General features: G+C 37.3%; 5 protein-coding genes across 6 annotated transcripts; 4 read left to right on the forward strand and 1 right to left on the reverse strand.

Moving 5' to 3' along the window:
• Positions 1 to 14,905: 14,905 nt before the first annotated feature.
• LOC149393101 (uncharacterized) lies at positions 14,906 to 18,665 on the forward strand. Its single transcript, XM_089617904.1, has 3 exons — positions 14,906 to 15,549; positions 18,393 to 18,549; positions 18,630 to 18,665. Exons 1-3 carry the CDS (start codon positions 14,906 to 14,908, stop codon positions 18,663 to 18,665), a joined length of 837 nt encoding a protein of 278 aa, XP_089474030.1.
• Positions 18,666 to 25,717: 7,052 nt separating this feature from the next.
• Positions 25,718 to 27,432, forward strand: LOC149393102 (uncharacterized). Of its 2 annotated transcripts, XM_089617779.1 has the most exons (6): positions 25,718 to 25,749; positions 25,910 to 25,963; positions 26,057 to 26,236; positions 26,410 to 26,529; positions 26,653 to 26,786; positions 27,299 to 27,432. In XM_089617779.1, the coding sequence occupies exons 3-6, from the start codon at positions 26,117 to 26,119 to the stop codon at positions 27,393 to 27,395; spliced, it is 471 nt and encodes a 156-aa protein (XP_089473905.1). In that variant the 5' UTR covers positions 25,718 to 25,749; positions 25,910 to 25,963; positions 26,057 to 26,116; the 3' UTR covers positions 27,396 to 27,432. The 2 variants fall into 2 exon arrangements, with proteins under 2 accessions (XP_089473905.1, XP_089473906.1); XM_089617780.1 differs by lacking the exon at positions 25,910 to 25,963.
• A 71-nt stretch (positions 27,433 to 27,503) lies between these two features.
• Positions 27,504 to 38,902, forward strand: LOC149393103 (uncharacterized). The gene is made up of 3 exons (XM_089617905.1): positions 27,504 to 27,554; positions 33,374 to 33,918; positions 38,872 to 38,902. The coding sequence occupies exons 1-3, from the start codon at positions 27,504 to 27,506 to the stop codon at positions 38,900 to 38,902; spliced, it is 627 nt and encodes a 208-aa protein (XP_089474031.1).
• Positions 38,903 to 52,073: 13,171 nt separating this feature from the next.
• Positions 52,074 to 53,099, reverse strand: LOC149393104 (protein FAR-RED IMPAIRED RESPONSE 1-like). Its single transcript, XM_089617907.1, has one exon. It carries the CDS (start codon positions 53,097 to 53,099, stop codon positions 52,074 to 52,076), a length of 1,026 nt encoding a protein of 341 aa, XP_089474033.1.
• A 15,631-nt stretch (positions 53,100 to 68,730) lies between these two features.
• LOC149393105 (uncharacterized) lies at positions 68,731 to 70,171 on the forward strand. Its single transcript, XM_089617680.1, has one exon. The coding sequence runs from the start codon at positions 68,740 to 68,742 to the stop codon at positions 70,048 to 70,050; it is 1,311 nt and encodes a 436-aa protein (XP_089473806.1). The 5' UTR covers positions 68,731 to 68,739; the 3' UTR covers positions 70,051 to 70,171.
• The last annotated feature ends 1,918 nt before the right edge of the window (positions 70,172 to 72,089 follow it).

Genomic DNA, 72,089 nt, shown 5'->3' on the forward strand with positions numbered 1-72,089 from the left:
TCTCTTTTTATCTGTGATAAACTCCATTTTTCTTTGTAAAATGTAATTTTTAACTAATGTATCCTTTTAATATTATTTTATATATGTATATCTATTTTTGTAATTTGATAAATATATATGAAAGATTTCATTATAGTTTTTATAATTATAGCAGTAAGTTGGCTAAATATAATTCTATTACAAATCATACCTTAAATACCCTTTTTAAATTTGGACATCAATAGGTCTTAATAGTTTTTCTTTTTTTAAAATTATTATTAATGAGAGGCTGAATCAATAGCCACAACTGATTGAATACAACAAGGAATCTCATCTAGCCAAGACAGTAGTGTCACCTTCCTCTTTCAGCAACCATGTCGTCAATGAAAGCCTCATTTCGAGACATTGTCTGACAATCACCGTCCACCACGTCGACCTCGAAGCCGTTAGTCCACTCCGAAGCGGAAGCTATTCTCGTATTTGAAATCCACCCACCGGATCTCACCAGCACAACCCAGCTTCACTTTGGACCCACGGCGGAGCGGTAATCTGACATCCACACGGAAACATACAAGCACTTCATGCTGTTCAGTTCTCTTTTAACATTATCCCATTCCCAAAGCATCTCATGCTGGCTAATTTCCCGCTTCCAGCTCAGAACATCTAAAAGACTTCTCTTTGTTCAGACGTGGTAGTACTTCATGAGCACCGATGTCTAATATTTCGGGATCCCTAGAAAAGAAAACAAAAATTAGATTTAAAAGAAAAATGCATTCAAGTATGAACGAATTAAGATAGTAAACTGCTATTTTCTTTATGAATAAAATTTAAACAGAATTAACTTAAATAGAGTCAAACAAAAGTAAGCAACTTATAAACATCAATAAAATAAAATTACAACTTCATAATTTTATTTTAGGGGTAAAACCATCAAACAGGCTACTCTTGTGGTAAAATACAAAAAAATGGCTACCATGAACAATTACTACATAATATTATGTTTGAGATAATACTTTTACCAATTAAAACTTTTAGACCAAAAATTCATCCTCAGATATAGAGGAATGACTTGGGCGTGAGTAGTGCTTCATGAAAGATCGGATATAAACCAAAAAAATCTTCCGTGGATTAACCGGCCCGGCCCTTTTTTAGAGGTTATACACCGGCCCGGCTTTTTTGGGAAAAGGATCGGGTTGAACCAGACTTCATGAAGGGCCTGAACTAGGTTTAGGGTATAGGTCCTCAAGTCCGGCCCAGCACGGACCTTCAGAAAAGCCCAACTCTGACCCGGCCCGAATCCTAATTAAGCCGGGTTCGGGCCCAACCTTTTTAAAATAAAATAATATTATAGTGTATTTGAAATTTATGTTTTTATGTATATAAAAGTACTTTTGACAAATAAATTTAATTTTATATTAATGATATTAATGTTTTTTTACTAACATATTTGTTGTTTTGATTAAAATTGTATTTATTTGAATTTTAAAAAATATTTTCATATTATTTTATTTTATATGATTATAATTTGGGTTTTTTTAGTCCCAACTTAAGCCCTTTTCAAGCTCGGGCTCGGGCTCAATCCTCGGCTCCGAGGGTCAAGGACTTGGTCCCACTACAACAAATCTCACCATTACCGACGATTTTTTTCGTCGCTAATAACCCCATAATCGTCGCTAAATCTCTTTAGCGACGATTTTTATCGTCGCTAAATGTCCGTGCCTAAATATATTTAGCGACGAATTAATCGTCGCTAAACATTTACCGACGATATTAGCGACGATTTTGTCGTCCCTAAATGTTTAAACGAGATTTTTTTTTTAATTCTTTAGCGACGACTTAATCGTCGCTAATTCCCGCGGGTGAATTTCGCGCGCGAATTAGCGACGATTAAGTCGTCGCTAATACGTTAATTTTTTAATAATTAGCGACGACAAAGTCGTCGCTAATTACAAACTTTTTTTTTCGATTTCTAAAATTATTAATTTTGATCGTCGTTAATTATTTATTTTTTATTTTGTTTTTCGTTTATGAAATTCTAACATTAAAAATCAAATAAAAATCAAATTATATTATCGAAATGAACTTATATATAAAATACGGTTACGATTTCGATTATCGACAAATATGCAAATAAAAATCTACTATATACAAAATATGTAATAAAACACTAGTCGCGACCTTTGCTTCGTCGTCCCGCCACTCGTTTTCCCCCGCCTCGACGTGAAACGCTCTTCTGCTGGCGCTGAAACTCCGCATGGTATGGCACAAAATCCTTGTCAAGACAAGTCACACAACCAAACACGAATCAAACTATAACTTGTCACAAAATCCTTAGACTTGTCATAAAAATTTCTAGACTTGTCATTAAAATTTTCTAACTCGTCATAAAATTTAAATTTCAACTTCAAGATTAACTAGCAAAAAGCCGAGCCCGAACAAAAAAAAATCACAAACAAGCGAATCCTCATCAAAATCACCAAAATAAATAACCCGAGGCTCAGAATCACAAAACGCAATCGGTCAAGACAAGTCCTCGGCCAAAAATAACAACACGGCTAACTCAAATCCTCGGCCAAGATAACACATGGCAAAAACGAGCACTCGGCCAAGACAACAAACAAGTCTCAATAATTCGAAATTCACAACAATCATCACAGCCTCATAATCAACAGAATTTTAAATAGCATTCCAAACAAAACCTCAAAATTCACACGTCCAACACAATTCCAAACCAAAATTCGTCAAAAAAAATTCAACAAAAATTAAAACATGCCCTACAATCATCACCCAACAATTAAACACTCTCATAAACGTCTCATGATCACAAACAAGCCTTAAGAAATCAAAAAGCCCCAAAAATTAACAAATATTTATAAAACTAATTTCAATATTTATAAAATTTATAACAAATATATAATTCATTTATAACTAATTACTTCATTTATAATTTATAAAATTTATAACAAATATATAATTCTAAAAATATAAATTATGTAAATATAACTAATCAAAATAAATTTATAACTAATATATAACTAAAGTTATATATATAAATAACTAATATATATAACTACTATATTAATTCTATAACTAACTAATATATATATATATATATATATATATATATAAAGTTTTTTAAAAAAAAACTTACCGATCCACGATCAGAGGGAGAGCGCGCGGCCAGAGAGAAGGGGAAGCGGCCAAGGACGGCGTCGGCGGGGAAGCGGCTACGGCGTCGGCGGCGGAGCGGCGGAGTAGTGGCGGAGCGCGGCGGAGGAGCTGCAATCGGAGAGAGAGAGGTAAGGAGAGAGCTGCGAGGAGAGAGAGAGAACTGAGGAGAGAGAGAGACATACCGAAGAGGATGACTTCGGCGTCGACGGCGTCGGCGGCACACGGCGGAGGAGGGCGCACGGCGGACGAACGGCGGGAGAGGCAAAACTGAGAGAAAACTCGATTTAGGTCAAGGAAAAACGAAATGGGGAAACTGATTCGCGATCTGGTATTTAAAGACATTTAGCGACGATTAACTCGTCGCTAAATGATTAAAATTCGTCGCTAAATCATTTCGTTGTAATTAAATGTGAGGGATTTTTCCCTCTTTAAAATTCGTCAAAATTCAAAAACATTTAGCAACGATTAAATCGTCGCTAAATGATTAAAATTCGTCGCTAAATCATTTCGTTGTAATTTAATGTGAGAGATTTTTCCCTCTTTAAAATTCGTCAAAATTCAAAAACATTTAGCAACGATTAAATCGTCGCTAAATGATTAAAATTCGTCGCTAAATCATTTCGTTGTAATTGAGAGATTTTTCCCTCTTTAAAATTCGTCAAAATTCAAAAACATTTAGCGACGATATTATCGTCGCTAATTGTATAGCGACGACAAAAAAACATTTAGCGACGATATTATCGTCGCTAATTATTTTCCCGGGAACTTAGCGACGACAAAAAAGAATTAGCGACGATAAATTCGTCGCTAATTATCTTTGCCGCCAAACTTTAACATTTTTCGCACCAAAAAATTAACGACGATAAAATCGTCGCTAAAAGGGTGATTAGCGACGATTTATTAGCGACGATTAAGTCGTCGCTAATAGTTTCGTCGCTAAATGTGGTATTTCTTGTAGTGTCCTGGTTTGGGCCTAAGATCATATTTTTAGGCCCAACCCGGTCCGGTCCTCTAATAAAAAGATTTGAATCGTGGCTGAACTCGGACCTCATTTGGACTTGAAGAAGAGGGGCCGGACCGGTCCGACCAAGCCCTTTTGTCACCTTTAGGTGTGAGTGACAATAAAGATAAATAGAGAGAGTGTCATGAGTGGTGGAGATCGTGGTGCCACATTTCGTGGATCATGGGATTGTAACTCATATTTGGCTATAAATAGTGACGTTTAACGCGGCCAAAACACGGATGTTCATTTATTATATTTTTTGCTGAAAAATACTTTATTTATTGGGCAAAGAGTGTATTTCAAAATGAATACATAACTTATTATAGAAGAAGATGTAATGTTTGATAAATAAATAAATAACATGGGAAAACTGGACATTTATTGAACGGCTTTCTACATTCAATAATTGACAATTTTTATAAACAATTTATCATTTTCATACAAATTTAATCAGAAGGATAAAAATATTTATTGAATTATATACGTTATAATTATTCCATTAATTTTAGACAAACTTTACTATTTTACTAATCCATTATTTTAAATACGTTATCTAGCTATAACCCATAAACGTAAGGTTATAAATGCCGGTGAAAATAGCCGCAGTTGCCGGTGGCCTAGCGTCCGACGAACGCTTTCGTTTCGTCGTTAGTTGTCATTCGGTTACCGTCGAAACGGCATGTCGTTTTTTCGAACGACAATCGTCATTTTTCGTTTAACTCAAAGCTTTAAAAACATTAAAAAAAAAATCGTCACATCTTCGGAAAATCCACAAGAAAATTAAATCCTTTGCCTTATAATCGCCGAAGAAGAAGAAGGTTGATTTTAAAAAGCTTAAAACTACTATCTAGATCGAGAATCGATAATAAGTTTAAAAAGTTTTAGACCTTCAATATTAATATTAATGGTGATTTTAAGAGTATATATATATATATATATATATATATATATATATATATATATATATATATATATATATATTAATATGAAGAAGACGAACAGAAAGAAGTGAGAGAGTAGGTTTGGACGGTTAGACTTTTTTTTGTTATATACTAATATGAAGAAGACGAAGAGAATGAAGTGAGAGAGTAAGTTTGGACAGTTGGACCCCACTTTTAATTGTACATTTTCTATCAGTAGTCACGAATCACGATGGTGTTCTTTTTTTTTTCTTTTTTTCTTTTTTTATCAAACGATGATCTAATGATGTACTTTTATATTTTATTATATATAAGAAACTTATATATATATTCTTTTAATTTTAGAATAGGTATTTTTAATATATATTACAAGCAATATGCCTCGTGCATTGATGCAGAATAATTAATATATTTTAGTATGGAGAAAGAAATATATAGAGACATGTCCATAAATATTTAAGTTTGAAAAAAATGTATTTAAAGTTTTTTTGAGTCAATTTTATCTTTTTGATAAATAAAAAATTGGTACGAGTGAACACTACTTGTGTACGAATGAACAATGTTTTGTGAGTGTCCCCATTTCTTCTACTTAATATATAATATATAATTTCCTATTACTAATAATAACTAATATAATATATTAATAAATATACCATTTCTAAATATATATATATATATATATATATATTAATAAATACTAATGTGAATCATATTTTGAGAGTATCACAACTATATTATATATATATATATATATATATATATTACAATAAATGAGTTGTCATTTTTCACATTTTTTTCATTCGATTTTTCTTCGACTTAACGATTTTCGTAAATCATGATACTCGAAACGGCATTGAAAACAACATTTCAAACCTTGATATACACCATTTTTTTATTGGGTCCATTAGGTGAATAGCCAGATTTATAGTTTGATATTGCTAAATAAACAACATTTCGTAAATTTTAAGTAAATAACTATTTCATATATTTACAAACGTAAATCTTAAGTAAATAGTCACTTTCATTTATTAGGCCATGTGATATTTATTATTATTTACATAATATTTACGAAACGTTTGTTATATAACAATTACAAACGTTTTAATTGACTATTTACCTCAATTTTTTTATTTATTTTATTATTTGACTAAGTGTACACAACTTTATAGATATTCGTTAAATATTTTTTTTTTAATGTGGAAAGGAAAAGAAGCAACTTCAATTATATAACCGCCGCCTTGACCATTCACTTTTGTGCGCAGATCCAGTGGGACACCACATTACCGACAGAAGTACAGACTGCAGATATGCTTACGTTTGAAAGCTAGCTTAGACGCACATGCGCCTATCATTCTCAGTCGCGTGTCATTCACGTACTTATCTAAAGACCAAAGCGCGCCTATTCTTCTTTCTCTCTTCCCAAGATCAATCCTATTCTTACTTCCACAATATTCTTTTTCTTAAGAATATGATAAACAAACTTATACCTATCTAAAAGTCAAATATAATAAATAAAAATTCTAAACTAAAATCAAATATAATAAATAAATAAATAAATTATTTATTGAACCCTATTATAGATTGTCTCCTCTTATATTTTTGAAGAATGTTACCCTTTTTAACTTATTATTTAGGGTTTTTTTTTTTATAATCAACTTATTATAAAGTTATATAATTCTTATAAATATACATTATAATATTTAAATGATATTCTCATGTTGATATTATGTTCATTTTAATTTATTTTATTCTGTTTTGCATGTGATTTTTCATGTTTTTGTGATACGAATCATACATAAGTAATTAGTACTCTTATCATTTTATGCGTACAAATTTAATTAGTTATTTTTTTTTACTATTACTTCAATGCTCAAATAAATAATTTACAAACAAACTATACATCTTCATTTATGGTTTTAGATGTATAAAAAAACTGTTAATTTTTTCATTCCATTTTTCTTCAAGAACTTTTCAATATTTTATTATAGTGATATTGGCATATAGACACAGCGCGGGATGGGAGTTAAAAAACTGGGATATATATATACATATATATATATATATATATATATATATATATATATATATATATGTGTGTGTGTGTGTGTGTGTGTGTGTGTGTATGATGTTGGATATGGTCCCATCCTAACACAAATTAAACATAGACACACACATGTGTCTACACCAAAATACGAAAATAATAAAGAATATGCTTTACAAGATAACAAAAACAATTCTGGAGAGAATAATTTTCTTTACGGTTACATTTTGCTAAACGAAACACACCTCCAAATTACACAATCTATTCTCACTACACACATGTAATATTATAACCAACGACTAACCCACTATCTTTAGATCCATTAATCTAAGATTAAAATCGACCATTAACACATTTTCTCCAACGGCTAACACTGTCTGCCCCATTACATACATGTAGTTAAACATTTACCTTAAATTTTCAAATAAAAGCTATACATACATATAGTTACACGTAATACATGCATATACTCACTATACTCACCGCATGCCCACAAAAGGAATTCCATGAACGCATGAAGATACTTTTTTTTATTATTATTATTCGTTAGAAATCTTATTGTGCCATAAAAGTAATTTATTAAAGCAAAACGTCAACTCTTAGACATATACCACTTTTTTTTACATGCCAATTATAAATCAGGAAAATTTTAATTTTCCTGTATGCATTACTGAAAATAAAAAGTATTTATTACTTTATTTTGTAAGGTAAGAAGGTATACTTTAATTAACCAATATATGTATATTTTATTATAGTGATATTGGCATATAACACAACGCGGGGTCGGCGTTAAAAAACTGGGATATGTGTGTGTGTGTGTGTGTGTGTGTGTGAGAGAGAGAGAGAATACATTTGAGAGCAAAAAGGAAAAATAACAGAGAAGGAGAAGAGATATTAAAAAAGAAGTAATAAATGTCTTCAACGAAAGCCGGTTCTTCTTCTTGTCAGCCTTCTGTTCAAGAATGTCTCGGAGTTTCATCTCCGGCGAGAACAACAAGCTATAACGCAACTCGTGATCACGATCAAGGCACTTCAAAGAATATTCAGCCCCCCGTTCAGGTTTGCCTTGCCACAGATGTTCAGAAACACAAATCCAAGAACAAGAGTGCCAAATAACACAAAAACGCCATACATATAATTATAGTATTTATATATGTATGTTTATGTTGTTATAGGAGTCTGTGTAGTCGGTTCTCTTAATTATACTTTAGTATTGTTGCAATGAACGTAAGTGAATCGAAGGTGAAGGATCGGAATTCATGTCCCTATTGGAGTTTTTTTTTTGTTTTTTTGTTCTTTTCTTTCTTTCTCGAGTTTCTGAGTCTAATATAGATGGTGTGTCTGTCTGTCTGTTGTGGTTGTTTTCGTACCTTTTCCATGGGTTCGATTAGGGATATGTTGCAATAGCGGAGTACTCGATGTAATAAATCTCAGGCTCTTCCCTGAAGTGCAATAAAAGTTCTTGCTTTTTGATCATGGTGTCCACAATTTGATGTCTCACTATATCTCATTTCTTGCGTTTACATACAATAATATATAAAAATTCCAGCCCTTGTATATATAGATTTTGTTATTATTGCTATATGTGTGTGTGTGTATATATATATATATATATATATATATATATATATTTATATATATTGTACACACTGAACTTCTCTTCTTCTTCGTCGTAGATTTTTGCTGGGTTTATTATTAATGGGAATAGGTAAAATAAAAGAAACGAAAGGAGAAGGTTAAATGGTAATCAGATAAAATGGGTTGGATTCTATGAAAATTGGTGAGTTTAATTAATGAAAAAGAAATCTCAAGCAGTCACACTTATGGAAGTGGAACTAATAATAATAATTCTGCTGTAGATTTGATAATAATAATAATAATAATAATAATAATAATAATAATAATAATATGTTAGTACTTAAATAAGTTTTCTTATTATTATTATCCTGCTGTGGACATAATTTTACACAATCTGCCAATCTGACTCGTAAAATTTTATGGGCCGGTTTTTCCGATCCCGCAATTTGCGGCCATTTACGGAATCTTGAAAGTAAAATCATGGCCATGCGTACGAAACATATATTTGACAAGATAAGATACCGTATCATCATTCACTAATATGTGCTTGCCATTAAAACAAACTACAAGCGTATATTTTATTTTATGCTATTTAAAAGCGACGGTGCATGACTATTTTATTTTATTTTATTATTTTGTTTTTTTTTGGGGATGCTTACAGATACGTTCATCGGTACATGCAAATCAGGCCATGTCGACGTGTATCATGTATATGGTATAGCCATGTCGACGTGTATCATGTATATAATATAGCGTATACGTACATAGGTACATGATAGACCTTAGTCTATATATACATAAGCTTAATGTGGGGATATGAAATTCTTAAAAAAAATAATATATTATTTATTGGGCCTTGGTTCGGCCAAAGCCCAATAAATGATTCAGCCCGGCTCTGGGCAGGAAGCCCAAGCCCAAGTTGTCGAAGAGAACAGATCGCCCGTGTCGAACTAGTCAAGTAACGAAGTCGTGGTCAAGTTGAAATCTCGCCGAGAAGACCGGATCTGAGAATTAATCAACTTGCGACGTGGTGAGGACGAGCTGATCAACACGTGTCAAAGAGATGGATCTCTTCTACGCCTATAAATAACAATTGTTGTATTCGTTTTTACGCACGTACAAGCTTCGATTTAGTCTTTAATATATGTATTCAAATTCTCCAATCTTTATTGAGCTCGCCTTTCCGACATCGGCACTTCGCCCAATTGTAATTATTTCATTATTAATAAAAGCTTATTCCTCATATATTTCGTATCAATTTTCCTTTCTATATAATATTGGGATCTCATTTATGTTTCTTATACGAAGTCTTCTGAGACTTACTATCAAATAAAACGAATATATTATAGAAATATTTGTGATTGTTGACGATCCCGAAATCAGCATCAATAATTTGGCGCCGTCTGTGGGAATCTTCAGAAAGACCAACGTCGAAAGAAACAACTTTCCCGAAAACAAAATATCATGTCTTCCACTCCGACTCATTACGAATCAGGAGAGGAAATCCCTCCGGGAATCAAGGCAATCCTGGATATGCTGAACAAAAAGTTGGAAAGTCAGGAGGAGACCAACCAAGCTCTCAACGCTAGATTAGACTCCCTCACGACCCCTCTAAACACTCCGGATCCGCGATCTGGATCTGGCGAGATGACCGCCTCTGAGTTGGCTCGGAACGCGATGTCAGCTGCACAAACGGGCCGAACTCTCCCTCCAGGCATCCAGCTGAATTTTACCGAGATTCAAGTCTCCCGAGGGACAGATCAAACCCCCTGCTCGAACTTCCAGCTCGGCAGGACTTCAAACGAGGACGCCTCGGAGACTCGGAACGATTTAATAGAGCTGCCCCCGCCTCCGCCGGCAGGAGCACCCTTCGAGTCCTTCCTAGCGAACTTCGGATCTCGTCCCTCGACGACCTCACAAACATTCACCGCTCAAATCCCGAGCGAGCTTAATCAGATCACCACTACTCCGGTCGAAGTCACGACTATCACACCTCTGCGCACGAGATTCTGTTTTTTTTCTCAGAATGACGAACCCAGCACGACAGAGTTTGAGAAATTCAAAGAATCCATGGCAGCCGAACTGAGAGCTGTCCATTCAAAATTTCACAACGCTACCAGCTCAATCCCTGAAATAGATCGATTCGTCGCCGAGATAAGAAGGACCCCGTTCGCTAAAAACATAACCGATATGTTCATTGGAGACGCCGGGAAAGTTCGTCTCCCGCGCTACAATGACACCTTGAACCCAAAGTCCTATATTTTGTCTTTCAGAATAGTTATGGGACGAGCTATGCTGGCAGAGAGAGAGAGAGAGAGAGAGAGAGAGAGAGAGAGAGAGAGAGAGAGAGAGCGAGATGCAGGACATTCCCAACTGTTCGCAGAAAGCCTATATGGATCCGCTCTAGAGTGATTTTCCAAATTAGAGCCTAACTCCATTGATAGCTTCGCGAAACTATCTGCAGCATTCCTGAAGCATTACTCGATGTTTGTCGAAGACAAACTAACAATGGCGGACCTATGGGGGGTCCGTCAAAAAGAAAACAAACCTCTGAAAAACTTTATGGTCCGCTACAAGGAGGTATTATCCAAACCATCGAACGTCGATCCCGAATCTACCATGACCGCTCTAAAAAATAGATTATGGCAAGAATCGAGATTCAGACTGGAGATGACCGTTAACCGACCCCCCCACTTTAGAGGATGCCATCCATAGGGCCGCAAATTATGCTAAATCCGAAGAGGAACTCGTCTCTTTGGCCAAATAGCATACGGTCGAAAAGAAACGACACTCGAACACTTGGGTATGACCTGGAAACTGTGGAAATAATCTTCGAAAGGTTAGTCCCCGAGACTCTGGACCACAGGCTAGGAAGCAACACGCTTTTTCCGGTTTCGCTTTCAACATCGGAGAAGAAAGCAAGGAAGGAGGATCCCAGACAAAAAAATGGACGAGGGATCCGAACGCGTATTGCGAATTCCATCAAAGCAATGGCCACGCAACGGTAAATTGCGAGACTATGCGAAAAGTCTTGGTCGAAAAATACGCTAAAGAGGAACTAAAAAGTGTCGACTTAGGACCCCCGCCTAAAAAGAAGGTCTTTAACAACCGATGGAGAGCCAATCCTTCACCTAAAAGGTCTAGACCAACATAAGAAGGGGAATCCGATTCCCCGCCTACCGTAACAAAACATCGAGTAGATTTCATAATGGGTGGCTCAAAATTTTGTAGCAACTCGGTAAACTCGATCAAAGCTCATCAGCGACGGCTGATGAATAAGACCACCCGACCCGGGGTAGAACAAGATGTCCAAATCTCGTTCTCAGAGAATGAAGCACCCGGGATGACAGACCCACACAACGATGCGCTTGTCACAATCGACGTATCCAACTGTGAGGTCGCCAGAGTCCTGATCAACGGAGGAAGTTTTGTGGATCTTATCTTCAAGGACACTCTAATGCGAATGGGGATAGAAGAGTCGGAGATCGAAAGGGAACAAACCCAACTCACAGGCTTCAAGAGGTAACCACTCCTTTGATAGGAACCATTAAGCTACCCGTAAAGACAGAAGGAATAAACAAAATAGTGGAATTCCAGGTTCTGAAATATCCATCCCCATACAACATAATACTAGGAAGACCATGGATACACAAAATGAGGGCAGTGCCTTCAATATTCCATCAGTGTATCTGGTTCCCTACACCCGAATGGATGAAGGAAATCAGTGGGAACCAAGCAACTGCTCGCAGTTGCTACCTCACAAGCCACAAGATAAAAACTGAGACGTTTGGTGAGAAACAATAGCATAATGAACATCGAGCCGGCTCATGAAGAAGACCCAAAAACCTAAGAGTCGGACTCCCCAAGCACTGAGATGACAGTACAAATACAGCTCGATGGCCTCGATCCCACCAAATGCGTAGAGATCAAGGCCGGGCTTAAAGGAAATATACGACGGGAATTGATTTGCTTTCTAAAACGAAACAAGTTCGCCTTCGCCTGGACGACGGAAGATATGCCGGGAATTAGCATCGACGTTACATCTCACCAGTTGAACATTGATCCTAGTTTCAAACCAGTAAAACAAAAAAGACGCAAGCTCGGCGCCGACAGAGCACGAGCAGTCAATGATGAAGTAGACAGGCTCCTAGCTGTAGGCTCCATCCGTGAAGTAAAATAAAAGGATTGGTTGGCCAACACCGTCGTCGTCAAGAAGAAAAACGGAAAATGGAGGGTGTGCATCGGTTTCACCGATCTAAATAAAGCGTGCCTAAAAGATAGTTTCCCCGTGCCGCATATCGACAGACTAGTCGAAGCAACATCGGGACATAAAATCCTGTCGTTCATGGACGCATTATCAGGATACAACCAAATCTTGATGCATCCCGACGACCAAGAAAAAATGGCATTTATAACAGATCGGGGCACATACTGCTACAAGGTCATTCCATTCGGACTAAAAAACGCTGGCGCCACCTATCAAAGGCTAGTCAATGAAATGTTCGCCGAAAAATAGGAAAAACCATGGAAGTATATATCGACGATATGCTCGTAAAATCCCTAAGGGAAAACGACCACGTCGATTTGGACGAATGTTTCAAAGTACTCAACAAGTATCAAATGAAGCGTAACCCAACCAAATGTTCATTCGGAGTCTCATCCGATAAGTTCCTCTAATACTTGGTAACCCAGCGAGGACTCGAGGCAAATCCGGATCAATTGCATGCCTAAGAGAAATGTCGTCACCTCGCAACAGGCGCGAGGTGCAAAGATTGACAGGCCGAATCGCCGCTCTCAATCGCTTCATCTCTCGATCTACAGATAAATGCCTCATATTCTATCGACTCCTTAAAGGAAACAAAAAGCTCGAATGGGATGAAAAATGCGAAGAAGCATTTAAATAATTAAAAACATACTTGTCGACACCCCATATCCTTCCAAAACCCGTTGTGGGAGAACTGCTCTACCTATATGTCGCCGTGTCCCATGCGACAGTTGGCGGAGTGCTCGTCAGGGAAGAGAAATGGGACCAATGACCGATATTCTACGTAAGTAAGTCGCTAGTCGACGCAGAAACACGATACCCTATTATGGAAAGACTGGCATTGGCCGTCGTTTCCGCTGCACGGAAACTCCGACCATACTTTCAATCTCACACCATAATAGTAATGACGACCCAACCGCTTAAGAGCTTCCTACACAGCCCCAACCAGTCGGGAATGAGGACTAAATGGGCCGTAGAACTAAGCGAATACGACATTGAGTATCGAATTACGACATGGGCTAAATCACAAGTTCTGGCAGATTTCCTAGTCGAACTCCCCAGAGAAAATCTCGTCGACGCAGAAACTGACGGCACTTGGATACTAAAAGTAGACGGGGCGTCATCAAAACAAGGGGCATGAGTAGGAATCCACCTAACATCCCCTTACGGCGAAATAATCGAACAATCATTTAGACTCGACTTTGTCGCGTCTAACAACGAAGCCGAATATGAAACGTTAATAGCCGATATACGATTAGTCACAGTTGTCTGGGCGCGACTCACAACTTGTAGCTAATCAGTATTCCGGTGAGTACGAAACGCGAGATGAGCGAATTGAAGCCTATCTGAAGGTCGTAAAAGACCTCATGGAACAATTCAAGCAATTCACTCTAACACGAATCCCTTGGGGTGAAAATACCTCCGCAGACGCTTTAGCCGCATTAGCATCCACTTCGGATCCAGACCTGAAAAGAGTTATACCAGTCGAGACAATCAAGCAACCTTCTATAGCTACCACCATCGCAGTGGTAGTAACTATAGAAGGGGGAGATTGGAGAGATGAAATCATGCACTACATCACCACTGGTACAACCCCGACTGAAAAAATGGCGAAACACAAACTCATACTACGAATTGCAAGATTTTGCATGATAAGCGAAAACCTGTTCAAAAGAAGTTTCGCAGGACCATACCTCGGATGTGTTGGATTGGCCGAATCTAAACAAATCCTCGAAGACGTACACGCGGGGGAATGAGGAAACCATGCGGGTGGAAGAACACTCGCCATAAAAATAAAACGACAGGGCTACTTCTGGCCCACAATGTTAGCCGATTGCGAGGCGCACTCACGCCATTGCGACCGGTGCCAACGACACGCCCCTAACATAAAATGACCCGCGGAAGAGCTGTCCTCTATCTCGGCTCCATATCCATTCATGAAATGGTCTATGGACATCGTGGGACCAATTTCAGTCTCCCCAGGCAGACTAAGATTCCTCTTAATCTTGACAGATGATTTTTCAAAATGGGAGGAAGCAGGCGCATTCGTCCTAGTAAAAGACGTCAACGTGGAGGCCTTGATCTGGAAAAACATAATCTGTCGGCATGGGACGCCTCACAAAATCGTGGCAGACAACGGCTCACAATTTATATCTAAAAGACTAAGAAAATTTTGCTACAACAACAACATTGAGCTGAGAATGTCAACACCATGGTATCCTCAGGGAAACGGACATACTAAAGCAGCAAATAAGACCATCGTGAACTCCATAAAGAAAAGATTGACGGCTGAGAAAAGACGATGGGTGGAAGAGCTACCAGGCGTGCTATGGGCCTACCGGACTAGCCCGCGGAGGCCGACTGGGGAAACCCCATTTTTCCTAACACATGGAGTCGAATCAGTCATCCCGATCGAACACCAAGTGCAGACTCTTAGAGTAATACACGCCCATGAAGATGAACAAAAGAACCAGCAGTCACTATGTGACGCATTGGATTTCATAGACGAAAAACGGGAGCTAGCGTTAACACGACTATCCCAATACAAACAGTCTATCGCTAGGTTCTATAACAAGAACCTCAATCCAAGAAGGTTCGAGATAGGAGACCTAGTTCTCCGAAAAATATTCCAGAACACTGCCGAGGCAAACGCTGAAAAACTTGGTGCGAACTAGGAATGCCCCTATAAGTTCACCAAAGTAGCACACCCTGGGGTCTATAAACTCGAAACGGTCAATCAAGTCCCCGTTTTAAGATCATGGAACGTGATCAACCTAAAAAAATACTATCGCTAACCTGGTAAGAATCGAACTACGTCCGACTTGATCCCTTGATAAGGGTACGTAGGCAGCCTTTCTTTGGTAGACGTACCGTCCCCAACCTCTTAGAACTCTCAAACCTCCTTTTGACAAATAAAAGGCAAAAAAAATAATAATAGAAAAAAAAAGGTTCTGAGCTACGGAGCTCGCACCTCGGCCAACAATCCCGACCCCAGATTAGGCCAGCAGTGCAAATACCTCACGACGCCTGTGGTAAGATCCGACATCTCACATCATCATTCCTGTAAAACACCTGAATTAGAGGTCGCACTATGACAAGTTCGACCTCGTCCAAGAGTCTTAAGGGAAACTTTTTAGATCTCTGACGATCTAAAAGACTTAACAAAATCTTGGTTAAATTCATTTGTTTACTTCGGCTTTAAATCTAAAGGGAAACGTTTTGGGTCACCGGAAATCCGAAAGACTTGATAGATTTTAAACAAAAGCCACTGCAAGACTTTGACCTAAGGGAAACGTTTTAGATTTACGACGATCTAAAAGACTTAGCAAATTCTTTAAAAATTCTCATACGACTTCAGCATAAAATCTTAAGGGAAACATTTTGGATCGGTTCTATCACGCCCCGGGAAAGTGGGGTGTGATTATTGAATATAAAATAAACTAATAAACTTTACATAACTATCCCACGGTGCATACTCAGCTATTTACTTTACAAGTCCAAAGATAAAAGAAAGAAAACGAAAAATAAAACCAACCTTCGACACTTGATAATCTATCCAGTGAAAACCTTCAAACTCTCGACCACACTTAATCCCGAGGTCTTTCTAACCCTTCTCCTTCTCACATTCTGATTATAAGAAAAATTTGAGGAAATAGGGGTGAGTCTGAGGCTTAGTAGGTGCTATAGTAATGGTTTGATTTTTAAAAAGATTTTCGAAAATAATATTTACTTAATAATAATACTACTCTTGTCACGTGTAAATCACCATACACGTACAAGTATACCTCGCAGAAAAGTAAACGTGCATTGAATGATGAGATATGCAAATGCAAAATGCGATTTTTATGCTGGTGGCCTGCCACCGCCTGCCCACATAACCCGTGGCAGTCCTCTGATCAGAATGGTGCACTCTCCACACCCTTTTATATATACGCATGCATTCTCCGCTTCGTATATATAAGTATCCGGCTATCCCAGGCCAATAAAGAAAAATATTATATTTATATTTTTCAAATAAGGGATATATGTATAATATCGAAAATATTCTCAACTTCATGATCAGATATCCTGAGATGAAGTTCCGCCACATTTTCTAAGAACGGTTTAGGTTTCGTGGCACGTTCACAACCATTTTCATTTCGAAAATAATATATACTTGAGGCCAAACCATAAAATCAGGAAAGAAGGGTTATAATAACCTACCTCGAGAGTAAGCGTCGATGTCACTCTTCCACGAGACGTTCGCTCGTCTTGTGAACCTGAACGTTCACTAATACCGAGAATCCAGATGTTCACTTACTCCGTGAACCCTCTAAACGACCTTCAGTCTTGGGTCCTATCACGGTAAATCAAACCGATCCTGAATCAGAATCCTACGAGTAATCCATAATACTCAAACTCTAACGTACGATTTACAAATCGTAGAACCTAAAGACATATCCACTATAAGGAATCCAAGTTCTCGGAATAAAACTTCAAACGATACGAGAAAGCTTAAACTCGAACAAAAACTACGTTCAGACTCAAAACCGAGAAATAATCTTAATAAGCAAGCCTCGTTCTTCTCTTTTCCGAATTCCAAAGGAAATATTCAAACTTATTGCTACGCTCGAGCAAACGAGAAATCAAAGTCGAGTTTCAACTTCTAAAACCCATAAACGAGCTTCATGAAAATAATAAGCTCATTTATAAAAACAACGTACATTTGAACCTTAAATAACTTAAAACGTTTAACGTACAACTCGGAACGACTTAAAATTAAAATATAACGGCGTCTTAATCTAGAATAATTGTACAAAATAACTTAACGTCGCAATTACAAAATTATAAAAACGATAACTCGTTAAATCTAGACGAACACTTCGCGAGTCTTCGAGCCTAAACCGAAACGTTGTTATTCACCCGGTCTCGGTCTCGCCTCGTCGACGCTCACGCGATAGCTCCGTCGTTTCTCGGTCACGCCCTCGCCGTCCTGAACTCGTTGTTTTGGGCTCTACATAGCCCACCTATACCGTACCTAGACCCTTGATAACAAAACTCAAACGAAACAAACTCATCAACCATATCAACAATCCAAAATATAAACGTGTTTCCGACTCATCACCGAATATCGAACCGAAACGAAACATCAATTCAACCTATCGATCTTAGATCATCATCAATAACAAGTCCAGACTAACAACAACAACAACACAGACACAAACACACGGCCAAATAACAATATACACGGCCAAGACAAAAACCCACGGTCAACTTGTCAAAATCCAAAGCAAATTCGTCCAAAATCAATAACAATCACAAATTCGGGTATAAACTTATCCAAGAATCATCAATCTCGTTCACAACCAAAAACCCCCAAATTTGCATTTCAAACCCTAGAGTCATCAATTCCAACTCGGGTTTGATTTACTTACCCAAATCTTTTTGTGAATTCAGACTTTCTTGGTGGGTGTCCTTCTCTCCCGGCGGTTCTTTCTCGGGCGGCGGCCACGGCGAGCTTGCGGCGGTGGTGCTCTGCTCGGCCGAGACGCGCGCGGTGGCTCGGTGCTGTGTAGTGCGCGAGGAAGAGCTGAGGAAGAAGAAGAAGAAGAAGGTGAGGGAAGGATGATGGTGATGATTGGTTGATTCACTTGGTTTGTGATGTTTTTTTTTTCTTTTTCTTCGTTCTTGCAGGTGCCAAGCGAAAATGAAGAGAAGAAGAAGAAATGAATCGAAGAAGAAGAAAAGGAAAAGGAGAAGAAGAGTGTAGAAGAATTTCTTCAAATTCTTGCGAATAAATCCCTCTTAACTCCACCGCTTGTAAACCAACCCCAACTCAAGCTTTTTATTTCAATTGAGTCCAGAAAACCTTACAATCACGTCCTTGTCACAAAATTTTGTGACTTCAACCATAATCGATCGAACTTTTAATTAAATGATTCAAACCGAGAATTTTCTCGTCCATTCTCGATTAACTCAAATATATTCAAGGTTCTCGGAAATAACTCTCATCCTTGAGAATTTATTTTCTTAAATTAAATTCCGGAATATCTCCTCGGAAAGTAATTTATTATACGAAACAAACTCGATAAATCCTTTATTTCATTCCGAGATTTCTCCTTACCTTAATATATTTCAAATCCAAAAATACTGGAAATACTTCTTAGAAAATTAATCACATAATTTTCTCGTCCTTTTGATGTACTTAATTTACAACATTAAGCTTAAATTTCGAGTCGCTACAGCTCTCCCCTCTTTAGAGAAATTTCGTCCCGAAATTTAAGATCCAACTGGGCACATGGAATAAGTATGGATAGTTTTCCATCATATCGCTTTCCAGTTCCCAGGTCGCTTCTTCGCTTCCATGATGAGTCCACAAAACCTTCACCAACGGAATCTCATGGTTACGAAGACTCTTCATCTTTCTATCGACAACCTTGGTTGGAACTTCATCGTAAGTGACATCCTCTTGAATCGGTACATCTTCGAGTTGAACGATAGCTGTAGGATTAGGTTCGCTCTTCCGAAGCATTGACACATGAAAAACATCGTGCACAAAAGCTAACTCTGGGGGTAGAGCAAGTCCATAAGCCACAAGACCTCTACTCGTACAGTAATCTGAAAAGGTCCTACATATCGAGGAGATAATTTCCCTTTCTTTCCAAAGCGGGAAATACCGTTACGTGGAGATACTTTCAAAAGTACGTAGTCTCCTACCTCAAATTCGAGTGGCTTTCGTCTCTTATCAGCATAGCTCTTCTGTCGACTCTGAGCTGTCTTCAATCGCTGGTGAATGATCGTTATCTTCTCATTAGTTTCTTCAATGATCGTAGCTCCTGTTTGAACACGATCTTCTGGTTAAATCCAACACAGATGAGATCTACACGGTCTTCCATATAGAGCTTCAAAAGGAGCCATGCTTATGTTGGACTGAAAACTATTATTGTATGCGAACTCTGCAAATGAGAGATTATCTTCCATTTGGTACCAGTTCGATTTGGCGAGCTTGGGCACCTTCGGGAGCGCCATGTTGGACCAGGTGAGCTGGCGCAGAAACCCCGTCGATGAGTAGATGTCGTCACACAACATGTGGTCTTGTGCATAATGAAAATTGACGACATGCTTCTTCTTGCGAGAAGAAGCCGGGGCGGTCCCAGCTCGGCCGCTACTCCGCGAGGCTCTACTACCCTCGGCAACGGCCTTGCCTTTGTCAGCTCGGGCCACTGCGGCTGCGGGAGCTTCGATAGAAGGCTCCTCCTCGCCCCCTTCAGAAAGTTCCGGGATTTGGTCTCTTTTCTTATTCTCTCCTTCCTCGGGCGCTCCGCCCTCAGGAACTTGGCCCGCCGACGTCTTCCTCTTCTTAGGCGCGGCCACGACCTCGGCGCCTTCAGTGGCGTGCTCCTCGTCGACAACATGAGGAGCGGACTCGGGGGCTTCGGCACCCAAAATGACCTCGGGCGAAGTCAAAGTCGTCTCGGGCGCTTCGCCTGAATTCATCAGAATTACCGGGATTGAAGACGCCAGCCTGATCCTCGTCACTTTGACGTCAGGGTCAGCAATAGGCACCGATTGCGCCGGAGTCGAAGTAGAGGCAACACCCCCTTCTTGTTTTTTCTTGCCTCGTAACCACTGATCGGGGTGTTCATATTATCCTATACGTCTAAAATAAAAAATAAATAAAAATAAATAAATAAAAGAGAGAAAGAAGAAAAAGACTTGGCAAAATAAGCCTATATGTATTTGACAGAAAGGATGAACTCGACGTGTGTCGAACCTACCTTCTTCAAAACCTTCCTAAAAAACGGTCGGAGGGTTTGGCCAAAGTTTGGCCGAAATAAACCTGTACGATGTAAAGCTCAACCACTCTACACAACTCTCTTGCAACTTCGAAAGTTTTTTGGCGAACTCTTCTCCTTGAGAGGGCGCCCTGATCTTTCCTGAAAAACAAAGTAAAAAGGATAACGTCAGTACACTTTGCTAACTCCAAAAAAGAATAAAGATAAAAGAATGAATCCAAGAATACTCGGCGAGCTCGCCCACTTCAACGAGAAAGAACGAGCTCGGTTCCCGAGGGAATACTCGTTGACGGCGAAGTAAAAATACCGCCTCCCCCAGTACTTGTCTTTCGAATGAAGGCCAGAGATCACTCCCTTGCCCGCGGCCTTCGAATGATAGAAACATTTCGGATCATGTTTTGAGTTCGCCTTGACAACACAAAGACAGACTAAATCCATCAATGTGAGTTCGACTTTTTCTTTGTGGGCCACAACTATCAGACCTATCACCATCCTAACAAAGTTCGGACACATCTGAGGCAGGGTCAACCCGAGAGCCTCGACAAATTCGAACATGGGAGGATGTATTGGAAATCTGAGCCTACATTCTTCTAACCAGATCTCGTATATATAATACAAACCCTCCACAATGGTATCGGCAGTGGCTCTGGGATGAGGAAGAAGGATTTTGATTTCTGGGGGTATTTGGTATCTCTCTCAAATTCCCCTCAAATGGAGAGAGATCATAGTAGAAGGTAGGAGAATGTCTTCATTTCCTAAGGGTTGAGATCCCGATGGACGAACTCCTGAGCTCGACATCTAATCTAGGGTTTTGAAGGACAAAATGTCTAAAATATGAATTTGTTTGAGTTCGCCGGTCGAACTGAGAACAAAAAGGAGTCGAAGTCTAAAAAAATTCAAAGAACTTAGAGAGAGAACTCGAGTTCGAACTTAGAGAGAGAACTCGAGTTTGAAGTAGATAAGAAAAAAGAAAGAATTACCTTTTACCGCAAATGAAAAGAATATAAATGAGAGGAAGTGACTCTTCGGCACGCTTATTTATACGTCTTTACATTTAGCCGAATCCCGTGAAAATCTAATGATTTCGAATAAAATAAAATCAAATCGAAAATATTCCCTCGATATCTTCAAAGATATCAACAGACGCTCACGACTCTTCAACGTCGACTTTTGAAGTACAATCATATCGCGCCACGTGTTAATGAGAGGAATCTCCACGCAACACCACGTGTCAATATATATATATATATATATATATATATATATATATATATATATATATATATAATACTTTCCCTCCATAAATTCGAGACAGTTTGAATTCTCCGCGGTAAATATTTTTAAAATATTCGGAATATTTTGGAAATATTTAGGGGCTAATCGTGGGGGTATGAAATTCTTAAAGAAAATAATATATTATTTATTGGGCCTTGGTTCGGCCAAAGCCCAATAAATGATTCAGCCCGGCTCTGGGCAGGAAGCCCACGCCCAGGTCGTCGAAGAGAACAGATCATCCGTGTCGAACCAGTCAAGTAGCGAAGTCGTGGTCAAGCTGAAATCTCGCCAAGAAGACCGGATCTTAGAATTAATTAACCTGTGACGAGGCGAGGATGTGCTGATCAACACGTGTCAAAGAGATGGATTCAAGATTGTTAATCCTTTTAAGTAAACCATGAATTATTTGAACTGACATTTTACACATCTCGGGATCAACCCAAATCAATATACCACAACCTCTATCGTCGGGACTCTGCTAACAAAATAAGGACACGAAATCAGTAACCCAAAACAACAACGAAGACGAGAATATGGGAAATATGAATTACCTTGTATCTTGAACACCCATAAAAACGCCGACCAGGATGATCACCTTTCCACGCCGTCCGCAGAACACACGCCATCTTGTATCGACACCGTGGCCTCTGCTTGTCATCGGAATGGCCATCGTCGACTACGTCAGAGAAATTACTCGTGGAAGACGACGCCATTGACGAACATCAGAGAAATAAGCTTGGATTATGGTTTTGTTTCGGGAAGAAGGTTTTTTTTTTCGCGATCTAGAGTTCAGCCCAAATCGTGATTGAGTTTTGATTTGGGATTTTCGATTTAAGTTCTTTCTTCTATTTATTATTCAAGCTTTTAGATTTTAGTTTTCAATTTCTTTTTCACTTCAAATAAACTAAGTCAGGGGTAAAATCATAATTCCACCAATAAAGCCTTTAAAATCATGCCACATCATCAAACCGTTATAATTTAACGTCCAAATACTGACGGAAGTGGCACGTTGTAACACGTGTCTAAGTTCTAAGATTAGTTCTGCAACAATTCCGAGTCCAGGGGGTGAAATAAAATCGAGGTACGAGTCCAGGGGGTAAAAAAAGGATTTCCTAATTATTATGTATCAACGTGCGAGGCATATTACTTGTAATATATATTAAAAAGACCAATAATAAAATATAAAAGTGCATCATTAGCTATTATAAAAGTACACCATCGTCTGATAAAAAAAAGAAAAGAACACTATCGTGATTCGTGTATATAACTATATTATTATTATTATTATTATTATTATTATTATTATTATTATTGTTATTGTTGTTGTTGTTGTTGTTGTTGTTGTTGTTGTTGTTGTGTTTTTGCTTCAAATTATTATTATTATTAGGATCCATTAGGAAAATAGCCAATTTAAATGTTTGATATTGCTAAATAGCCAACGTTTGGTAAATCTTAGCTAAATAGTCATTTTCATGTATTTACAGACGTAAATCTTTGATAAATAGCCACCTATATATATATAAGACCACATCATTATTTACGGCTATTTACAAAAGATTTATAAAACGTTGACTATTTAACAATGTCAAACGTTTAAATTGGCTATTTTTTCTAATTTTTTGTTATTATTATTATTACTTGTATAGTAACTACTGATAGAAAGTGTACAATTAAAAGTGGGATCAAACTGTCCAAACCTATTCTCTGACTTCCTTCTCTTCATCTTCTTCATATTAATGTATAACAGAAAAAAAATTCTTCAAACCACCATTAATATTGAAGGTCTAAACTTTTAAACTTATTTGCGATTCTCGATCTGGATATGAGTTTTAAGCTTTTTCAAAAATCAATCTTCTTCTTCTTCGGCGATTATAAGGCAAATGGCTTTCTTTTCTTGCGAATTTTCCGAAAATGTGACGATTTTTTTTTTTTTTTTTTACTTTTTTTAAAGCGTTGAGTTAAACAAAAAAATGACGATTGTCATTAGAAAAAACGACTTGTCGTTTCGACGACAACCGAACGACAACTAACGATGAAACGAAAAATGTAACATTCGTCGGCCGCTACGGCATTGGCAGCGCGGCATTTATAACCTTACGTTTATGGGTTATAGATAAATAACATATTAAAAATAAAATGGATTAATAAAATAGTAAAGTTCATCTAAAATTAATGGAATAATTATAACGTATATAATTCAATAAATATTTTTGTCCTAGAGATTAAATTTGTATAAAAATGATAAATTATTCATAAAAATTGTCAATTATTGAATGTAGAAAGCCGTTCAATAATTGTCCATTTTTTTCCCCATATTATTTATTTATTTATTAAATATTACGTCTTTTTCTATAGTAAGTTATGTATTCATTTTGAAATACACTCAGCTCAAAAAATAAAGTATTTTTCAGAAAAAATTATAATAAATGAACGGATGTGTTTTGGCTGCGTAAAACATGACTATTTATAGCCAAATATGAGTTACAATTCCATGATCAGGAAATGTGGCACCACGATCTCCACAACTCATGACACTCTCTCTATTTATCTTTATTGTCTCTCACGCCTAAAGGTGACAAAAGGGCTTTACCAGACCGGTCCGGCCCTTCTTCTTCAAGCTCAAACAAGGCCCGGGTTCAGGCACGACCCAAATCTTTTTTATTGGAGGGCCGGACCGGGTCGGGCCTAAAAATATGACCTTAGGCCCAAACGAGGACCAAGCCCTCGACCATCGGAGCCCAAGGCCGGGCCAAAGATTGAAAATGGATTAAGTTGGGCCTCAAAAAACCCAAATTATAACCATAATAAAATAATATGCAAATATTTTTTAAAATTCAAATAAATACAATTTTAATCAAAACAACAAATATGTTAGTAAAAAAACATTAATATCATTAACATAAAATTAAATTTATTTGTCAAAAGTACTTTTTTATACATAAAAACATTAATTTCAAACAAAAAAACTACTATTATTTTATTTAAAAAAGATTTGGCCCGAATCGGGCTTAATTAGGATTCGAGCCAGGTCCGAGTTGGGCTTTTTTGAAGGTCCGAGCCGGGCGGGGCTTGAGGGCTTATACCCAAATCCAGTCCAAGCATTTCATCAAGCCCAAGTAGTCATTCCTCTATATCCGAGGATGATTTTTTGGTCTAAATGTTTTTAATTGGTAAAAGTTTTATCTCAAATATAATATTCTGTAGAAATTGTTCATGGTAGCCGTTTTTTGTATTTTACCACAAGAGTAGCGTGTTTAATGGTTTTTACCGCGAAAATGATGTTATGAAGTTGTAATTTTATTTATTTATTTATTGGTGTTTATAAGTTGCTTACTTTTGTTCGACTCTATTTAAGTTAATTATGTTTAAATTTTATTTATAAAGAAAATAACAGTTTACTAAATCGTTATTTTTAAAAGATTTAAAATGACCAATGTTTTTAAAATTTTAGAAACTAAAACGTTATTTTCATAATTTTCGCAAAGTTTTCCATTAAAAGACAAACTCCTGACGTTCCAGCCCAGACCAAGCCCTCAGCTGACCGAGTAAGGATGCATTCACGTGATTTCATCGACCCACGTGGTTAGTCAAGGACCAGCCTCAGTAAAAAAAAAAAAAATCTAACAAAGAACACAGTAAAATTCATGTAGTTGTAAGAAGAATTGGATTGCCACAAAGCTAGAGTACTCTCGAAATGTTTATATTGTTGATCAAAGCATTTGGAAGATGTGAAAACTGAATTGGTAATCTTCTTCGAGCAAATGCTAATGATTCTCTTTTTTTGTCCGTTTTTATATTTATTGCTGTGTACCCTTGAATGAACTTTCTTGCTATTTCATATCGTTAAAATGTTTTTATTATTATTTTATCTTAGTACACATTTAGCTGCTGCTGTTTTTGAAGGGTACTCGGTTGCCTTGACATATTCCTACACGTCAAATGTACAAATTTTCAAACGTAATAAAAAATATTGTACTTCTGATAATATAAACCATTGTGCCTTTAGTCCCAATATGATGAGAAGGAACTTATCAGAATAACTATTGGCAGTCTGAGAAGTGTGGATCTCAAGAGGGTTGGGAGTAGATATTTCCATTTCTTGTGGAGACAATGGAAACAGCTATAAAGACATGGCATGAAACTTCAAAGGTCGACCCTAGAGTATACTTTCTTCTTGATAAGATAATGACAGACACTGATAAATATGCTCCGGCTGTGTATATTGACAAGGTAATTCCCAATTTGCTCCCCATTTTTTTCTCCCTGTTAATTGTGTTGCAGGTAATGAGAACACATTAGCGGATACATCATTTTCATTTTACGATCCTTGTGGAAAAGATGAAATGTTAACTTGTTTTTTTATTTTTGTGTTTATTTGTTTATATTTTTTGTTTTTTACACAGGCCTTTGAATCACCGCATACACATGGGAATTGTTTCTCGTTTCAGAGGCAGTATGCAAATGATTCTTTCTCCAGAGCGGCTTGCTTGGTGACCCCAAAAAGTATCATGGCTTATCCGCAGGTAATTTTCTAGGTCTTGACTTAAATGCAAACTGTAGTGCCGTAATGTGAATCATTTATATTATGTTTGTGCCATTTTCCACACTCACATAGAGATCGAATGAGTGGTTTCCTTTATTTGTAGGTTTGGAAAGGTCAAGGAGTAAGGAAGTGGAAACATGGGCAGAGCGATGGTTTCTTTGTTCAGTTTGAGTCACCTTTTCTTCGGAAGCTGTGGTTTATCTCTACTTCCAGCGAACATGGCAGAACATTGTGCAGGTACTTAATCCTTCTGAATATCTATTCGAAACTTCCCTTGCTCTATAATATAATGAACATAGACACGCTTTTACGCTAAAATTTCTAAAATTCATTTTCATCCAGATTTTCTGTTTCCTAAAGTAATCAGAAGTAACTGTTGTTGCAGAACCTGAAAAGAAGTATATATATACGTAGGTAGTAATATATAGAACAACAAAGAGTTTTGGTGCTGTGTAAAGTCACAACTTTTCTGAGTTTCTTTTACTGCTATTTATAAACAAAAAACAAGCGTACAAAGATGATAAAAAATCATGGTGTTAGTGGCCCTATATTCTTGGCCATGATCCTAAATACTTGGTCGATTAGAAACGTTCACAGTTTGAACGTGTATTATTTGCTGAACAAATAAAATTCTGATTAAAATATATCCACGTGTACGAGATTAACCAACAGTAACTACTATACTATCTTAATTCGTTCATACTTGAATGCATTTTTCTTTTAAATCTAAATTTTGTTTTCTTTTCTAGGGATCCTGAAGGATTAGACATCGGTGCTCATGAAGTACTACCACGTCTGTTCAAAGAGAAGTCTTTTAGATGTTCTGAGCTGGAAGCAGGAAATTAGCCAGCATGAGATGCTATGGGAATGGGATAATGTTAAAAGAGAATAGCTTCCGCTTCGGTGTGGACTTACGGCTTGGAGGTCAACGTGGTGGAAGGTGATTGTCAGACAATGTCTGGAAATGAGGCTTTCATTGACAACATGGTTGGTGATAGAGGGAAGGTGTTGTTTCGCTCCTCACACTCTTGCCCGGAGCGCCTTTCCTTTTGACACTTATGTCTTGGCTAGATGAGATTCCTTGTATTCAATCAGTGGTGGCTATTGATTCAGCCTCTCATTAATAATAATTAAAAAAAAAACCTATTAAGACCTATTGATGTCCAAATTTAAAAAGGGAATATTTATTACCTTTACAAAGAAAACATATTTAAGGTATGATTTGTAATAAAATTATAGTTAGTAAACTTACCGCTATTTATTAAACTATAATGAAATCTTTCATAAAGTTATCAAATTACAAAAATAGATATACATATATAAAATAATATTAAAAGGATAACATTATTTAAAAGCTACATATTTCAAAGAAAAATGGAGTTTATCAATGATAAAAAGAGAAAAAAAAATGTAGAGTAATGAATACATTATTAATGTAGAGAAATTTTATTTTATGAGCTTCAAAAGTGGGGAAAACTATACTTCATAGTTGAAAAATATGTAAAAATGATTTTTGACAAAAAAAAAAAAACAGACAAAAAAACTCTTTTAGCCTATATATCTTTCATATTTTATCGTATACCATCGTATACTATCATACATTATTGCGATTGAAAAAATTAAATAAAATCGCAGTCTTTATATGTCATCATACACTATCGTATACCATTACACCATCGTATAACATCGTACACCATCATAATTAAAAAAAATTAAAAAAATTAAAATAAATCTCAACTTTTGAATGTCATCGTACACTATCGTAAACCATCATACACCATTGTAAATTGTATGAATTTTATCATACATTATTGTATTTTCTTCAATCTCAGCTCAATTATTTCAAAATTCAAAACCCTAACTTTACCAAATTCAGTCAAAATCATTCCAAATCATCTATAAGCAATGGAATATGAAATAAACAAGAAATTCATAACGTTTTCGGCATTTTACGAGAGACGTGCTCAAATCCACGCGAGAACATCTATATATATTTATGTATAACAATAAGATATAATAATAATAATAATAATAAAAACTATATATAGTACCGCTGGAAAATCTATATATCATTGCTATTTTTATATCGAAACGCAAGAAAAAGGAGTCATATACTGAGCAATTAATCAAAGTTTGAACACCATGAAATTAATGTAAGAACTTTTTATTGCACTTCAGGGAAAAACACTAAGGGCAACTCTAACCCTAACACTAAATTTTGTGTTGAAATCACACTATTTTTGTGTGTTTTTAGCACTAATTTTTTTTTCAATTCCAATCACAACACACTACTACATATATAGTTTTCCGGTGCGGATGACTTTTGGGTGCGACTTTTCGCACCTAAAAGTCGCACCCAAAAAGACTTTCGGGTGCAAATAGTCGGACCCAAAACTCAAACAAGCGCTGGAAAAATTTCGCGAATTTTTGTGAAGTTGGGTGCGACTTGTCGCACCCAAAAGTCTGTTAAAAGTATTGGGTGCGACTTAATCGCACCCAATACTTTATCCAAACTATTAGGTGCGACTTAGTCGCACCTAAATGTCCTAAATTTTTCCGCGGTCAACTTTCCCCCCTCTTTTTTACAAATATCATTGGGTGCGACTTTGTCGCACCCAAAAGCACTGACACAAGTCGCACCCAAATTCAAAGTTTTTATATAAATTAAAGTGCTGCTCGGTTTTCATTCTATCCAAGCCAAAGACCCAAAACCCTTATTCTCTCTCTCCGATTTCTCTCCTGCAATTTCTCCGACCACCACTACACGCCGAACTCCGTCGCCGCCACCACTCCGACCAGCCCCTTCTCTCTAACACGTTCTCTAACACACACTCTCTCTCTCATCCTCCGACCAGCCCTCCGACGACTAGCCCCTCCGCTGCTGCCCCTCCGATGACCAGCCTCTCCGCGACCAGCACCGAGCCTCTGCTGCAGCCCCTCCGACCAGCCGTTCCGACTAGCCCCTCCGACCAGCCCCTCCGCTGCTGCCTCTCCGACCAGCCGCTCCGACTAGCCCCTACGACCAGCCCCTCCACGACCAGCACCGAGCCGGCGCCTCCGTTGCAGCCCCTCCGACGACCAGCCCCTCCGCGACCAGCATTGAGCTTCCGCTGCAGCCCCTCCGACCAGTCCCAAGCCTACCAGCCCCTCTGCTTCATTCGGTATTTTTCATAATTTGATTAGTATTTTGGTTAGAAGTTTAGTTTATAATTAGTTAGTTAGTTTGTAATTGATTTGTAATGAATTAGTTAGTTAGTTTGTAATTAAATTATTAAATGAAATTTGTTCTAATTAGTTTTAGGTTGTTTAGTTTAATACTTACATGTTTAGGTTGTTTAGTTTTGATTAGTTTAGGTTAATTGAAATTGTCAAATTGAAATTGTAATTAGTTTAATAATATGTTTAAGTTGTTTAGTTTTGATTAGTTTAGGTTAATTGAAATTGTCAAATTGAAATTGTAATTAGTTTAGTAATATGTTTAGGTTGTTTAGTTTTGATTAGTTTAGGTTAATTGAAATTGTAATTAGTTTAATAATATGAGTTAAATTGTTAATCATGAAATTAAAATTAGTTAAGTTATTGTATAATTTAGTTTTATTTCACATATTTTTTTATAAATGAGTTGAGATTATTGTATTTTTGTTGTAAACGAGCCACGGAGGTTCTGTTTAGGGTTTAGTTGATTATTAGGATAGTTTTGGATTATTTGTATATGCTTTTAAATGAGTTTGCAGGTTTTTGGTTTGTTAGTATTATAGGGGAAACTCTGCCGATATTTAGATTGAGTTTCCAGCCTATTATTCTCAAAACCCTAATTTTTTCAATTCGACTTCAAATAACATAAAATTCATAATCTCATCTTCATTCATTCTTCATCCCGTAGCAATAAGTAATCGACTTCATTCGTCTTCGTCACTTAGCAACAACTCTTAATAATTGTTCATTTTCCCTTTCGTTTAACGAAATCAATGTCCAATCCAAGTAGAGATTGGATCACCGAGAACAATCGGTTGTCCTTGCAGTATAAAATCGGAGTTAATGAATTTATCCGCGCTGCAAGAAGATTTTGTTGGGGATGATTCCCCCATATAACCATATTAATGCGGAAAATAATTAATTACGCTAATCATGAGCTAATTAATTCATTGATTTTATGACAAGATCTAGATTTACGTTAATTAAAATTATACGAGAGCATATAAGTCAAGCAACCGATATAAGAGTAAACGAGTACTTACATTGATTTTCGGTTCAGCTACAGAACGCTCCTAATCCAATCCCGTACTCCTTGCGTCGTCTTGATGAAGGACTCGAGGATGACACCTTAGTCTTCCGAAACGTAATCTCCAAGACGAATAAAAAAGATGAGTGGGCACAGTCTTTATCTCACTAGATCACGAAACTAGGTGTTTCGAGATCTCTATCTTATTTTACTAAGAATGGAAACGAATTAACGAGGGGAGGGAGAGGCGGATGCACGGCCAAAGAGAGGCTAGGATGCACGAAATTTTCACAAAATAATTGCTTATTTTTGCCTTCTCATGAACCCCTATTTATAGTAGTAAAATGAGATATTCATGGAATCTTCCAGAATATTTTATTTCATTTTATTGTGTTCACACTGGTGGATTAAATCTAGGCATTTGGATCTCAACAAGTGAATCCTACTTTTTCTCTCATCCATCAGATCAATATCTATGAGATATTATTCTCTATTTAAATAGAGAATATTTTATTTAGTGAGATAATAAAGGAGAATATATTATTTCCCTTTAAATATATTCTCCTAAATACTTTCCTTTAAATAAGGAGAAAATATAGGACAATATCTTATATTATTCTATCTCCTTTATTTAAACAACTAAAGAGAAAAAATTGGTAAATACCAATTATGTAAAAGTCGGATTTGATGGCACACGGCCAAGGAGATTTGCGCAAATCCTAGTGCCAAAAAACCCTAATTCGACTTTTCATGTGTGCAAGGCACAATTTCTTAAAACCCAATTAATCATTTATTTACTTGGTCCAACAATAAACAAATAATTAATAATTGTTTATTTACTTGATCAAACAATAAATAAACAATTCTACCATAAATATTTATTTAATTCTGCGAATACCCGTTTTCCAAAATTAATGCTGTCAATCACAATTACAGCAAGTGAGATTAATAATGATAAACATTATTATACGAAAGTTCTTATCCGCCTTTATCAGAGCCGAATCGGGGACTATGGACCTAGTAATAGAAGCTTAACAAATCCGATGAAAAAGACGAAATAGTCCTTTCTCTTTTTCCATCGATTCGTTTAATCTTGGTCAAATACTCCACCTTGTAAGCCAAGACTGAACTCTCCTTTATACTAGAATTCTATTTACTCATCGTGACGAGTGTCCACTGATATAGTCAGTTCGTGATCAAGATCCTCCAGGTTCAACCTGTATCGAGAGAAGTCAATTTATTCCGTTATACTTCCCTTGATACATATCAGCCCTAAGCATTGTTGCTTCCCTAGCGAAAGATTCTTTCGAACGTTACTTACTTCGAAAGTGCGCGCAATATATCGGTTCAGGAATCAACCCTTAGGTGAGAGAACATTAACCTTCTTTCAGGAAGGCTGGATTCCGTATCTGTAAATCATTTCCCACTCGAATTATGCTCTGAGAAAACTCCCAAGACATAAGCTGTGATTAGCATGAATAGCCTTTTAGCGAATGAGTCAAAGAGCTCAGTAACATAACCCAGTGTCCATGATCACTTCAGGATTTAGATCAAGTCTCACTGTGACCATCATAGTGGACTCGATTAGTGTGTCGTAACGGTCCTTAAACGACACATCTACACCAAGACCTGTCCAGGTCGTACACTTACCACAAGTGTAGAATGCTCCCACATAGTGATCAACCTTCACCCATGTGTTCCACATATATGATTTCAGATATAGTTTTCCAAGCGTATATCAGTCATCGACCATGTTTTAGCACACCGCCCGAACTCAGGTGCCCAGCACGTGACTCAGTTAGATACGGAGGCTATGGAATAATGAATGTTTAATAAATCTCATTAAATAAGAAATAACACTTTCAATTCAAATAGATAATAAATGTCAAACTTTATTTTATTAATAATTTCAACGAGAATTTACATAAGTATCTTCTCATGGGCAAGAATTCCTAACAGATTTACGAACGATAATGGCGAATATCGATGTCCTTGCAAGCCTTGCAACAACGTGAGATGGCACGACATTGGGGTTGTAAGGCATCATCTGCTAAACAAAGGGTTTACCCCGGGCTACACAGAATGGTATCATCATGGCGAGGTCGTGCGTTCCGTCTGTCATCTTGAAGAAGTCCCCATCGGAGAAACAGCCCAGAGAGGAGTAGGAGGAATACATGCTGATGTGGAGGATATAAGAGATCACGAGGATTTCGACGGTGTTACGGAGCCGGCTCCGAGCGAGGTGCATGCGGAGGAGCAAGTGGAAGGCTTGTTCGCCGAGTTGGAAGCGGAATTGTACCCTGGATGCAAGGAGTTTTCGTCTTTGTCATTCTCGGTTTAGTTGATGCACCTTAAAGTCACGAACCATTGGACGAACAAGTCGTTCACAAAACTGCTGCAGCTCTTGAGGAAGTCTCATCTAGCCGGTAATCGAATACCGGAGAAGCACTACGAGGCAAAAGCAAAGCTGAAGCGTTTCGGCATGGGATACGATATGATCGACGCCTGCATTAATGACTGTGTCCTATTTCGAAAACATCTCGCGAACGTCGACGTGTGCCCGATATGTAACAAGAGTAGATGAAAGCCAACTGGTAAGAAGATACCGCAAAAGATATTGCGATATTTTCCATTGAAAGATCGATTGAAGCGACTGTACGCATCTCGACACACGGCGCTTCATATGCAGTGGCACGAAAGAGATCGCGTCAGGGAAGCCGGCGTTCTACAACATCCTGCGGATGGTACAGTGTGTAAGAATTTGGACGAGAGATACCCAGGCTTTGCTGCAGAGCCTCAGAACGTGCGGCTTGGGCTAGATGCGGATGGATTCAACCCGTTTGGGGATATGAACCTATCGTACAACATGTGGCATGTAGTACTTACGGCGTACAACTTACCGCCTTGGTTGTGCATGAAGAAAGAGTACCTGATGCTCACGCTTCTGATCCCGGGGCCTCATTCACCAGGAAAAGATATGGACGTTTTCTTGCAGCCTGTTGTTGAAGAGCTGAAAGAACTATGGGAGAATGGAGTCCGCGTTCGTGATGGAGCCAAAGATGAAGTGTTTCGGTTGCGTGCCGCGTTACTTTGGACGATAAACGATTTTCCGGCTAGATCGTATTTATCGGGATGGAGCGGCCAGGGGTATCTCGCTCGCCCTACGTGCAACTTTGACACGCCATCCCTAAAAGTCAGAAACATGATCGTCTACTACGACCATCGTCGATTCTTGAAAAGGCGTCACCGATTGAGGAAAAGCAACGATCACTACAAAGATAAGCACGAGAAACAAAATAAACATGAGAAGTTGACTTCGCAAGACATACTCGCTCAGTTGGATGATGTTTCTTGCACGAATACTGGCAAACACGCTGCCTCTGTAGGTAAAAACGAAAGCGAGTTGAGTGCGAACTGAATTGGACCAAGAAAAGCATCTTTTACGAGTTGTCGTACTAGTCTGAGTCAGAGTTGAAACACAACATGGACGTGATGCACGTAGAGAATACCGTGTGCGAGAATCTTATCGGGACGATGCTCAGCTTGGAAAAGAAGAACTATGACACCGAGAAGGCGATGCTTGATTTGATGGACTTGGGCATCAAGACCGCTTTGCACTTGGAACCAAATGGGGGATGGTATTACAAACCGCGAGCGTCGTACGTTTTGACCCTTGAGCAGAGACAGCGATTTACAGAGTTCTTAAAATCTATCAAATTTCCCGATGGTCTCGCTGGGAATTTAAAAAAAATGTGACAACTGATGGGAAGCTCACAGGTTTGAAGTCGCATGATTGCCACGTGATCTTGCAAAGATTGTTGGCTGTTGGTATTCGCCCTTTTGTGCCACAGCCAATACATGATACGATTACTGAGCTTTGCAACTTTTTCAAGTTGATAAGTTCGAGAACATTAAGAGCCGAAGATCTTGAAAGAGCGCAAGAGTCAATCGTCGAGATCTTATGTAAGCTTGAGATGATATTTCCACCAGCTTTTTTCACGATCATGGTTCACGTGGCGATGCATCTACCAGAGGAAGCATTGCACGGCGGCCCGGTGCATATGCGGTGGATGTACCCTTTGGAGAGATACTTTGGGACGTTAAAACATTTTGTCAAAAATAGAGCTAGACTTGAAGGCTCTATTGCAGAAGCTTATGTTGTAGAAGAAGCTCTAACGTTCATTGCAAGGTATCTTGAAGATAAGAAAGTAGTTGATGAAGTTCAAGTGCGAGAGCTCTCCGTTTTTCGATCCGAGATGTGTGTGCCTTATGGGATGATGAACGCGATAGTATTAGACGATAAGCAAAGAGAAAAAGCGGAGTGGTACATCTATACCAACTGTTCTGAAGTAGATCCGTATTTGGTATAAGTAATCGATCCACTTGCTTCTCTAAGTTATTTCATTGTTGTATTTTGTTTAAGCAATGTTTAAACAACCGCGAGCATTTGGATTTCCTGAACGAATCTGGAGTTCGCGATATTGAAGCGGAGCATAGAAAGGGATTCAAAGATTGGTTTGCGAACAAGGTAATAACACAATATTGTAGTTTTTTTTATAAACACACAAGTGCTAACCAATGCTTTGTTTCGTAATAACCAGATTTTTGAAATGAAAGCTAGTGGCTCTGACGTGTCTGACGAGATCTACTCGCTTTCTATCGGTTCCCTTCAAGTCGCTTATCAATATCCATGCTGCTTTGTTAACGGCGTGAAGTTCATTACTCATCGTCGCGATAATCAACGAGTCACTCAAAATAGCGGTGTATGTGTGCCTGTGGATGATTTCACTTACTACGGTCGGATGGAAGACGTCATGATGCTGAATTATAGCTACAACTGTCGTGTTGTATTATTCAAATGTATATGGTACGGTGACAAGCACGATTCTCGGCGACTAGTGCACAACGATAAGACTACTGGAGAAACGAGTGCTTTTACCGCGAAACAGTGGTTTACAGAGGAGCCGTACATACTCGCGATTCAGGCGAAACAAGTCTTTTACATCAAAGATCTTGTTTTAGGTGGTAACTGGGAAATCGTTCAGGAATGCAATCATCGAGGGATTTGGGACGTTCCTGAAGTTGACCCCACCACCTCAGCCTCGATTCCGTTGACAATAGAATTGTCAAACATCGATCGTCTGAATCATCGACACGAAATCGAAGATGCTGAGCTAGTAAATATCATTGGAGATGGTGACGAAGACGATGATGATCATGAGGAATGCATTGTTTTTTAGGGAGAAGATGTTGATGTTGATGTTGATGTTGATATAGGCAGTGATGACGATGAATGAGTACTATCTATGTAACCACGGTTTTCCTCCGCCATATGTGAGGTTTTTTAATAAAAAAATCCGTGGTGTCACCCACGTTTTTGTATGATGTTGTTCCCTTTTGTTTTGTGATGTATGTTGTTCACAAATTTTGTTTTATTTTATACGATGTCAATTTACAAATGTTGTTTTCATTTTATAGGATGTCGACCGCTTCAAGTTCTGGTGGAGATTCGCCACAGAGACCGGATTCTCAAGGTCCGCCACATGAACCTGATTCCCAAGGTCCTAAGATATCAAGGGCACCAACAACCGTCTCGACGTCGGCGCGAGCAACACATGGTGTACCTGGTGCGAAGGTGGTCAAGTGGGACCCAATAAACCAAACATTCTATCAAGAGATAAGGAAAGAAAATAAAAAGGTTGGACTATTTAACAACCGCCTCGGTGCTTTAGTGAAAGCACATATCCCGCCTACGACTCGTGATTGGAGTGAAGTGACGCCCCAGATGTTGGCTGCTATTTTGAGCGCACTTCATTCCGAGTTCAGATTTGTGTACACGGATCATGACACCGGCGATGATCAGCCTGCGGATTGCTTTTAGAATACGATTGATCAGGCTATCATTCGAAATGCCAAGATCAGGCGACGCAACCAGAAGTCCAAGCTATCAGAGAAGTTCAGGTTGGAGTTTTACGGGAGCAAAGAAAACGCTAAGGCGGAAACACCACCGGGATATAAGAAAGAGGATTAGGAGGCGATGGTAGACGAGTTCGCAACTGACGATTGGAAGGTACGTAATGTATGATTGTAATAAATCACAATATCTTTATCAGATTGAATAATGACAAAATTAATTATTTGCAGAAAAAGTCTAATCACAACAAGGAGAATTCGAAGAAGAAGAAGACGATGTCGACTCAAGGATCTCTTTCTTTCTTGGCTCATCGTAATTTGAGCGTAAGTTATTCTAATTTTGAAATACTTAATTTGAAATAAATTCAATACTTATATTTTCATAACAATTGCAGAGTAAGGATGATGAGACTTTGGGCTCCGCGTTAACGACGTGAGAGCAAAAGCACCATAATAGAAAAGGTGAATGGACGACAGATTGGGCGGGACGAGCACATGTAAGTCATATGTGATAATTACGATTACGTTACTTACATAATAATTAATTTTTAATAATTTTTTTTATGTGTAAAGGCGCGGATAGTTACTCTACTGGCGGATCTTCGGCGACAAGCAGAAGAGCAAGGCGTAGTATTTAACCAGGACGACGCAGAGGTGTATGCAATGCTAGAAATTCTCGGGAACCGTCAAGATTGGTATGTTGGAATAGGTCCAGCGGTCCCGAGATCATCTTGGGCTATTGCTCAGGCTCAGGACGAAAGCTCGTCGTCAGGCTCAGGCTCGTCGCGACGCGTTCCAAATCCAGTGGTTGGCGAGCTCCAGGCTCAGTTGGCGGCACAACAAGTCGCTATAGACGAGACGAGGCGAGCCTCACAACAGTAGATGGAGGAGATGCAGCGACAACTGTTCGCGTTCACGCAGCAGTTTTCGCCCTTGCCTCAGATGTCGCCTGGCACGATGCCACAGATGCCTCAGATGTAGCCCGGCATGTTGCCACGGATGCCTCAGACGACGCCGTCGCCTCAAATGCACCCGTCGCCTCAGATGCACCCTATGCATCAGATAACGCCGCCATCAGTTTCAATGGCAGATGCTTAGACGACGTCGCCAACTTCAGCAGAGTTCCAGCGAGAGCGTACGAGCGGCAGTGCACGAGGAGGTAGCAGCAGTTCCGGAGGAAGATTTGGCGGAAGATGGAGTAAAAAATTCAAGGAGTGGTTTACAAACCGAGGAAAGGGAAAGCGAAAAGAATGAACATTTTTTTTTAATTATTTGTCGTACATTATAATTATTATTGTAATCAAAGAACAAATGGTTAATTTTTATTATTATTATGAATATTAATTAATGAATTTTCTAATTAATAAACTATTTAGTATATATTATTTGATTACAATCATAGAATTTATAAGCATAATAAACCAAAAAAAAATTAAAAAAAATACTATCGGGTGCGACTATCCGCACCCGAAAATGAAGCGGGTAGACCTTTGGGTGCGAATAGTCGCACCCAAAGGTCAACATTCCCCGCCAAATTATGGCTGGAAGGCTATTGGGTGCGACTTGTCGCACCCAATAGTTTGGCGGGAAGGCCATTGGGTGCGACAAGTCGCACCCAAAAGTTTGGCGGGTAAGCCAGTGGGTGCGACAAGTCGCACCCAAAAGTTTGGCGGGTAGGCCAGTGCCCAAAGGTTTGGCGGGTAGGCCTTTGGGTGCGACAAGTCACACCTAATGGCATTCCTGCGGATTTTTTCGCATAACTTTTCTGACTTGTGGGTGCGACTTTGGGTGCGAAAAATCGCACCTAAAAGTCATTATCATCGGGTGCGACTTTTCGCACACACGACCTTTAGGTGCGGACTTTCGGGTGCGGAAATGTCGCACCCAAAGTCGCACCTAAAGGTATCATTGGGTGCGACTTTTGACTTTTAGGTGCGAAAAAAGTCGCACCCAATGCTGTTTTTTGTACTGGTGACACTAAATTTCACACTAAAAGTACTATTATTCATTACTATATTATTAAAATCAATAAAATAGTATAATAAAATTGGTTTGGCAGTGGAATTGGTAATCAATTAAACCTAAAATAATATAAAACTATTCTTTTTTCATTTTACCGTGTGATACAGTAATACACCAAATTTGACGTGATACTGTACATACTAAAATATAGTGTTGTATTTGCAGTGTGGTTGGAAAAGATTTGCACTATATTTAATGATATACCGTGTGATAGGAGTTGGCCTAAGATTTATTTTCTCGAGTGCTCCGCCATTATTCTATTACAACATAAACATATCCTATTCAAACCCATGAAAAAAAGTATAAAAGACCCACAATTAAGAGACACTGACTAAAAAACTTGGGGGGAAGTTGCCCACTATGGTGTCCCTTGATGTGGCAACCATCCAACCTAATAACTGCCCTACAACTAGCTTTGAACCCTGCCTTACAACCACCATGGCAAATGTAAACTCTCTTAAGTACTGGATTACCTTCCTCATTTGCCTCTGTTAAGAACTTGATTGTTGTTCCTGGATTGGTCTTCTTCAACTCGGCTTCATAGTCCCACAACCTGGCATATTGGTGAGCATAAGAGCCTTCAATGATTTCCAAAGCTTTTTTCTTAGTCCTCTAAGCCTTAGTCCTCGAACAATCAAGTATCAAGTCCTTCAGGATTTTATTCATGAACTTGATATATGGCCAGCTCTCGTTGTCCTTGAACTCATCCAGGTACTTGTTGGACATCCAAGAAGCAGTACAAAATCTGTTCTTGTTTGTTGGAGCACATGTATGCTCTGGTACATAGGTCCTGATCTGGAATGATGTGGTATCTTTCATTTGAGACGCATAGCACACCCACTTGCATGAATCGTCCTTGCAAACTGCTCGAACTCGGTTTCGATCATTCACTTTGAACTTCAGCTCTTTGTCTGCCTTGAAAGAATACTCCCTTATGGCATTTTTGAAGACTGCCCCACTTGAAAATACCATGCCCAACTTAAACTTGGGGTCTGCCATGTCAGTGTCTTGACAGAATTCTTGAAACTTGGGGAGAATTTTCCTGGACAATTTAGTAGGCTTAGGCTCAGGCTCATCTTCAGTAGACGACTCCTCTTCCAGCACAATGTTTTCCTCCTTGTTATAGTCACTGTCTTCGTCAGAACCGGCTTCATCATTAGTAAGAGCTACCTTTCCTTTGCCCTTTAATCCTAGACCACGGTCCACCGCAACGCCATTGACTTCAACTTCGTCTTCACTGTTCTCAAACCCACTGTCTTGCTCAAGGTCATCAAGATGGTCTTGACACTCCTAAAACTCTTGATTACGGCCCAAGTCATGTGCTTGACTCTGGCCCAACTCCTCTGCTTCACTCTGGCCCAAGTCATCTACTTGACTCTGGCCCAAGTCATCAACTTGACTCTGGCCCAACTCATGTTGTTCACTACCTGCTTGACTCTTGCCCAAATCCACTTCAGTCTGGCCCAAGTCATCAGCTGGACTCTGGCCCAACTCATGTTGTTCACTCCATGCTTCAAGATAGCCCAAATCCACTTCAGTCAATTATGGTTTAGGGTAAGTCAGGTCTTCAAAAAGAACTTCAACGTCTCCATCATGCTCAGGGTCTTCAACTTGACTCGGTGCCTCATCCACGACATGACTTTGTCCAGGCTCTCCCTCTTCAACTTCTTCAGGCTCTTCCACTTCAAAGTCTTGAACTTCTTCTTCTTCTTCAACTTCAAACTCTTCAACTCCAGGCAATGGGGGCAATAGTCCAGGCTCTTGTACAACAGATGCATCTTGTACGGGGTGATCAAGATACAAATTCAGTTCTTCAGACTCCTCATACTGCTTTGACACTGCTATAAACAGGCTCAGATCACAATCCAGGAAAAATAACTCCCTATAAGGTTCCAGATAGTACACGGGAATCGCTGAGTATCCAAGAGTTTTCTCTACAATCTTGTCTAGCTCCAACAACGATAGTCTATCCACGTCTACGTGGTCTACGTAGTCAATCCGACCACCAACATAGGTCAAACGCTCATTCACCACTTCCACTCTACCCCCGTGGTGAACTTTGAACGTGAACATACCAGATCCTTTAACTGAAACAATAATCAACCAATTTTTAATTAAAATCAACCAAAGCAGTATTAAAATACAACTACTAAACAAATTCAAAAGGACAAAAAACCAATAACAGACAACCACCACCACTGGTCCCCCAATTATTATGTTTTAAAGATTCTAACGCTCAAAACTAAGGAAACAACAAAACAATGGTGGTCCCTACTCAGATTCTTTACAAAATCGAAACATAACTCCAACCAAAACCAGACAATGTGGTCCCTACACTTTTCAAACCCTAAAAACAGATATAAAAAGGGTTTCTCACCATATACTGGTCTATTATTGACCGACGCGCTCTCTGATGAACTTGTCTCTCGACCAGCTCTTCTTTTTGTCGGAGACTTGGGTTTTTTTCTCCGACCCTGTGATTTTTTCTTCGAGTACGCCATCGGAGACTTCGCTGGCACGGTTTTTTTCTTTTTCTGTGCCGGAGACTTCATTCTGAAACCTCCTCCAGTGCTGCTAGGGTTCGATTTCGCCGGAGATTTGGATATCGAAGGTTTCACCATTTTTCGCGAGACAAGAACAAACCCTAGATTTGTGTACGCGGGATTTGTTCTTTCATTTTTTAAAAAAAGTATTTATATTTTTTAAACAATTGTAATATTTAATAATTATTCTAATAATTAATATATCTGATAATATTTAAACAATAAAAGTATTCAGTATATGCAAAAGTACACTTAAACCCTTTCAGACCAGTTCACGTGTTAAACACGTGACCACTTAACGTCCAAATACTGACGAAAGTGGCAAGTTGTAACATGTGTATAAGTTCTGAGATTAGTTCTGCAACATTTCGGAGTCCAGAGGGTGAAATGTAATCGAGGTACGAGTCCAGGGGGTAAAAAAAGAATTAAATATAATTTAGTCTGGTGTAAGAAATATTTAGATATTGTTGATGTCGATTTCGGGATCGTCAACAATCACAAATTATAATATGATATTTGATTTTTCAAAGTATGAGTCTCAGAAGATTTCGTATAAGAAACAAAGATTTTATGAAAAAGAAACGAATAAAGGCGAACAAAATAATTTAATATTTTTATTGATGATCAAATGTGTTACAAAGGGGGTTAGGTGTCGAACTCTACCAGACGCGCTCAACAATGAGAATATGAACAGTATGTAAATATTAAAAGTAATTGTGTATGCTTGTGTGTGTGAAAATCAACATATCGGCTTCTATTTATAGCCGAAGAGGAGTTCATCGGGGATGACACGTGTTGATCAGTTCGGATCTGCCACGTCGCTGTCGAAGACGTCTCAAATCCGGTCTTCGTGGCGAAGTCTTCTATCTAATCAAGACTGGTTCCTTCGACTGAGTCAGCACGATTGACTCGTCCTTTCTTTGGCGAACTGGGCTGCTGATTACGCTTGGGCTGACCTTCAAGAGTCGATATGGGCTTGGATAGGTCTTCGAGAGTCGGACTGGGTCGGCTGTTGGGTTTTTGGTTGAACTAAAGCCCAACTAAAATGATTATTTTAGAAAATTATTTTTAACCCCCACAATAAGCCACGAGTATTTTGAAAAATATTCTGAATATTTTTGAAATCACTAGAGCGAAACTGTCGAAATTACCGAAACAAAAAGGGGGGGGGGGAATCCGAAATTTTCTTTTGGTGCGTGGCGCTTATTTCTGATGTATTTTGGACACGTGGCACGATATTAGTCGTGTTGGGAATATTGCCCACTTGAAGATAATGAATAAATGATTACTAAATTCGATAATAAGATAACTCTATTAGCATTATATGATTAGTTGGTTGAATTCTAAACAATTAGAATCAATAACAACTATCTTCCATAGTCTCCGTATTAAACTGAGTCACGTGCTGGGCACCTGAGTTTGGACGGTGAGCTAAAACGAGGTAGATGACTGATATACGCCGATAAAGCTATATCTAAAGTCATATATGTGGAACACATATGTGAAGGCTGATCACTATGTGGGAGCATTCTACACTTGTGGTAAGTGTACGACTTGAACATATCTTGGTTGTAGATGTGTCGTTTAAGGACCGTTACGACACACTAACCGAGGTCACTATGATGGTCACAATAAGACTTGATCTAAATCCTGAAGTGATCATGGACACTGGGTTATGTTACTGAGCTCTTTGACTAATTCGCTAAAAGTCTATTCATGCTAATCACAGCTTATGTCTTGGGAGTTTTCTCAGAGCATAATTCGAGTGGGAAATGATTTACAGATACGGAATCCAGCCTTCCTGAAAGAAGGTTAATGTTCTCTCACCTAAGTGTTGATTCCAGAACCGATAGATTGCTAGCACTTTCGAAGTAAGTAACGTTCAAAAGAATCTTTCGCTGGGGAAGCAACAATGCTTAGGGATGATATGTATCAAGGGAAGTATAACAATTAAATTGACTTCTCTTGATACGGGTTGAACCTGGAGGATCTTGATCACGAACTGACTATATCAGTGGACACTCGTCACGATGAGTAAATAGAATTCTAGTATAAAGGAGAGTTCAATCTTGGCTTACAAGGTGGAGTATTTGACCAAGATTAGACGAATCGATGGAAAAAGATAAAGGACTATTTCGTCTTTTTCATCGGATTTGTTAAGCTTCTATTATTAGGTCCATAGTCCCCGATTCGGCTCTGATAAAGGCAGATAAGAACTTTCGTATAATAATGTTTATCATTATTAATCTCACTTGCTGTAATTGTGATTGACAACATTAATTCTGGAAAACGGGTATTCACAGAATTAAATAAATATTTATGGTAGAATTGTTTATTTATTGTTTGATCAAGTAAATAAACAATTATTAATTATTTTTTTATTGTTGGACCAAGTAAATAAATAATTAATTGGGTTTTAAGCAATTGGGCCTTGCACAAAATATGAAAATCGGATTTGGGAATTTTGGCATGGGAATTGCGCAAATTCACCTTGGCCGTGTGCCATCAAATCCGACTTTTACATAATTGGTATTTACCAATTTTTTCTCTTTAGTTGTTTAAATAAATGAGAGAGAATAATATAAGATATTGTCCTATATTTTCTCCTTATTTAAAAGAAAATATTTAGGAGAATATATGAGAATATATTTAAAGGGAAATAATATATTCTCATTTATTATCTCACTAAATAAAATATTCTCTTTTAAATGGAGAATAATATCCCATAGATATTGATCTGATGGATGAGAGAAAAAGTAGGATTCAGTTGTTGAGATCCAAGGGTCTAGATTTAATCCACTAGTGTGAACACAATAAAAGGAAATAAAATATTCTGGAAGATTCCATGAATATCTCCTTTTACTACTATAAATAGTGGTTCATGAGAAAGCAAAAAATTAAGGATTTTGACCTAATAATTTCGTGGCCATGCGAAATTTTCTGCCTCTTCCCCTCGGAAATTCGTTTTCATTCCTAGTAAAATAAGAGCGAGATTTGAAACACCACGTTTTTCATGTAGTGAGATAAAGACTGTGCCCACTCATCTTTCTTATTCGTCTCAGAGATTACGTTTCGGAAGACTAAGGTGTCATCCTCGAGTCCTTCATCAAGACGACGCAAGAAGTACGCGATTGGTTTAGGAGCGTTCTGTAGCTGAACCAAAAATCAAGGTAAGTATTCGTTTTTCGCTCAAATCGATTGCTTGATAAATATGCTCTCGTAAATTAAATTAATTAAACATAACTAGATCTTGTTAATTATAACCATAATTTAATTAGCTTATGATCAGCGTTATTAATTATTTTTCCGCATTAATATGGTTATATGGTGGAATCATCTCCAAAGAGTGGTATCAGAGCGATTGTTCGTGTCTGATACACGCTTGATTCCCCGACAAGTCTCGCTTCAGTGGTCGAAGACATGTCCAGAAATATTTAGGTTTGAAAAAAATGTATTTAAAGTTTTTTGGAGACATTTTTATCTTTCTGATAAAAAATAAAAAAAAATCGGTACGAATGAGCACTACTTTTATTTAAGGTCAAATCTCTTATTTTTTCTTTAAAAAAATGTCTATAAAAAATAAATCACAAAACACTATTCATTTCGCTTTTCTTGTACCATTTCCATATATATATATATATATATATATATATATATATATATATATATATATATATTAGTTGTGATACCTTCATAAATGAATTGCATTTTTTCACTTTTTTTATTAGATTTTACGATTTTCCGTAAATTAAGATATTCTACACCACTTTCTTTTATTTTTAGTTTATTTAAATCAATGTACACAACTTTCTAGATAGTTTTTTTTAAAAAATTTGATGTGGAAAGGAAAAGTAGATACTTCACTTATATAACTGCCTTGACCGCTCACCTTAGACTTTTGTGCGCAGATCCAGTGGGACACCACATTGACTCACCAAGCCGACAGAAGTGCAGATATGCATACGTGTGAAGCTAGCTTAGACGCACACGCGCCTATCATTATAGTGATTGGCATATAGACACGACGCGGGGTGGGCATTAAAAAACTGGGACGTATGTGTGAATACGAGAGACAGAGAGAGCAAAAAGGAATATTCCAAAATAAATAATTTGCGGTTCTCTACAATATTTTCTTGTATATTCCAAAATAAAATAAGCTAAAACTTGTTCACACTCGCGCGCGTGGGATCGCAACGCCCAAAACCACCTAGCGGTTTTAGGCGTCCAAATAGATTGCTCCATGTTTTTCGAGATATTCTGATTTGTCGTACGAGACTTACTTAAGCTTTCCATATACAGCATAACATAATTATACCTGTCAATGGTTCTTTAAAAACAGCGAAAGGAAAGAGAAGAAAATTAAACATCGAGAGCAAAAAAGGAAAAAAAAAAAACTGAGAAGGAGTAGAGACATCAAAAAGAGGTAATAAATGTCTTCAACGAAAGCCGGTTCTTCTTCTTCTTCTTGTCAGCCTTCTGTTCAAGAATGTCTCGGAGTTTCATCTCCGGCGAGAACAACAAGCTATAACACTCGTGATCACGATCAAGGCACTTCAAAGAATATTCAGCCCCCCGTTCAGGTTTGCCTTGCCACAGATGTTCAGAAACACAAATTCAAGAACAAGAGTGCCAAATAACACAAAAACTCCATACATACAATTATATTATTTATATATGTATGTTTATGTTGTTATAGGAGTTTGTGTAGTCGGTTCTCTTAATTATACATTAGTATTGTTGCATTGAACATAAGTGAATCGAAGGTGAAGGATCGGAATTCCCTATTGGAGTTTTTTTTGTTTTTTTTTTTCTTTCGAGTTTCTGAGTCTAATATAGATGGCGTGTCTGTTGTTGTTGTTTTTGTACCTTTTTCATGTGTTCGATTAGGGATATGTTGCAATAGCGGAGTACTCGATGTAATGTAATAAATCTCAGGCTCTTCCCTGAAGTGCAATAAAAGTTCTTGCTTTTTGATCATGGTGTTCACACTTTGATGTCTCACTATAGTCTATATCTCCTTTCTTGCGTTTACATACAACAATATATAAAGATTCCAGCCCTTGTATATAGATTTTGTTATTATTGCTATATGTGTATATATATATATATATATTATATATATATATATATATATATATATATATATATATATATTGCACACACTGAACTCCTCTTCTTCTTCGTCGTTAGATTTTTGCTGGGTTTATTATTAATGAGAATGGTAAAATAAAAGAAACGAAAGGAGAAGGGAAAATGGGGTTCAAATAAAATGGGTTGGACTCTTATGAAAATTGTTGAGTTTACTTGATGAAAAATAAATCTCAAGCAGTCACGGGTGTGGGTGGAGAGAGTATTATAAAAGAAGAAGAAAATCATATAAAAGACAAGCAAAGTAATATATGAACAATCCTGCGGATTTTGGCCAACAATTATAATTTACTTTATATTTATAATTGTAACATTTTATAATCATATGAATGTCAAAGTAGTATTTTTAATTGTAACATTTTATTCATATTTACTTTATTTTTCTAATTTAATTTTACTTTAGAAATGAGCCCATAACTTAATATATATATATATATATATATATATATATATATGTATTATAAGTAAGGATATGATTTGTAAGCGTAAACCAATTAGCTTCTTGATTGCTTTTGTCACTTCGAATATCCAAACCAATATAGCATATGTGAAATTCTTGCTCTAGTTTAACATTTTTCTTTATTTATTATTTTTTTTTTGGGTGCTCCATTCAGGTATTAGGTGGGGTTTTAGTAATGAACGTATTAATCTATTGCATATAGACATTTTTTTTTAGTAATGAACGTATTAATCTATTATATATAGACATAATTTTACAAAATTTGCCAATCTGACTCGTAAAATTTTATGGTCGGTTTTTCCGATCCCGCAATTTGCGGCCATTTACGGATCCTTGAAAGTAAAATCATGGCAATGCGTACAATGTACGAATATTACATTCAAGTCTTTTAATTTATTTTATATTTTTATAATTCTGCAGATTCACATCGTCCACCGTATAACAATAATAATAATAATCTATAAGCTTTATTTTTCGGTATGTTGGTCAGTCGGGCATTTGTTGACTATTTGACAAGATACCGTATTAAAACTACAAGCGTTGGCAACTTTAATGTTAGCACATATGTTTTATTTTATGTTTTTTTTTTAAAGCGACGGAGTATTACGGCTCAGCTAGCTGTGTGTGATCTCAATGTACATTGTTATAAGTTGAATGCTGTATATACAAAGTGTCATCTATATATCCTAGTGTGAAAAGTTTTGAGGCATTGCGATCTTGTTCAACTTTTTGGGATTTTGCTATTTGATTATTCATATATTGGGCCGACCCGATAGACAGTCTAGCTTAACACACCAATTTGTATATAACTTGGCAAAGAGATACGAGAAATGACCGGATGTAGTAGTGTTTTCAATGATTTGGACCGAAATATAGAGTTTCTTGTTTTGAACACTTTTACTAGTTGTTGAAGTGAGCAAGTACATATATGCCCTTGAGTTAATTTTTTGTTTTGAAAATACCCATTTCCCAAATACCGAGTATATCAAAATCAAAACGAAATTGAAACCCATTTTCATCTCCTTCTTCGCGCGTATCTAAAACCCTCACCCAGTTCGCCTAAATCGCCGGGTGCCCTCTCCCACGTCGCCGAAATCGCCAGAAACCCTCCCCCGCGTCGCCGAAATCCCGGGAACCGTCACCCACGTCGCCGAAATCGCCGGGGCCGTTTCTAATCTCTCCTAAATATCTCAGGTATGTTGCTAATCTTCATTATTCTTTCAAATCTCTACGAATCCCATTTTTTGAAACCCAAAATCGAAGAAAATGACGGTCAAAAAACGCGCATCGGTTCGGAAGAGTCCGAGGACGATGAAGAAAGCTCCGACGCCGCTGAAGAAAAATCTTTCTCCGGCCAAGAAGCCAACAACGTCTCGAGTGAAGAAACCAAAACCGGTCATTGACTCACCGGCGTCAAATTCAGATGAGACATCGCAATTTCAACTCAGAAAACGAAAACCAACTATAAATGAGGTAAATTTCTTCACTTTGAGTGTTTTGGGTAACTTTTTGATGGCATGCAAAGCTGAATTTGGGTTATTATTGATGTGATTGTAGAGTTCTTTGATCTACATTTTCTGTGTTTTGAAAACTTCATAGGTTATAATTTTTGTAATTGTAGACATTTAAAGCTATAGTTCCTAGAATTGTATATGTTTATGTCTACAATTTCACACCATTTTGTTGTTGTAGACTATTTTTTCGACATCTACAATAGCTGTAATTGTAGACTTTTATTTCTAGAATTTTTGTGAATGTAGCCATTTATATGAACTGTAGATGTAAATGACTACAGTCACGAGAATTGTAGATATAAAGGTATACAATTTCAGAAATCGTAGACTCTTTTTTGTATGACTACTGTTTGTGTAGATATAATTCTGGTGATATGTGTAGATTTTCATGTTTTTTTCTTCACTTATGAGGTAAATTTCTTCACTTTGAGCGTTTTGGGTAACTTTTTTATGGCATCCAAAGCTGAGTTTGGGTTATTATTGATGTGATTGTAGAATGTTTGATCTACATTTATAGTGTTTTTAAAACTTAATAGGTTATAATTTCTATAGTTGTAAACATTTATAGCTATAGTCACTAGAATTGTAGATGTTTATGTCTATAGTTTCACACCATTTTGTTGTTGTAGACTATTTTTTTCGACATCTAAAATTTCTGGAATTGTATAATTTTATGTCTAGAATTTTTGTGAATGTAGCCATTTATATAGCTATTTATATGAACTGTAGATATAAATGGCTACAGTCACGCGAATTGTAGACATAAAAGTCTACAATTCCAGAAATTGTAGACATAACAGTCTACAATTCCAGAAATTGTAGACATAACAGTCTACAATACCAGAAATTGTAGACATAACAGTCTACAATTCCAGAAATTGTAGACTGGTTTTTGTATGAGCACTTTTTGTGTAGATATAATTCTGGTGATATGAGGAGTGTTTGTGTAGATTTTCATGTTTTTTTCTTGGCATATGCAGGGATTTGTGAGGTTTGTTGCCGAAGAACAGATTGTCGACCATAATTTCAGCTTCTTCGGCGCATTGGACAAGTTTGAGGAGACGATGGCCATGTCTCCTGAGGAGAAGGAGTTGTTTAGTGCGTCGTGTTTCGGCCAGTTCCTTGATCATCCGAAAATCACCAAATCATCTAAGATTATTAATCACATGTTGATGAGGGTTGGTGATTTTGAGGGGGTCGAGTCAGATGACGCGATCTACATAGAGATTGGCAGGGAACCGAGACCTTTTACAGCAAAGCAGTTCGCGGAGATAACTGGTCTTCGCTACGTCGATGACGACAGCCCCTGTGACGTGGAGATTACCGATGTGGAAGGTAGCTTGTTCAAAGAAATCTTCCTTGGAGGCGTCGTGAAGAATCGGGGAGTGTTGACGTCAATGCTAAGTAAAAGCAAGTCTTGGGATAACACTCAAAAGCGAGTGAAGTTGTTACTACTTCACTTCCTGACGAACATTCTCCTCGCCGCTCCGGCTCACACCCCGATACAAAACATGTCTTGGGCAATGCTTGTCGAGGACTTTGATGAATTCAACAAACATCCATGGGGGAACGTGGCGTGGAATTTCTTCCACGGACAGGTGCGGAAGTATGTTATGAAGATGGCCTCTAAGGCCGAGTCGAAGCAAAAAATCAACTTCCCGGGTTTCGTCTACCCGCTTCAAGTCTGGGCGTACGAGTGTCTGCCTGTGCTGACTGCTCTAAAGCTCTGCCAACAAGTGTCTGAAACCGCGGCGGTGGAAAACAAATGCGCATGTCTTGGATTCAAGATTGAAGGAGATTAATTTCCAGGATGTAGAATTCAGACCACTTGGCGCTGAGGTTGAGGATATACTCCCTCAGAAGAAGAAGCGGAAGTTTAAGCAGAAGCAGGTACTTGCCCTCGCGTCCACCTCCACCTCGAGGTCCAACAATGATGATTCACGGGTCAGTACATTACCTTCCTATATATCTACAATCACCACTAGTGTAGATATTCATGTCTACAATTTGTACCAATTGTAGACGTAAATGTCTACAATCAGTTCAATTGTAGACGTCAATGTCTACATTCATAAATTGTAGACGTAATTGTCTACAATCAGTTGTATTGTAAACGTCAATGTATACACTGTTTTGATATATTGTCCATTTTCTAACCTTACAGACCCAACTTAAGCTCCTGGAGCTGGAAGATTCAATCCTTCAGTTGAAAGCTGAATAGACAGGGTTTAAGGCCGCCAATGAAGTTTTCAAGAACGAGATTAGGGGAATTTTCAAAGCTCTCTCGGCGAAGATTGATCCACAGCCGGAGAAGAACAGCAACAAGGAAGCACAAAGTGAAACAGAGACGGGGACAAAAAGTGAAACCGAGTCCGAGACCGAGTCCGATGGTGATGGCAAGCCAGACAACAAGCCAGATGCCACACTAGTGAAGGAAACGGTCGTTGAAATAAAAATGAAAGTGAGAGTGAATATGAAACTGACTCTGATGATGAATCAGAGACATAAGAAGACGAAGAAAAAAAACAAGGTAAATTACTGACTGAAATTGTAGACCTATACGTTTACACTTTGTGCAATTGTAGACTTTTAAGTCTACAATTACTGAAACTGTAGACTTAGAAGTATACAATTTCAGAAATTGTAGACTTAAAAGTCTACAATTACATAAATTGTAGACTTATAAGTACACAATGACTGCAATCGTAGAATGGATTTTAAGTAGACAATAACTGATATTGTAGACTGTTTGAACTTGTTGATTGTTTGTATAGGGAAAAGAGGAAAATGAAGAGGAAAAGAAAGATGAGAAGGAAGAATAAGAGAAGACAGAAGAAGAAGAAAACTACAAGGTAAATTACTGACTGAAATTGTAGACCTATACGTTTACACTTTCTACAATTGTAGACTTATAAGTATACAATTTCAGAAATTGTAGACTTATAAGTACACAATGACTGCAAGCCCGAAGGGGACAAGCCCGAGGGAGACAAGCCCGAAGGGGACAAGCCCGACGGAGACAAGCCCGATGGGGACAAGCCCGAAGAGACGAATGAAGACAAGAAAGAAGACCGAGTTGGTCAAGAAGAGTATGCCCTTCCATGTTTTTCTGAAACAGAATCATAAAAAAGAGAAAGGTTGGACCGTCAAGAAAAACTACTTGAGGAAGAGGCATGAGATGACAGTCAACCATGGTTTTATGGTACGGTTCCAGAAGGCAAAACTAGAGCGCAAATTGAGGAAGAGTTGTATGCCGCAAGGTTACGATGTCCACACGCAGCAATACCATGAGCACATATGAAACTGTCAAGTTGAAATTCCCGACACGAGCATGTTTTTTTTTGCAAATTGACAGCCCACGTGTTTCCATCTCTGTCACCTACCTCAAACTCGAGGAATGATGATGGCCTCACCTAGAATAAAAGAATAATTAGAGTAAGTCATGTACGTGTAGACATATAACTAAAATTGTAGACGTAGATGTCTATAAATACCTATAACTGTAGACTTCAATGTCATTGTAGACATCAATGTCTATAGTTTTATACAAATTGTAGACATCAATGTATATAATCACTACCAATTGTAGACATCAATGCCTACAATCACTGCTAATTGTAGACATAAATGTCTACAATCATCACAATTGTAGATGACGTATGTCTACAGTTAGAACACAAGACTGAATAAAATAAAAAAAGATCAACATACCGGCATTCCACAAGCTGCAGCATAGTTTGTCTCTAGTTTCTTCTGGGCCTCTTTGGTCAGTAACGTTGTTGTTTTTGTTGCCAACTCTCTACGTTCGTGATACCATCCTAGACTTCTTTCCCGCAACCAGTCGAACAACTTAGAAATAAGAAACTCTCTAGGCTTAATGTTGAACGCATTCAATGATTCCGCGTTGTTGTTCGTCATGATATCGTACTTGTTTTCACGAAAACAAGATCGTGCCCACCTTTGATACCCAACCTCCTTCTCCAGGTATGGGCGTATTTCTGGATTTTCAGAGTCTAACATACACATGTACTTCTCAAATTCCGGCTGAGTGTACGCCTTTGCTCCGGCGTAAAATTTCCACTTCACTTGCTTTGTTATGCTCCATTTGAATGTGGTCTTCAAGTTACCAAGCAAATGATGTACGCAAAAACCGTGTTCACGGGTTGGATATACCTCCTTGACTGCATTAACTATTCCTTGGTGCCTATCAGATACAATTACTGTATGCTCCCTATCCCCAATAGCGTCCTTCAACTTTCTCAAGAAGTAAATCCAAGTCTCATTAGATTCATTAGAACCATGACAGAAGGCGAGTGGAAATATTTGTTCATTTCTGTCCATGGCACACGCTGTATACAAAGTTCCTTTGTAATAGTTCTTCAAGAAAGTAGCATCGACAATGATAATAGGCCTGCAATACTTCCAACCCCTCCTCCACGGGCTAAGTGACATGAAGAAGCTAACGAACTGATTATTCGACCCCGTAGTGACAAGGTCAAAGAGAGAACCTGGATTTTTAGTCTCGATCATGTACATCAACTTAGGTAGGAACGCGTAGGACTCTGCTTCGGTGCCGTAAAGGGACTTAAGAGCTTTTCCTCTCGACCGCCACGCTTTTTTGTATGACATACGAACTCCGTAATCCATTTGCATGTAATTAATGATCTCATTTGGTTTACACAATCCCAACGTCGGATCTATGCACTTGTGCTTCACAACCTCTCCCATTACTTTGGATGTGGCTTGAGGATGATATCCTTGTCTTTCATTTATAGGACAAATATGTTCACTCTCAAACCTGAATAAGAAAATTCCAAATTAAACATTACTTTCGATTTATATGTATAATTGTAATAAAAACTCTCATAAAATGTAGACTTATAAGTCTACAATTAACGACAATTGTAGAGATATATGTCTACAGTTGCAGTAACTGTGTACTTATAATATCTACAATTGTTGTCAATTATAGAATTGCAAGTCTACAATTTATGTAAACTGTAGACTTGCATGTCTACAGTTGGAGTAGTTTGTAGACATATAAACTAATAATTATTCTATTATGGCAACCTAATAATTACCTTTTAATCCTAAAAATCGGAGAGCTGGGAATTCTTACTGCTCGAACACTCCATTTACAATGCTCTCCCGGACAAACTACATGGAGACATTCTTTAGATGAATACTTTGTCCGAAACGTACAGTGTTTGTTAATGGCATACAAACTCAATTGTTTTTGCAACACCAATTTGCTAGCATACATTCCATGAAGCTTGAGTGTCACAGGGGAATTGATATCCAGCACTTGCTCATCGCTACTTGGATGAGGAGGAGGAGGATGAGCGGACTGTCTACGTGGAGGAGGCGGATGAGGGGACTCTCTACCTGGAGGAGGCGGAGTAGGAGGAGTCTGTCTACGTGGATGAGGCGGAGGAGGGGACTCTCTACGTGGAGGAGGCGGAGGAGGGGACTCTCTACGTGGAGAAGGCGGAGGAGGGGATTCTCTACGTGGAGGAGGCGGAGTATGAGGAGTCTGTCTAGGTGGTGGAGAAGGGGATTCTCTACATTCTTCTGTTGCATCGTAGAAAGTATTCATGTCCTCAAGTCCCTACGTTGGCTCAACCGTGTTAGGAGTTGATCTAAATCCTGGAGAAACTACGCTCTCCCATGCTGCCTCATGCCCTTCCCGTGGCTCTTCAGATATTTCCAAAATCATATGAAATCTTCCGACGTCAGGTATCGTTTTCCTCAAATACAAATAAGCTTTCAATTGACCGTTGTTTTTAATCTCAACAGGTTTACATGCACCGTCAATTAAGTACTTCAAACCGATTCTGTGAGTTGATGGGGAAAGGCCAAGCTCCGTGAACAAAATCTGCATCAAACTAGGGTAGTTCACCGAAGACGACACCATAATACCCAAATTTCCTCCATCGACGTATACTGTGGGTTCGACCCATGTACCACTGTGTTTCAAAAATATATATATTTCGGACATTCCTGCATAGGAGAAACGCATATCTGATTTTGCATCGTAGAAAGTATTCATGTCCTCAAGTCCCTGCGTTGGCTCAACCGTGTTAGGAGTTGATCTAAATCCTGGAGAAACTACGCTCTCCCATGCTGCCTCATGCCATTCCCGTGGCTCTTCAGATATTTCCAAAATCATATGAAATCTTCCGACGTCAGGTATCGTTTTCCTCAAATACAAATAAGCTTTCAATTGACCGTTGTCTTTAATCTCAACAGGTTTACATGCACCGTCAATCAAGTACTTCAAACCGATTCTGTGAGTTGATGGGGAAAGGCCAAGCTCCGCGAACAAAATCTGCATCAAACTAGGGTAGTTCACCGAAGACGACACCATAATACCCAAATTTCCTCCCTCCACGTATACTGTGGGTTCGACCCATGTACCACTGTGTTTCAAAAATATATATATTTCGGACATTCCTGCATAGGAGAAACGCATATCTGATTTTGTTATTATCATGTATGAAAAAAATTAAATGTCTACAATAAGAATATTTGTAGAAATGTATATCTACAATTACGCCAATGAAGTGTAATTGTAGATATATTGTCTACAACTGTCTACAATTATTGTAATTGTAGACATACAGGTCTACACCTTCAGCTGTTGTAGACTAATACGTCTATAACAACGGAAGTTGTAGACCTATATGTCTACAATTACAACATGTCTACAGTCTACAATTTCAGAGACTGTAGACATGTAAGTCTACAATTCAAGAACGCGAAAAACTCAAAACGTTCAAAACAATGAAGAACAACACACAAACAAACCCAGCAACAAACAACATAGAGACGGCGGGTAATGGCACCAACAAACCCAGAACGACACAGACCTAAAACCTAGACAAACGCACGAAAACAAAGATGAGCGACGAAAAAGAAGCTTTCTTTTAAGATGCACGATAATGATGTTGAACAAACATGAATCCGAAACTCATAAACTCAAAAACCCGACGACGATGAACGAAAGCCCATAAACAAAAAGAGATGAGAGAAGACGACGACGACGATGAACGAAATAAGCTTACTTTTAGACGAGGACGAGGTGACCGGAGAGCTGAGCTTCACTTCATACACACGCAGCTCATGGAGGATCATGACAGGGAGATGAAACGTCCTTCACACGCAGAGAAAAAAAGAGAGGAGAAAGAGAGAGAGAGCTGTACATGGCACAATAAACAAGATCGTATGAGAAGTTTTATAGAGCAAGTTTTGGTTTGGGGGCTTGAATGAACAAAATTACAAATTCAATGGCAAACCCGGTATCAAACTATTATCTCTCCTCAAAACACTACTAAAAGTGTCCAAAAATAAGCTACCCTATATTTTGATCCAAATCATTGAAAACACTACTACATTCGGTCATTTAAAATTATGTAGTCTGACTAAGAGATATTGCCTTCTGATCAACAATGCAGGGGGGCTCTTAAATATCAAATTTTAAAAAAATAATATAATTTTTAACAGAATTGCAAGTGAAAAAAGTAGCCATTGTTTGAATATTTTTTGTTGATTAGCCAACATCCATTATTAATTGCTCATATTTGGAGAAAAATCTCTAAATGATTATTATCACCGATTTTTATCTTTTTTTGGCGATAGATATTGTCATTCACAGGTGATATTGTCAAGGTAAGATAAAGAAAGATGGACAAAGAAGGGAAGAAAGCAAAAGTCGTTGCTGTGAGATTATGTGCTTCATTGACTTGCGGCAAAGAAACAAATATTATAATGGTATCGTATAGCCAAGCACACTCAAAATTGGGTTATGTGGGTTTAGAAGAAAGAAAAGATAAAAAGATAAAAAGCTAAACATGAGATTTTAAAAAACAATAGTTAAAAAAAATCAAATCTTAAAGAGTGGCCACGTTTCAAACAACAAGCGTTATATTTGTAGTTTAATAATTTTCAAGTTTTTGAAATATGAAAATAAATGTTTCCTTCTCGTGTTAAAATATTTTTTTAATTCAAAAAATACGTTTTAATAACTAATTAATAAGGCTAAATTTGGTATGAGAAAATGGCCATATCATCAAAATAGCTAGTTCATAATAAAAAAAAAAATGAAATGCTGATACAATGAAATTTCCATGTTTCACAAGGCTTAGTTTGTAATATTTTCTAGGGGTGTTCATCTAAACAGTCAAACCGAACAACCCGATCATCCAAACCAAACCGCACTATTTTTTAAACCGCTCCACTAAAACCCGATGAAGTTTGGGTTGTGACCAACCCAAACCGTAATTGTTTCGGGATGGTTTGGTTTTTTATAGTCGTGAGATTGGGTTCAACCAAACCAACCCGATAATGTTAATTATTTAATTTTTGTAAGAATGTACTATTGTTAAAAAAATAATATTTTTTAATAATATTATAATTAAATAAAAAATACTCAATATTATACTTTATTATTTACGACTACATGACAACTTAGTAATTAAAAATATGCGTAATTTTTATTTTAATACGTAATTTTTTTAAAAGATAGGTAAAATTTTAATTTTATTTGACAAAACGTTCTAAATATAATATACGTATATGATTTTCATTCGAGTTATAAAGTCATTGGTCGAGAATTATAATACGAAAAAACCAACCCAAACCAACACGATTATTTTCGGGTTGGTTTGGTTTGGGTTTACCTTTCAATTGGGTTGATTTGAGTTCTAAAATTAAAAAATTAGTTGTAGCGGTTCGGGTTGGTAGAACATGAAAAAACCGACTAACCCAACCCGATTACACCCCTAATATTTTCAATAAACAATTAAGAACCACTTGCTTTGGGGGCTTAGTGAAAAAAATAAAATAAAAAAATGATATTAAAATATAGGGCAAAGGCAAACATCATACGGATCTTTTTAATAAAAATCAAGTTCGAGACCCTGAAAAAAAAAAAATTAGCTTTCTGTGACAAATAAAAAAGAGGCCTAAATTGGGCCTTATTTTTTTCTCAAAATTTTGGGCCTTACGCCACCGCTTAAGTCGCTTCATCAAGCCGGCTCATCAAATAAAATTCAGCCCAACATTCAATCTTGCCTCGCCACAATTGTTGTGAAATCCAAGTCTAAGAATAAGAGTACTGCAAAATAACATAAAAAAGAGGCCATAAATATTCCTATTCCTGTTCCTAGTTGGATTTTTTTTTTTTTGGATTATTCCTAATATATGACCTATTTAATATTTTTTGACCAAAATCCAATAAATCAAAATTAATCCAAAAGTATGACTTCCATTTATGTGTTGGTACAAAAATACTTTTAATGAAATATATTTTTTATTTACTTAATGGTCACAAAAGAAAGTTAGAGACCATTTTCGTTTGGTAAGTCAACTTAAAAAAAGGAAAAAAAAATTGAAATTTTGAAAATTTGAAAAAAAAAATGATTTGAAAATTCGTTTGAAAATTTATTGACATTTTGTCTTTTTATTGATTTCATGTCGATAAATCGTCAAACGATTCTGTAAGATTGTTTGAAGATTTATTAATATCGTTGTCAATAAAATTTATGCATGTCAATAAATCTTCAGCATACAAAATTGTTTGAAAATTTATTGTCATCCAGAAAATTTATTGACATCGATGTCAATAAATCTTCAAAGAATTTCCCAGAATCGTTTGAAGATTTATTAACATTGATGTCAATAAAAAGACAAAATATCAATAAATATTTAAACAAATTTCCAGATTCTTAAGACCATTTTTTTCCCAGATTTCCTAAGTTATTACATCTAAAACACGTTGATATGGACATAAATCGCTCTCTTTGTGCCTCCACGTCAATTCATTTTCTTCTTCGTCGTGATTTCTTCTTCTTCTTCTTCTTCTTCTTCTTCTTCTCCTTCTTCTTCTTCTTCACCCAAAATGACAAAAAAAAAACACCAAAACTCAAACCTTAAAGTTAATGTCATGACAAATAAACCTAGATCATCGCCGGTAAATGGAGAGAGACTCGAAACGAGATTGATTTCGAATGTGTAGTTGTTGATTTTCGTTTGGTTTGCTTGAATATATATTTTTTTTCTTCAGATTTTTCAAGTTTTAAAACAATCGTAATGTCGACAATGTCAATAAATCAAGTAGATTATTGACAATTATGTAAATAAATTATACTGACGATATATGAAAGAAAAATGATATTTCATTGAAGGTAGTTTTGTACCAAAAAATATAAGTCATACTTCTAGATTAATTTTGACATATTAGATTTTGGTCCAAAAGTATCGAGGGGATCATAGTTTAGTTTAAGAATAACTCCTTTTTTTCCCAAGTTTTTTAGTCTAATAATATAGATGATATGTGTGTCACTTAATTGTGGGTGTTTTGTCCTTTTTTTTCATGGGTTCGAATAGGATATGTTTATGTTGTAATAGAATAATGGCGGAGCACTAGAGGAGATAAATCTTAGTGTTTTTCCCTTAAGTGCAATAAAACGTTCTTACACTAATTTCATGGCGTTCAAACTTTGATTAATTGCTCAGTATATGACTCCTTTTTCTTGCGTTTCGATATAATAATAGTAAGGATATATAGATTTTCTTGCAAATTATGTTTCGACAGAAAAAGAGAATCATTAGCATTTGCTCGAAGAAGATTACCAATTCAGTTTTCACATCTTCCAAATGCTTTGCCATGTCAACATTGGTTCTCTTTGTCTCAACTTCTTGAACTCGCTTTTTATCTTTCGCCAGCTGGGAAATTCTTTTGATTTTCCTCAATACCTCTGTACTCTGAGGATTTAATCGCAGAGCTGTTTCGAAAGCAGGTAGAGCCTACAACACAAAAGCACCGTGGCTATCAGCAATGTGTTATCACAGCTATAAGCTCGCTCTCCAAATACATGTGAGACAATAATCGAGAAGACAAAACAACCACTAGGCATATCATACATCGTTGTAATTTTCCATGGCCTCTAGCGCGCATCCTTTTCTGAAATAACCCTGCAAGTAAATCAGACTATGACACATCAAGAAAAATAACAATCATTTATCAAAATCGATATCATAAAAAGGTATCGGTGAAGAACAGCTTAGACGAGAATTACCTTGTCCCACTCCGGGCTCAACTCGATAGTCTTCTCGGCATCAGCAAGTGCTTTGCTGAGCTTAACCAACTGCAGAAAAGCCGCGGCACGATTGCTGCACATTATTACCGATCACAGAAATGATTATCTGAGAGATTTAAAGTGAAAATTCCAGAGTTAGCCAATTCTTAATCCACTGATACCGCCATTGAAGCTCACTAAGATACTCCATTTTTTTTATAGATCGAGAGTACTCTAGCTTTGTTGCAATCCAATTCTTCTTACAACTACAGGTTTCACTAATCCGAAATTGCACCAAATCACCTATTTAAGTTCATGTCGAATAGCTAAGTTTCACTACACTCTAAGTGCAACTACGACAAATAAGAAGAGAAAGTGTTCGTTGAGAGATCAGAAACTAAACCTGTAAAGAGCGGAGTTATTAAGATCTTTCTTGATAGCCTGGGTATACAGCGCGGCGGCTTTGAGAAAATTTCCGGCTTTGAAGAACCCGTTCCCTTGGTCCTTCAGCGACCCCGCCTCCGAGCTCGCCATTGTCGTCCTCAACGACGAAGCTCTGTTTCAGTGTTCGAATTCTAGGGTTTGATATCGGAGAGACAGAGAAGAACACTTTTATTACTCTTTTGAAACCTGGACTTTTGAATTGTAAGTGAATAATGAAAATCGCTCGAATAAGCTAGTTCTTTCTTCTTTGTTAGAATTTTTATTTTTACCGAGGCTGGTTCTGGAGGAGAAAAAGAGGAATGATACCGTGTGTATGGACTACGGTATGTTGCGCTGTTCCTTGACTAACCACGTGGGTCAATGAAATCACGTGAATGCATCCTAATTTGGGCCTTACTCGGCCCGCTGAGGGTTTGGTCTGGGCTGGACCGTCAGGATTTTCTTTTGAAGTAATTTAATTGCGAAAACTACGACAATAGCGTTTTAAGTGTGTAACATTTTAAAAAATAGTCAATATTTTAAATCTTTTAAAAATAACTATGTGGTAAACTGTTATTTTCTTTATAAATAAAATTTTGTTCAATTACGCTAATTTCTCAATAACCCAAGCCAAGTTCTATTTTATTGTAAAAATAGTCCACCGAGTTTGAAGTATATAATTGACTAAAGAGTAATTAAATTTACTCTTTAGTTAATTAAATTTATTCTTTAATTAACTAATTTACTGTAAATCTGGTGAATTATTTTTTAAACAAATGAAACTTTGGTTAAATTCTTAAAATGAGGTAGGAAATTGGCTAGTTGTAGCAAATTTTTCATAAAATTTTAAAAAGAATTGAGTTAAATAGAGTCAAACGAAAGTAAGTAATTTAAAAAAGTTTATAAACATCAATGACTATTTACGTAAGGTTATTTTTGCAGTAAACCCATTAAATACGCTACTTTTGTGATAAAATAAAATAAAACGGCTACCACATAATAATTATTATGTTTGAGAAAATATAAAAAATATGACTATTTAAAAAAAAAATTAGACCAAAATCTATTAATTGAATTTATTCCAAAAACTATGATTACTCATTTTGTAGACTTACATATTTAATCCTATTTTCTTTTTCCCATTTTTTCTCATTTCATGTAGATCTCTACTCATTAAATCAAAATATGGTGGTTAAAAAAATAAGCAAACATAACCGGGAGCTTGATTCGCTAAATCTCACATTTTAAATTACTATTTACAATTTTTAAATCAAAACAAAATAATTATCATATTTATTGACATCCATAAATTTTTTGGCAAACACGTCAAAAAATATTCAAAGAAAAAAATCTAGATTCTTCGAAGATTTATTAACATCTAGAAATTTCTTCAAAACAATTCTTATACTCTTTGAAAATTTATTGAATCTAAGAATTTATTGACAAACACGTCAATTATTCTTCAAAGAAATTTTAGATTCTTTGAAGATTTATTCACATTTAGAAAATCATTGAGAAACAAAATTCAAATTATAAAGTTCACATACCACTTGATTTCTCATAAAGCATATATATAATGTTAAGCTCTATACCCTGAAAAATTTTTTAAAAAAAAAAAACCCTAAAAAAGTGAAGAACGAAATTAGCGTGAAGAACTAAAATGAATCCAACATATTACATATATGCTCAAACTAATCTAGTGGCCGTGAGAAAGAAGAGCCCAACTAAGTCGTGCCCGAGAAAGAACCCAAGAAAGAGAGATATTGATGATTACTTATGAAAGGTATGTTGGCACCAAAAAATATCTCTATCTTATGCACGCATTGTCATAGTTTTGGAATAAATAGTAATTAATAAATTTTGGTCCAAAAGCTTCTTAATAGTCATAGTTTTGGATTTATACCATTGTGTTTTATACGCTTCAAAAGTGGTAAATTAAAAAATTGTGGACGTTTAAAGTCCTTCCAACTGTCGTATTTTTTTCAAACTGTAGATATATAATCATTTTTCTTATAAATGAAATAAAATGTAAATAATAAATAAACTAAATAAAGCTCAAAATAGCATAAGAAATTTAAAAAAAAAAATTGTAAACCCAAATTTGTAGCATGCAATTTTCACTCTTTTTTTAATAATAAAAAAATTACATACGGTAAAATCTACACATTCTCATTTTAAAGATGGTATATTCACGAGAATCGTGGATTTATGATAAGTCAAAAGCAAGTTTGAAGTCGTTTTGAGGGTTTGTACTTGTCAATTTTATTATTTATTTATGTAATAGATACAAGACTTGTTGTTTATTTACAGTTTCAAAATTATTGTCATTTATAATTTAGAGATACAAACTTCGTGCACAAGTCTTCCCAAGTGGTGATGAAGCACATTCTGGAGTGTTTGCAACCAACCCTTAGCACGGTCCCGTAAAGGGATCGGAGAGAGACGGAAATGTACGAATTCGTCGGTAATGTTGTAGGACTTGAACGTCTCGCATATATCGAGGAAGTTAGTGATTGTTCTTGGGGGTCTTTGGTGGAAAATACCATGAATTGGGATTGTTGAACCATGTGGATCACCATTGTCTTGATCTCGGAACTATATGATTCCCCGCTATGGCTGGTAGTCAAATGGTTGACTGAGTCGTGTCGAGTGGCAGTTATCTGAAGAGAGCCTTTGCCATCACGTTCTCGTCATTATTGTCCGCCATCACATTCTCGGCATTGTTGTCCTCCATCACTTGCAAGTTTTTTATATTTCGGGGTTGAGCAGAAGAAGCAAGGCAGTATCGTCCTTTCGTATGCAACTTCAAAAAAAAGTGAAAACAAAATTTATAAAACAAAAATAAAAGAAAATAAATTGCAACACAAGGTTATTTCATTTGCTAATATTAAACTAATTCCTCCCAACGGCATCAAATACTTTTTGCAACTTTATCACGCACGCAAGTGTACATGTCACAAAAGTAATAAATCATACAAAAGTACGAGTATCGATCCCACAGAGATTAATTATACTAACGAATTAATCTAACTCAAATTGAAAATTGATTCTAAAGCAGTTAAAAAGTGATTTTGTTATGAGAAACTAAATTAATTAAAAACTAACAAAATAGTAAAATCACGTGAATTAACAATGGATAACCGAATGTTACAATTTAACCGGAACCGACTAGGTTGGAGACATCGGGTGCTTAATACTAAACTAATCTATTTCTATGTACGCTAATCTCAATCTATCAAAATTATTCACTACTCTCTCTCGAGTGATCTAGCAAACTTATGCAATTGGTTGATTATTATCCTCTCAGCATCTAATACTAGTAAAACAATTGCACGAAATAAGAACATGACTTCAAACAATTACACTATCACTTAGAGTTTTCTACTAATTTAGGTCAACAATGATGAAATGAATATTTGCACAATTATCAACTCTTTCTCGAAAAGCAAATAATCTTAGAAAACAATCTAATGGTGATCAATCACTAGAAATAATTAAACATGATTCGAATAAGGAAATCCATATAACTGAAATAAACAAGCAATTCTCTAACCCTAACGAATCTTCCAACCACTATCGAATTCTGGCTATATATCGCAGCTTAGCTCTATGAAATACTTAATTTTTCCCATAATTGATTTCATGAGAACAATCAAACACACAATAATAGAAATCAATAAAACTTACAATGAAATTAAGAACAAACTCGTATTAAATAAAATTGATGTTCTTACGTGTAACGAATCAAATAAAAATGAGAGAAGAAAGAAGAACGATTGAATTTGATGAAAAGAAGCTCGTCGAGTTGTCAATTCTGGCAGAAATTTTCTTTCCTTTTTTTTCCCTTCAAAATCTCTCCATAGAACTAGCCAAACAATAATGAAATACTCTAAATAAAAGCAAAGATGTGTTTTTGAGTGCTTAAATTCATGTATATAGGATTTTGTGAAAAAATTGAAGCTATTCTGAGCTTTAAATGAGATCAAAGGGCCAAAAAAAAATTAAAATGGAAATTTTACAAAACAATGAATTTTGGGCATTGCCACGCGGTGTCAGTGCGGTGACTCTCTACACGGAGACCGTGGCGCAGTATAGCGCACATGAGCGCGGTGAGTCTTGTGTCACTATGCAATGATTTGAATTAGTCGTAACTTCTTTTTCCGATGTCTCATTTTCACGAATAAATATGTGTTGGAAAAATAATAGAAAGGCCTATCCAGTTATGTAAATTAACCATCCAAAATCAACAATTCAAAATTTCAAAATTTCAAAATCAGGCTGAAGAATGTGTCGTGTTTCTTGTTTTGCTCTAAACTATGTAAAAAAGTCTTTGAGTCACCACAAAGTTGCTTCATCGACCTCAAAACACTTGTAAATCATGAAAGCTTATAAAACCAAGCAAAGCTACAACAAAATATCGAAAACATCTAAAGACTCCCTTCTATTCAAAATTAAAAGCACAAAATAAATGTAGAACACATTATCAATTAGCTAAATTACTTTTAAAAAAAATCTTGTTTTTCAACTTGAGGATAAATCCTCAGTTCAAAGAAACATGTTTTTTTCCCTCACCGCCATCATTTATTTATATTTATATGTATATCAACTTGCAAATTTTTTATTTAGGCTTTTAAAGAAATTAATAACTTGACTATATGACAATCAACCACTCTGACATACACAATACAACCAACTGATCACATTAAATCATTATAATTTAGGTCTTAGAAACGAGCACTAGGAAAATAGAAGGAAACACCTCGTGTGGTTATTCAGTCAGTTTCCCTAACAAACGTAGTTTTTTTAGTTACCTAATAAGTACAGAAAGACGTTTTATCAAAAAAAAAAAAAAAAAAAAGTACAGAAAGACAAGCTAGTTTCTGATTGTTCCTAGTATCTCATATTTTAGAGCTCTATAATATTCAAAAAAAAAAATTCACCCACGTGCATGCATTGCAAGGTTATACTTGTTCTTTTCGTGTGGCTTTATGGAATAATCAATAATCAATAATGTAGAAAATGAGGTTTTTTTTTTTTGTTGAATATGATTGACCAAGTCTAGCTCGGCTCTTGGTCTACTGTGTTTGGTGAATTGACAAAAGTTCATCTTTCTAGAACTCTATTCAAACAACTCTCCCTTTTCTAATATAAAGCTTAAAACACAAAGGTACTATTACATCTATAATGTCCTTAATTTCTTACTCTCGCTTTTAATATTTTATTATCCTACTTTTCTTTTGCCTAGTATAGAGCAGTTTTCCACAAGTGCTATTATGAAATATTGGTTTTAAAAAAATAGGAAAATAATCAATTTAAACGTTTAACATTGCTAAATAACCAATATTAATTTGGTAAATATAGATAAATAGTCGTAAATAATGATGTGACATAATATATTGAGGTGGCTATTTATCTATAATTTACGTCTATAAATACATGAAAATGACTTTTACTTAAGATTTATAAAACGTTGACTATTTAACAATATCAAACGTTAACTATTTTACTAATAGACCCTGAAAAAAAAATTCCTCTTCGTGCGCTGATGATCAATCTTATGTAATTTTTTTTTTTTTCGTATCGTCTAACAAACCAAAAACATCATGGTGTTTGACTAAATCTTTTTCTTCTTCTTAACAACCCAAAGTTGCAAGTGGTACGACACAGACGCATAACATAAGCAATTAACTAAATTTTAAAAAAACGAACACAAATCATGCATATATATATCCTTAAATGGACAGTGCAACTTAGTGATCTCTTATATACATTTTGAAGATACACAAGTATTACGGACAATATTTTCATAATATTTCAACACAACTAGATTTTGAAAAATTACACCGTTACTTGCGTTTATTGTCCTTTTTAAGATTTTCAATTTTATAATACACATTGCATGTCAATTAAATTAGACATTTAAACTAGAGTTTTCCCTAAGCTTTTACGCATGAGACCTTTTTTTTAGCTTTTGCAACCCTCGTCTTCTAATAAAGATCGCCTTAAAGATCACTTTATAGGCAAAAAATTCTTGTCACCCAAACCAAATAACTGAAGAATGTCAGTTTCGAATTTTGAGATTGAGTTTAGATAGGAACACAAATAATAAGCACCTTAAAAAAATGAAATGTTGTAAAAACGAATTGAGGAGTGAAATTGATCACACGGCTTAAGGGTAAAAGTATATTTTTTTTCTGAAAGAATTAGTAAAAAAAATATAATCATCGGAAAAAAAAATATATGGTAAACGTAAAGATATATATATATATATATATATATATATATATATATATATAGAGAGTTCTAACTCTATACCAATGTACGGATTATATATATTTTTGTTGGATCCTCCATGGCATGGTTTAGTTTGGCAAAATAATTTACTTAAAGTTGTTCGAGTGACGCTGCAAGTTGTACAAGACTCGGATTATTTGTGTTATTTGTCCTCCCGCGCGAACAAAATAAGAAATATCATGTATAGTGAGATATTCTCGGATATTTGATTTTCGCGAATATTAGATTCGCCAGAGATTTTGGTGCTAACATAATAAAGATCATTGTGGGTCGAATTAGGTTAATAACTTTTGTTAGGTAAATTCACGTCGCCTTAAAACAGTGAACTAGTCTCTCTGCCTTAGAGATCATCATCGACAACTAGTTCTTGGTACTTGCAATTTCTGGATCATTGTTTTTACTAGAGTTTGTAAGTGCGTGTGTTTGTATTGAGACGTGCTTGATAATCTTCGGGAGAAGATTGAGTGAAACAGAGAAATAGAGTCTCTAATCTAAGGGGAGCTCGGATTTACATCTATTGGAGAAGTCAAAGACGGAGGTGTTTGCAAGGGAAAGGGAGTCATCAGACTTAATATTCATATTCCTTTGACTGATTGGTATAGTAGATTGTTTTCATCCGGAAGTATTAGTCTCCTTGAGTACACTAGAACAAATATAACGATCCGGTGCAGCGATTGTCGCACCAAATGCCTAAAAAGTCACACCTAATAGTTTATTAGGTGCGACAAAGTCGCACCTAAAAGTCCGTCACTAAAGGTATTAGGTGCGACATGTCGCACCTAAATGTATCTATATTAGGTGCGACACTATCAGGTGCGACATGTCGCACCTAATATATGCTTAGATGCGATGTCGCACCTAATACCCTTTCGCACCAGAAATGTGAATTTGTAGTAGTGCTAGGTGGTTTATCGCCGAACATGATTATCAATTCTGTTATGTTTTTTTTTACTTTTTTTTTGTTTTATTATCACTTTAATTAAAACTATCTAAAAACAATCAGTTGTTCAACAAGTTATTTCGCCTAATAGTTGAACAAGTGTCTTAATCACGTCAAGTAATTTCAACCTTAATAATACTATTTAAATTTAAATTGTGTAAGAGTATTATTCATAAAATACAAAATATTGTTTTGTAGCCGCCATCAGGTTGTTGACAAAGTAAAGATGTGGAGTTTTTTTTAGAAAAAATGCTGACGATCATTTGCATAGAGATAACTCTTTTCTTCGGAGCCAAAATAAGAAGAAAATATTATGTGGGCTCAATATGGGCATATAATATATATTACTCACAAAATTATCAAACAAACATATTTAGTTTCTTTCTTTCTGATTAAAAAAAAAAAAAAGATTGCATTATGATAGTGTGTATCATGGACAACAACAAATTATCAACCCCTTAAAGACTTTTTCTATAACGTATTATCGCCGACTTTTTATATATTATATTCTTGAAATGTTTCTTTTTAATATGTACTTGTTTGCCATAACCACCATTCCTCTAAGATTTGGACGCTTCGTTAATCATCAGAAGCTTGGCCACACACAAATTTTATAGCTAATAACACCGGAAATAAAACTATAATTAATGAATAACCATTGTCTTGAATTAAGTTATTGTCTGCTATCGTACGTGCACGTACGATGTTAGATTTTACACTAGAGAACTTCCTTTCATGTCAAAAACAAAAAGTATCAATATTGATCAGACGAATATATGTTTTCATTGCGTAGATATATATGTGTGTGTATATATATATATACTATATATATATATATATATATATAGAGAGAGAGAGAGAGAGAGAGAGAGAGAGAGAGAGAGAGAGTTATAACGCCAGGGAATTCTTTATGTCTATGCACTCCTTGGTCAATTCTACGCACTTCAAAGTAGTAAACTATAATACTAATTATATTATTTAACTAGCTAAACCGCGTATTTGGTAATATTAGCTTTTTCCCACAAGAAACAAACCAAATCACTGTTCTTTTGTATCTAGTACAATGCATTGCAGTGCAATAATACATTTAGACAATCAATGCAAAGAATACATATAGAAAAATACAATACCATATCAAGTATATAAACTACTATATTAGCTAGTCTAAAGTCTTAACGCAAAGAAAACGACATTTCATTGGCTATACCTACTTAATTAAGAAAAGTCAAAATCAAATTTTTTGGCAAACACACCTCGCACACTGTACCCCAAAAAGAAATCAACCACCTAATTGGCTATTTTCTTTCCTTCTCATCACAATCCCAACAATTGACAATTTATATATTGAAAATGACGAGTTTAAAAAAAATATTAAAAATGAGATTTAGTCAATAATTAAATATCCTCCCACTAACCGTGATATTTTGTGTTAACTAAACAAAGCATCTAAAAAAGTACATTTTTTTTATTTGTAGACAAACATACCCAATTATATATACATATGTATAACGCTATATAATTCATCCTTTATCAATAACTTGCTAGCATTTACATATTGCGTTATCCAAAAGCCAATATCTACACATATATATACACACATGCACACACAAGCGCTTCCAGGAAAAACACGACAATGGAAAACCTCTCATCACTAACCACCGTCGTAATAGTATTACTCACGCTAATACTAATTTCTCACCCAAAACCCTCTCACCAACAGCAACCAGACTACTCTTACGATCAACTCACAAACCCTAAGCTCGCCAAAGCCTACATAGCTCTCCAAGCCTTGAAGCGGTCCATCACCGCCGACCCGCTCGACTTCACCGCCAACTGGCACGGCCCCCACGTGTGCAACTACACCGGCGTCTTCTGTGCCACGTCATCACCTTCCGACCCCCACGGCGGCACCACCGTGGCCGGCCTCGACCTCAACCACGCATCTCTCTCTGGAACTCTCCCGGAGGAGCTCTCTCTCCTCTCCGACCTAGCTCTTCTCCACCTCAACTCCAATCGCTTCTCCGGCAAGCTACCCGAAACCCTAGCCTGCCTCGGCCTCCTCTTCGAGCTCGACGTCAGCAACAATGAGCTCTCCGGCGAGTTCCCCGAAACCCTAGTCCTTTCTCTCCCTTCCCTCCGCTTCCTCGACCTCCGCTTCAACCGCTTCTCCGGCGACATCCCCGCCAGCCTCTTCTCGGCCGACCTCGACGCGGTGTTCCTCAACCACAACGAGTTCCGGTCCTCTCTCCCGGAGAATCTCTTCTCCTCGCCGGCCTCCGTCCTGGTCCTCGCCGGAAACCGCCTCGACGGATGCCTCCCCCGCTCCAGAATCTCGGACAGGCTCGAGGAGGTGATCCTCTCCGGGATGGGGCTCCGGGGGTGTTTGCCACCGGAGCTCGGGGCTTCGGACAGGGTTAGGGTTTTCGACGTGAGCTCGAACGAGCTCTCGGGGGCTATCCCGGAGAGTTTTGGAGGGATGAGGGGGTTGGAGGAGCTGAACGTGGCGGGGAACCGGCTCTCCGGCGTGATTCCACCGGGGATATGCTCGCTTCCACGGCTGGAGAACTTTACTTACTCCGGCAACTTTTTCTGCGGCGAGGCTGAGGCTGAGGTTTGTTCTAAGCTTCCTGAGAGGGACGATCGCCGGAACTGTATTCCTTACCGGCCCGGGCAGCGCTCGCCGGAGGAATGTGCCATGTTTTATAAGTATCCGGTTAGATGTGGAGACGCTTCTGGCCCCGGATGTCCAGCAAGAAGCCCTCCGCCGCCACCTCCACCGCCGCCTCCACCTCCTCCATCACCGCCACCACCACCACCACCACCTCCACCGCCGCCTCCACCTCCTCCACCACCGCCACCGCCGCCACCACCTCCTCCTCCGCCGCCACCACCTCCTCCTCCGCCGCCGCCACCGGTAGAGGTACACCATTATGGATATCCATGAGAGATGATGTTGATCTTTTATTATTATTATTATTACATTTGTTTGTTCAAAATTAAGGTTTGGCTGTTGTTGTAACTTGTAAGCTGTAATACAAATGATATTAACGGATGGTTGGTTATACTCCTCTCTCTCTCTCTCTCTCTCTCTCTCTCTCTCTCTCTCTCTACTGATCAGTAAGACTAGCTTTATAATATTGAGACGTACGTTAGGGTTTTATTTTTCAACGCCAAAGTGTTTTTTTTTAATTAGTCGATATATTGATAAGATATATATGCAGTACAAATGCCTACAATATAGGCCTGGAATTTAGCAAATCTCCACCGGTAAATTGAACACATGACTTCACAAATACGATGAACCACTTGTTAATGCCTAAGTTATAAGATGTGAATATATACTTTACGGGCTGATCTTAATATAGTAAATATGTATTAGTCGTTTTTTTTTTTTTTAGTAATACTTATTAATTCGATGGAATAATTCGATCCAATCTATCTAGATATAGACATATATATATAGGGATGTATGTATATTTAACCATAAAAGAATTCTTATTTGAAACAGACAATATTCAATTACAAGACTTTGTTTATCTTTGTATATTCAATTATATTATACATAAGAGGATATCAACTTGATCAAATATATCATGAATAATGACGATCACTCTTAGGCAATATAATGTATAGAAACCGAGCAAATATATTTTGTTGACCAAGCAAATGTGACTCCTAATGATAGGGAATAAGGGGTAAACCCATATTGTGTGCGGCTTTATATAATAATATAATAGTAATAATAATAATAATAATAATAACAATAACTGTTAAGCGTGAATATATACACAGCAAACAAGGAAAATGAAAGATATCTTCAAGGAGACAATTCACCCAAATAATGCCTCAATGGCCACGTCATCCGCTTGAAAAAATAGCCCCTTTCGTTGACCAAGTCAGTCATGCTGCCACATCATCCGATATCAACATGCATTTGAAACATTGTGGAACTCACCATTTGGGCAAAATTCTGCCAAGGCATAAAGCCTCTTCGCCCAAGCAAATGGCCACGGGCCCAAATAGATTTCTTTCTGCTCAAACCCACCAACACCACTTGAAGTCTCTATAAATACTCCAACAACCCCATTTTGAGGGTAAGTCTCTCCTACTAGAAAAATTATAACAAAAATTCTACAAACAAAATTCTATCACTTGTATGCATTTGAGACTAGAATCAAGATTATCTTCACTCATACAAACGTCACCAAGACTAATGTTGAGCGTCGCAGCACGCGTCGAGGGAAAACTCTCCGAGTCCTTCTAGTTCACGCTTTCTTTCTTATTTTCTTAAGAATCAAGGACGAAGAACGCATTCCGGAGGTGGAACCAGGCGAAGCATTATTTCCCTCTTTACGATTCTAAGATCCTCTGAAGCTCTTGGACGCTTTGGGCCTTGTCCCGAATTTCCTCGAGCCCTTTGGACTCTTGAAAAATAATTTGGGCCGGATCCGAGACGCGGCGCACGACCAATCCAAGCACGCCGCGTGTCCACGAACGTTAAGCCTAAAAAACGGCTTAACATTTTGGCGCTAGAAGAAGGGGATCCCGAGAACAACCACATACGGGCTCTCCACCGGGAAACTCTCTTTTCTCCGAGAGGAAAGAGCTTCGACAACAACCAAGGAATATCCACTACGCTGAGAAACCACTATGTCGAACCGCGCGATCGTCTCCGAAAATGTCGCCTCACCGACGAACGGAAAACGTAGCACTCCACACGCGAGAACAAATGCAAGCAAAACATGGACAAGCACAAAGGGCCCCGCTGGCGAGTGCGGGCCCATCGACAAGCGCCACCCCGATGGCTAATCCGAACACCACCGGCATGGCGAACCCCACCGGTCCGGTATTCATCGAGCGAGACGATCGGATGGAACGTCTCGAGAATAGCCTTTTCTTGCTGACGAGCGAGTTCGCCAGAAATAGGGAAGAACGAGTCATGAGGCGCCATGCTCGGGCAAGAGACGAGCAAGCGCAAGAGGC

The sequence above is a fragment of the Urtica dioica genome, chromosome 6, assembly GCF_054948205.1.
Source record: "Urtica dioica subsp. dioica isolate 48M chromosome 6, U.dioica_male_clone48M_v1_H2, whole genome shotgun sequence".
NCBI classification, from domain to species: domain Eukaryota; kingdom Viridiplantae; phylum Streptophyta; class Magnoliopsida; order Rosales; family Urticaceae; genus Urtica; species Urtica dioica.

Excerpts from the sequence above, each read along its gene's own strand:
- LOC149393101 (XM_089617904.1), top strand. The coding sequence starts at position 14,906 with ATGGACATCGTGGGACCAATTTCAGTCTCCCCAGGCAGACTAAGATTC. Across the intron at positions 15,550-18,392 it reads AAGAACCTCAATCCAAGAAG|ACTTTCTTGGTGGGTGTCCT; the intron begins GTTCGAGATAGG and ends TTGTGAATTCAG. Across the intron at positions 18,550-18,629 it reads GGAAGAAGAAGAAGAAGAAG|GTGCCAAGCGAAAATGAAGA; the intron begins GTGAGGGAAGGA and ends TCGTTCTTGCAG.
- LOC149393104 (XM_089617907.1), bottom strand. The coding sequence starts at position 53,099 with ATGGGAGAGGTTGTGAAGCACAAGTGCATAGATCCGACGTTGGGATTG.
- LOC149393102 (XM_089617779.1), top strand. The coding sequence starts at position 26,117 with ATGGAAACAGCTATAAAGACATGGCATGAAACTTCAAAGGTCGACCCT. Across the intron at positions 26,237-26,409 it reads CGGCTGTGTATATTGACAAG|GCCTTTGAATCACCGCATAC; the intron begins GTAATTCCCAAT and ends TTTTTTACACAG. Across the intron at positions 26,787-27,298 it reads CATGGCAGAACATTGTGCAG|GGATCCTGAAGGATTAGACA; the intron begins GTACTTAATCCT and ends TTTCTTTTCTAG.
- LOC149393103 (XM_089617905.1), top strand. The coding sequence starts at position 27,504 with ATGTCTGGAAATGAGGCTTTCATTGACAACATGGTTGGTGATAGAGGG. Across the intron at positions 27,555-33,373 it reads TGGTTGGTGATAGAGGGAAG|ATACCGCAAAAGATATTGCG; the intron begins GTGTTGTTTCGC and ends ACTGGTAAGAAG. Across the intron at positions 33,919-38,871 it reads TCGGGATGGAGCGGCCAGGG|TGTGGTTGGAAAAGATTTGC; the intron begins GTATCTCGCTCG and ends TTGTATTTGCAG.
- LOC149393105 (XM_089617680.1), top strand. The coding sequence starts at position 68,740 with ATGGAAAACCTCTCATCACTAACCACCGTCGTAATAGTATTACTCACG.